The 72,089-nt window shown below is 38.9% G+C and overlaps 1 protein-coding gene across 1 annotated transcript; it reads right to left on the bottom strand.

The window, feature by feature from the left end:
* Positions 1–14,676: 14,676 nt before the first annotated feature.
* On the bottom strand, positions 14,677–56,621 carry LOC146895938 (sulfotransferase 2A1-like). Its single transcript, XM_087908896.1, has 6 exons — positions 56,416–56,621; positions 54,969–55,177; positions 53,217–53,343; positions 35,691–35,785; positions 17,873–18,050; positions 14,677–14,807 (listed from the first exon to the last, which is right to left on the bottom strand). Exons 1-6 carry the CDS (start codon positions 56,546–56,548, stop codon positions 14,695–14,697), a joined length of 855 nt encoding a protein of 284 aa, XP_087765022.1. The 5' UTR covers positions 56,549–56,621; the 3' UTR covers positions 14,677–14,694.
* Between the last annotated feature and the right edge of the window lie 15,468 nt (positions 56,622–72,089).

The following is a 72,089-nucleotide window of genomic DNA, read 5'->3' as shown; positions in this document are numbered from 1 at the left end:
ACCAGCCCTACCTCTCTAGGTTGAAGCCTACTTGGTCATAATGTATAATTTTTTGGATGTGTTCTTGGATTCGGTTTGCCAGTATTTTATTGAGAATTTTTGCATCAATATTTATGAGTGAGATTGGTCTATAATTCTCTTTCTTGGTTTAGTCTTTGTGTGGTTTTGGTGTCAGGGTGGCTGTAGCTTCATAAAAGTAGTTAAGCAATGACTCTTTTGCTTCTATTTTATGAAACACATTAAGGAGTATAGGTATTAACTCTACTTGGAAGTTCTGATAGAATTCTGAATTGAAACCATCTGGGCCAGGTCTTTTTCTGGTAGGGAATTTTCTGATGACAGCTTCTATTTCCTCACAATTTACTGGCCTATTTAAAATGCTCACCTGGTCTTGACTTAATTTTGTAATATGGTATTTATCTAAAAAAGTGTCCATTTCTTCCACATTTTCCAATTTTGTGGCATGCAGGCTTTTGTAGTAAGATCTAATGATTCTCTGAATTTCCTCTGTGTCTGTGGTTATGTCCCCCTTTTCATTTCTGATTTTGTTAATTTGCGTATTCTCTCTCTGCTGTTTGATTAATTTGGATAGGGGTTTGTCAATCTTGTTGATTTTCTCCAGGAACCACCTTTTTGTTTCATTGATTCTTTGGATTGTTTTCTGTGTTTCAGTTTTGTTGATTTCAACTCTCAGTTTGATTATTTCCAGTCTTCTACTCCTTGTGGGTGAGTCTGCTTCTTTTTTTTCTAGAGCTTTCAGGTGTGCTGCTAAATCTCCAATGTGTGCTTTCTCCATTTCCTTTATGTGGGCACTTAGTGCTATGAACTTTCCTCTTAGCACTGTTTTCATAGTGTCTCATAGCTCACCAAGGCCAGCTGGACTGGGAGTGATGGAGCATGTGATCAAAATGGACACTCTGAACGTGGCTGGCAATGAAGGCTGACTGAGAAGACAAGGACAATGGCATTGGGGTTTAATTCTACTGCATGGACTAACTTTGTGGGAGCCTGGTTTGTTAGGATGTTCACCTTTAAAGACCCATATGGATGGGGGAGGACCTTGGACTTCCCACGGGGCAGGGAACCCTGACTGCTCTTAAGACTAGATAGGGAGAGGGAGGTAGGGAGGAGGAGGTGGGGAAGGGGAGGGAAAAGGAAGGCAGGGAAGAGGTGAAAATTATTAATAAATAATAATAATAATAATAAAAACACCAAAAAACAATATCCCACATTAAAAAAAAAGATCATGATTGGGAAAACCACAGAGACAGCTGACCCAAGCTAGTGGGAACTCAATGACGTAGACTGACAGCTGGGAATCATGCATAGGGCCGAAGTAAGCCCTTTGAATGTGAGTGACAGTTATACGGCTTGATCTGTTGAGGTTGGGTGGGAAGAGAAGGGCCTGGCAGTAGAACCAGGACTTATCCTGGGTGCATGAACTGGTTTTTTGAAGCCCACTCTCCAAATGGCGGACTGTCTTGCTCAGCCTTGATACAGGGAGGAGAGGCTTGGTTTTACCTCAATTTGGTATGTCAGACTTTGTTGATTCCCCAAGGGAGGCCTTACCCTGTCTGAGGAGTGGATGGGGGAGAAATGGGAAGAGGTGGGGAGTAAAGAAGAGGAGAGAGGGGGTACAGGGCTGATATGTGAAATGAAAATCAAATTTTAAAAAAATAAATGAATAAGAAAAGAAAGAAAAGAAAAAATGACCAGTGGTTGTTGACTCCGATTATTTTTCCTGGTGGTATTGTTTGTGTGTTTCCCTTCTTTGAATTGTGCTGGTGGAGGGTTGTCAGATGCTTGTGCTATTATGGGTGTTGTTGGCTTCCTTAGTTTATGATTTTCCTTCTAGTATTTTCTGTAAGACTGGGTTTGTGGCTACGTATTGTTAAAATCTGTTTTTGTCCTGGAATATCTTGTTTTCTCCATTGATGGTAAATGCAAGCTTTGCTGGGTACAGTAGTCTGGGTTTGCATCCTTGGTCTCTTAGTTTCTGCAGCACATCTATCCAAGACCTTCTGGCTTTCATGGTTACCATTGAGAAGTCAGGTGTAATTCTGATAGGTTTCCCTTTATATGTTACTTGACCTATTCCCCTTGGAGCTCTTAATATTTGTTCTTTATTCTGTATATTTTGTGTTTTGATTATTATATGGTGAGAGGATGATTTTTTTTGATCCAGTCTATTTGGTGTTCTGTATGCTTCTTGTACCTTCATTGGAATATCCTTCTTTAGTTTGGGAAAGTTCTCTTCAATAATTTTGTTGAATATATTTTCTGGGCCTTTGAGCTGTAAATCTTCTCCTTCTTCTACACCTATTATTCTTAGGTTTGGCCTTTTCACGGTGTCCTAGATTTCCTGAATGTTTTCTGTTAAGAATTTGTTGGATTTGTTTTATTCTTTAATCAGTGAGTTTATTTCCTCTACAGTATCTTCAGTGTCTGAGATTCTTTCTTCTATCTCTTGTATTCTGTTGGTAATAGTTGTCTCTGCAGTGCCTATTCATTTACCCAGATTTTCCATTTCCAGCCTTCCCTAGGTTTGTGTTTTCTTCATTACCTCCATTTCATTTTTCAAGTCTTGAATTGTTTCCCTTACGTGTTTGACTGCTTTTTCTTGGTTTTCTTGGCTATCTTTGAGAGATTTATTCATTTCATCTACTTTTTTGTTTGTTATCTCCATTTCCTTACAGCAGTTTTTCACCTCCTGTTTAACTACCTATATTATTTTCATATAGTTCTGTTTAGGGTCGATTTCTTCTATTTCTTCTGGAGAAGGGTGTTCAATTCTTCTAGTTTCATGATCCCTGGATTCTGGTTATGTCGTTGCCTTTCAGGTTGTTGGAGGAATTCTTGCATTGGCGTCTGCCCATCTCTTCCTTCAAATTGAACCAGGAGAGTCTTGGTGTCTTTGTTCAGTCTTTACTGTGACTAACTCTCTGGGTGGATCTCCTCAGTGCAGGAGCAGGAACTGTACCTGTCCCTCTAAATGGAACTTCTCAGCACTGAAACAGGGATAGCTGGTAGTCCAAGGACACCGGAGACAAAAGGGCAAATGTGGTGGCAGGGCAGGGTCAAGTGAAACACAGAAGACCCTGCAGCAGGAGCTGGGAGGGGGGACTGCACTTATTCCAGGACAGTCAGCCCGGGATAGCACACACTCACCCGTCTGGATGGAACTCCTCAGCACTGAGATAGGGATAGCTGGTAGTCCTAGGACACCACAGACAAAAGTGCGAACGTGGGGGCAGGGCAGGGTCGAGTGGAACAAAGAAGACCCTTCAGTAAGTGTGTTGACAGGTTAGGGAACACACAATATTCCCGCCATCCTTATCTCCCTGGCTACTCCAAAGGGGCAGCTCCCCCCAGCTAATCCCTCTCTCCTGCTACGCCATCCCAGCTTTTGGCCTCGAACCCCTCCCCTCCTCTCTCCCTTCTTCGGGACTTAAATTCCTCCATCTCAGCTGGGGTGGGCACCGCAGGCCGGGGCAGGCGGTGAGTGCAAAGGGACGGGAGTCCCTTTGTTCTGATAGCCGGCCTGCAGCAAGCTAAGACCGCAGGCAGGGAGTCTTCTGACCAGCGAGGGGCTCTGATCCTGTGGAGGGGTAAGTGTGTTGACCTGTTAGGGAACACACAATATTCCCGTCATCCTTATCTCCCTGGCTACTCCAAAGGGGCAGCTTCCCCCAGCTAATCCCTCTCTCCTGCTACGCCATCCCAGCTTTCGGCCTCGAACCCCTCCCCTCCTCTCTCCCTTTTTCGGGGCTTAAATTCCTCCATCTCAGCTGGGGTGGGCACTGCGGGTCAGGACAGGTGGTGAGTGCAAAGGGAAGAAAGTCCCTTTGTTCTAATAGCCTGCCTGCAGCTAGCTAAGACTGCAGGCAAAGTGATTCCTGGATAGCAAGGGACACTCATCCAGTAGAAAAAGTAGAAAAAGCAGAGGGAAGAGCCATTGGAGAGCATCTGAAGGAAGAGATGGGCAGGCGTCAAGGCAAGAATTCCTCCAACAATCTGAAAAACAACATGAAAACACCAGATCACAGCGATCTTACGACAGAAGGACTTGAACGCCCTATTCCGGAAGAAGTGGAAAACAGTGTCATTATGAAAGCAATAGAGTCTCTTAAACAGGGTATGAATAACTCACTTAAAGAAATAGAAGAGAAATATAACAAAAAGGTGGAAGAAATAAGTAAGAAATGGAAGACAAATATAACAAAAAGTTTGAAGAAATGAGTAAATTCGTAAATGATACCCTGGGAAACCAAGAAAAAGCAATCAAACAGGTAATGGAATCAGTGCAAGAATTGAAAACTGAAATGGAGGCAGTGAAGAAAACACAAACCGAGGGCCGGCTGGATATGGAAAATCTAGGTAAATGAACGGAGACTACAGAATCAAGCTTAACCAATAGAATACAAGAGATAGAAGAATGAATCTCAGATTATGAAGACACCATAGAGAAAATAAACGCCCTGACCAAAGAAAACAGCAAATCCAACAAATTCTCATCACAAAACATTCAGGAAATATGGGACATTAAAAAAAAAACCAAATCTAAGAATAATAGGAGTAGAAGAAGGAGAAGAATTGCAGATCAAAGGTCCAAAAGATATATTCAACAAAATTATAGAAGAAAACTTTCCCATCCTAAAGAGAGATATTCCTACGAAGGTGCAAGAAGCATACAGAACACCGAATAGACTGGATCAGAAAAAAACATCCCCTCGCCATATAATAATCAAAACACAAAGCAGTCAGATTAAAGAAAGGATATTAAGAGCTGCAAAGGAAAAAGGTCAAGTAACCTATAAAGGTAAACCTATCAGACTTACACCAGACTTCTCTATAGAAACAATGAAAGCCAGAAGGTCCTGGATAGAGGTACTGCAGAAATTAAGGGACCATGGATGTAAGCCCAGACTACTTTACCCAGCCAAGCTTCTGTTCACTATCAATGGAGAAAACAAAATATTCCAGGATAAAAACAAATTTAAACAATATGTAACTACTAATCCAGCCTTACAGAGAATACTAGAAGGAAAATTACATCCCAAGGAATCCAACATTGCCAACACTGACTACAATAATTCAGACATCTAGCTACCCTTCACTAGCACAATTCAAAGAAGGAAAACACATACACTCTATTACCCCCCAAAAAAATGACTGGAGTCAACAATCAATGGTCATTAGTATCTCTTAATATCAATGGACTCAATTCACCTATAAAGAGGCACAGACTTAGAGATTGGATACGAAAACAAGATCCAACATTCTGCTGTTTACAAGAAACACACCTCAACCACAAAGACAGACACCTACTCAGAGTAAAGGGTTGGGAAAAGGTTTTCCAAGCAAATGGACGTAAGAAACAAGCGGGTGTGGCCATTCTAATATCTAACAAAATCGACTTCAAACTAAAATCAATCAGAAGAGATGGAGATGGATATTTCATACTCATAAAAGGAACAACTCATCAGGAAGAAGTCTCAATCCTGAATATCTATGCCCCTAATGTAAAGGCACCCACATATGTAAAAGAAACTCTTCTAGATCTCAAGGCAGTCATCAAACTACACACACTAATAGTAGGAGACTTCAACACTCCTCTCTCACCAATGGACAGGTCAATCAGACAGAAACCAAACAGAGAATTAAGAGATTTATTGGAGTTATTGAATCAAATGGACTTAACAGACATCTATAGAACACTTCACCCAAATAGGAAAGAATAAACCTTCTCTGCAGTTCATGGAACCTTCTCGAAGATTGACCACATACTCGGTAACAAAGCAAACTCCCACAGATACAAAAAAATATTAGTAACCACCTGTGTCTTGTCAGATCACCATGGATTAAAATTAGAATTCAACAACAATGCTACCCCCAGGAAGTCAACAAACTCATGGAAGTTAAACAGTCAACTACTAAATCACCCCTGGGTCAAGGACGAATTTAAGAAAGAAATTAAATTCTTCCTTGAATTTAATGAAAACAAAGACACAACATACTCAAACCTAAGGGACACTATGAAAGCAGTGCTAAGAGGAAAGTTCATAGCAATAGGTGCCCAAATAAAGAAAACGGAGAAAGCACACATTGGAGACCTAACAGCACACTTGAAAGCTCTAGAAAAAAAAGAAGCTGATTCACACAGGAGGAGTAGAAGACTGGAAATAATCAAACTGAGGGCTGAAATCAACAAAATAGAAATACAGAAAACAATCCAAAGAATCAATGAATCAAAAAGCTGGTTCTTGGAGAAAAGCAACAAGATTGACAAACCCCTATCCAAACTAATCAAACGGCAGAGAGAGCACATGCAAATTAATAGGATCAGAAATGAAAAGGGGGATATAACCACAGACACAGAGGAAATTCAGAGAATCATTAGATCTTACTACGAAAGTTTATATGCCACAAAGTTGGAAAATGTAAAAGAAATGGACACTTTTTTAGATAAGTACCATATACCAAAGTTGAACCAAGAAAAGGTGAACAATTAAATAGACCTGTTAGTCGTGAAGAATTAGAAGCTGTTATCAGAAATCTTCCTGCCAAAAAAAGCCCAGGACCAGATGGTTTCAATGCAGAATTCTACCAGAACTTCCAGGAAGAGCTAATTCCTATACTCCTTAATGTATTTCATAATATAGAAAGAGAAGAGTCATGGCCAAACTCCTTTTATGAAGCTACAGTTACCTTAATACCAAAACCACATAAAGACACAACCAAGAAAGAGAATTACAGGCCAATCTCACTCATGAACATCGACGCGAAAATTCTCAATAAAATACTGGCAAACCGAATCCAGGAACACATTAGAAAAATTATCCATTATGATCAAGTAGGCTTCATCCCAGAGATGCAGGGCTGGTTCAACATACGCAAATCTATCAATGTAATCCATCATATAAATAAACTGAAAGAAAAAAACCATATGATCATTTCATTGGATGCTGAAAAAGCATTTGACAAAATTCAACACCCATTTATGATAAAGGTGTTGGAGAGACTGGGGATACAAGGATCATACCTAAATATAATAAAAGCAATATACAGCAAGCCGACAGCTAACATCAAACTGAATGGAGAGAAACTCAAAGCCTTTCCACTAAAATCAGGAATGCGACAAGGCTGTCCACTCTCTCCATACCTCTTCAATATAGTGCTTGAAGTTCTAGCAATAGCAATAAGACAACATAAGGAGATCAAGGGGATTCGAATTGGAAAGGATGAAGTTAAACTTTCGTTATTTGCTGACGATATGATAGTGTACATAAGTGACCCCAAAAACTCTACCAAAGAACTCCTACGGCTGATAAACACCTTTAGTAACGTGGCAGGATACAAGATCAACTCCAAAAAATCAGTGGCCCTCCTATACACAAAGGATAAAGAAGCAGAAAGGGAAATCAGAGAAACATCACCTTTCACGATAGCCACAAATAGCATAAAATATCTTGGGGTTACTCTAACCAAGGAAGTGAAAGACCTATTTGACAAGAACTTTAAGTCTTTGAAGAAAGAAATTGAGGAGGATACCAGAAAATGGAAAGATCTCCCTTGTTCTTGGATTGGGAGGATCAACATAGTAAAAATGGCAATTCTACCAAAAGCAATCTATAAATTCAATGCAATCCCCATCAAAATCCCATCTAACTTCTTCACAGACCTTGAGAAAACAATAATCAAGTTTATTTGGAAAAACAAAAAACCCAGGATAGCCAAAACAATCTTATACAATAAAGGAACTTCAGGAGGCATTACCATCCCTGACTTCAAACTCTATTACAGAGCTACAGTATTGAAAACAGCTTGGTATTGGCATAAGAACAGAGAAATTGACCTTTGGTATCGAATAGAAGACCCGTTATTAACCCACAAACCTATGAGCACCTAATTTTTGACAAGGGAGCTAAAGGTATACAATGGAAGAAGGAAAGCATCTTTAACAAATGGTGCTGGCATAACTGGATGTCAACCTGTAGAAGGATGAAAATAGATCCATACCTATCACCATGCACAAAACTCAGGTCCAAATGGATTAAAGACATCAACATTAATCCGTCCACTTTGAACCTGATAGAAGAGAAAGTGGGAAGTAGTCTACAAGATATAGGCACAGGAGGCCTCTTCCTAAGTAGGACCCCAGCAGCACAGACAATAAGAGAAATAATGAATAAATGGGATCTACTGAAACTGAGAAGCTTCTGTAAAGCAAAGAATACTGTCAGTAAGACAAAAAGGCTGCCTTCTGACTGGGAGAAGATCTTCACCAACCCCTCATCAGACAAAGGTCTGATCTCCAAAATATACAAAGAACTCAAGAAACTAGGCACTAAAACTCTAATTAACCCAATTAAAAAATGGGGTACTGAACTGAACAGAGAATTCACAACAGATGAACTTCGAATGGTCAGAAGACACTTAAGGTCATGCTCAACCTCCTTAGCGATCAGGGAAATGCAAATCAAAACCACTTTGAGATACCATCTTACACCTGTCACAATAGCTAAAGTCAAAAACACCAATGATAGCCTATGCTGGAGAGGATGTGGGGAGAGGGGAACACTCATCCATTGTTGGTGGGAATGCAAACTTGTGCAGCCACTGTGGAAATCAGTGTGGCGGTTGCTCAGGAAACTGGGAGTCAACCTCCCTCAGGACCCAGCAATTCCACTCTTGGGAATATACCCTAGAGATTCCCTAGCATCCTACAAAAGCATTTGTTCTACTATGTTCATAGCAGCACTATTTGTAATAGCCAGAACCTGGAAACAGCCTAGGTGCCCCTCAATAGAAGAATGGTTAAAAAAGGTGTGGAACATATACACATTAGAGTTTTACTCAGCGGTAAAAAATAATGACATCTTGAATTTTGCATGCAAATGGATGGACATAGAAAACGCTTTACTGAGTGAGGTAAGCCAGACCCAAAAAGAGGAACACGGTATGTATTCACTCATAAGTGGATTCTAACCATAATTTAAAGGTCTTTGAGCCTATTATTCGTGATCCTAGAAAAGCTAAATAAGAAGACGAACCTGATGAAGATTGTTTGGCTATCCGCCAGGAGGTAGGAAATAGTCAAGAGTCCCAGGTAACCTTGGGTGCATGGGGGAGGGTGTGGGAGGGTTGTTGGAAGGGGAGAGGGTTAGAGAGAAGGGAGTAGGGGAGGAATGGAGAAAGCTCGGTTGACCAGGATGGGGGGAAGGGAGGAAGGATGAATATGTGATCAGGGAAGAATATATTTCAACTAAGGGAGTCATTTTAGGGTTTATAGGAAACTTGATTATATATGGGATCCCAGGTCCAAGGAGAGATCCCCCAGATTGTTCTCTGGACAGAGGAGAGGGTGCCTGAACCGGCCTTGGCCCATAACCATACTGATGAATATTTTGCTTATCACCATAGATCCTTCATCTGGCAATGGATGGCGATACAGACGGAGACCCACATTGGAGCACCGGACTGAGTCCCCCAAGGTCCAAATGAGGAGCAGAAGGACGAAGAAAATGACGAAGGACTGCGAGGGATGCTATCACCCACTGATACATGGGGTCGGATCTAATGAGAGTTTACCAAGGGCAGTTGGACTGCGACTGAAGGAGCACGTGATATAACCAGATTCTCTGAATGTGGCCGGATTCTCTGAATGTGGCTGGCCCGGAGTCTTTCTGAGAAGCCATGGACAATGACACTGGGACTAGTTTCCTCTGCATATACTGGATTTTTGGGATCCAGTCTGTTTGGATACTCACCTTCCTGGACCTGGAGGGAGGGGGGAGGAACTTGAACTTCCCACAGGGCAGGAAACCCTGACTGCCCTTATGGACAAAGAGGGAGGAGGAGAGAGAGGGGGGTGAGTGGGAGTGTTTTGGGAAGAGGGGCGTAAATGGAAACTTATATAATTTAATAAAATTACTTTCAAAAAGAAAAAAAGAAGAAGACCCTTCAGCAGGAGCTGGGGGGCAGCTGTGCTCTATTCCAGGACAGTCCACCTGGGATAGCACACACTCACCCCTCTGGATGGAACTCCTCAGCACAGACACAGGGATAGCTGGTATTCCAAGGACACAGGAGACAAAAGGACAATCGTGGGGGCAGGGCAGGGCAGGATCGAGTGGGAAACAGAAGACCCTGCAGCCTCTTGAGTTCTTTATATATTTTGGAGATAAGACTTTTGTCTGATGCGGGGTTGGTAAAGAACATCTCCCATTCAGCAGGTTGCCTTTTTGTCTTAATGATAGTGGACTTTGCATAACAGAAGCTTCTCAGTTTCAGGAGAACAATTTATTCACTGTTGCTCTTGTTGACTGTTCTATAGGGGTTATACATAGGAAGTGGTCTTTCTGTGTCTGGGTTACCTCACTCAAAATAATGTTTTCTAGCTCCATCCATTCTCCTGCAATATTCAAGATGTCGTTATTTTTTTCATCTGTGTAGTACTTCATTGTGCAAATGTACCACATTTTTCTTATTTATTCTTTGATCAAGGGGAATTTAGGTTGTTTCCAGGTTCTGGCAATGACAAACAAAGCTGCTATGAACATAGTTAAGCACATGTCCTTGTTGCACAGTTTAGCATCCTTTGGATACATACCCAAAAGTGGTATTACTGGGTCTTGAGGAGGTTCTTTTCTAATTTTCTGAGAAATCGCCACACTGACATCCAAAGGGGCTGTAACAGCTTACATTCTAACTAGCAATGCAGAAGTGTTCCCTTTTCCCCACAACCTTTCCAGCATGAGTTGTCATCAGTGTTTTTGATCTTAGCCATTCCTACAGGTGTAAGTTGGAATCTCAGAGTTGTTTTGATTTGCATTTCTCTGATGACTAAGGATGTTAAACAATTCCTTAAGTGTCTTTCGACCATTTTAGATTCCTCTGTTGAGAGTTTTCTGTTTACATCTGTACTCCATTTTTTTATTGGATCATGTGTTCTTTTGGTGATCAATTTCTTGAGTTCTTTGTGTATTTTGTAGATCAGACCTCTGTCTGATGTAGGGTTAGTGAAAATCTTTTTCCATTCTCTAGGCTGTCATTTTGCCTTCTTGACTGTGTCCTTTGCTTTACAGAAGCTTTTTGGTTTCAGGAGGTCCCATTTATTAGTTGTTTCTCTCAGTGTCTGTGCTGCTAGGGTTATATTTAGGAAGTAGTCTCCTGTGCCAATGAGTTCAAGAGTACTTCCCACTTTCTCCTCTATATGGTTCAGTGTGCCTGGCTTTACGTTGAGGTCTTTGATCCATTTGGACTAGAGTTTTGTGCCTGGTGATAGATATGGGTCTATTTTCATTCTTCTACATGTTGATGTCCAGTTATGCCAGAAGCACTTGTTAAATATGTTTTCTTTTTTCCATTTGATATTTTTGGTTTCTTTGTCAAAAATCATGTGCTTGAAGATGTGTGGATTAATATCCGGGTCTTCTATTCAGTTCCATTGGTCCTCCTGTCTGTTCTTAGGCCAATACCAGATTGTTTTCAGTACTGTAGCTCTGTAGTCGAAATTGAAGTCAGCTAATTTCTAAGTTAAAGCAACTGCTGATCCAATAAGATGCAGGGAGTTATTCCATTTTTCCCTGTAACTGTTAAGTTTTGCTTGGTTACAGAGTATTTGATCAGTTTTAGAGAAGGTTCTATCAGGTGCTGAGAAGAAGGGTTTGTGTGTGTGTGTGTGTGTGTGTGTTGATGTGGAATCATATGTGTGTGTTTGTCTGTGTGTGTGTATGTATATATACCTATATATATATATATGTACGTATGTATATATAATAACTATTTGAGTCATATCATCTGTTCATTCCTTCATTTCTCTGTGGGTTCTGTCTGACAGTCCTTTCCCGTGATGTTAGTGCACTCTAATGTTTGTAATAGTTTGATGTGTGATTTAAGTTTTAGTAATGTGCCATTTTTAAAAGTTATTTTTATTTTTGCTGGTATTTTTTAGTATTGAATATTTTTCAAAGGAAAACAAACTATCTTTTTTTTTCATTATACATACCAATCCAAGTTTCCACTCCCTTCTCTCCTCCTATTCCCTCCACATATGCCCCTATCAGACTATTCAGAGAAGGTAAGGCAAATTGCTTTGGGGAAGGCCCAAGGCCCTCCCTACTATGTCTAGGCTGAACAAGGTATCAATCCAAGGAGAATGAGTTCCCCACAAGCCAATACAAGCACTGGGGATAAATCCTGGTGTCATTTCCAGTGGCCCCTCAGTCTACCCCAGCCATGCAACTGTCAACCACATTCAGAGAGTCTAGTTTAATCCTATGCTGTTTCCTCCCCTATCTGACTGTCATTGGTGAGCTCTCATTAGCTCAGTTAGACTGTTTCAGTAGGTGTCCCCCTCATGGTCTTGATCTCTTTGCTCACATTCTTACTCCTCCTCCTCTTCAACTGGACTTTGGAGGCTCAGCCCAATGTGCTGCTGCAGGTCTTGCCTCTATTTCCATCAATTGCTGAATGAAGGTTCTATGGTGACATTTAAAATATTCATCAATCTGATTATAGGGCAAGGCCAGTTCGGGCACCCTCTCCTCTATTGCTTAGGGTGTTAACTGGTGTCATCCTTGTGGATTCCTGGGAATTTCTCTAGTGTCAGGTTTCTTGCTAATTCCATAATGGCTCCCTCAATCAAAATATCTCTTTCCTTGCTCTCATCTCCCTTCTTCCTCCATCTCGACTATCCTGTTCCTTTTAATTCTTCTCCTCCCTCCTCTTCTACTAACTTTTCCCCTTCTGTCCTCCCTTCTCTCAATTTTTTGTCCTCCCTTCTCTCAATTGCCCCCATGCTCTCAATTTTTTCAGGTGATCTTGTCTATTTCCCCTTCCCAGCTGTATCTATATATGGTTTTCTTAGGGTTCATTTTGTTACTTAGTTTCTCTAGTGTCATGGACCATAGACTCATTATCCTTTGCTTTACAGCTAGTATCCACTTATGAGTGAGTCTGTACCATGTTCATCCTTCTGGATCTGGGTTAGCTCACTCTGGATGTTTTTTCTAGTTCCATCCATTTGCAGGCAAATTTAAGATGTCATTGTGTTTTACCCCTGAGTAGTACTCCATTGTGTAAATGAACCACATTTTTTATCCATTCTTCATTTGAGGGTCATCTAGTTTCTCACTATTACAAATAATGTTGCCATGACCTTAGTTGAACAATGGTTAGGGCCTAAAGAGGATGGCCCTCCGACTGGGAACACTCACTTCTCCATGTGTAGTCAGGGTCAATTCTCTTGTGGTCACAGCTGTAGTGGGAAATTCTTCAGAGCATAGGGAGGCAGAGCCTCCTACGGACAGACCCTGGTATGGACAATATCCTAATTTCAGCAAGTTACAGAATAGATTACAATGGCCCTTATCATCAACAATAAACTTGTATGTCAGGCCAAAAGACACACAGGACAAATAAGTAATTGTAGTGCCTATTAGCATACCAAAGTGAATGCTGACCTCCGAGCTCTCTGGCCAAGTGCCTGTTAGAGAGTCCACAGGGATATTCAGTGTCCTGGCTCCTTTTAGCTCTTCTCACTCCATCTTCCACCCCAAATTTCCCCAGGTTATACATTTTCTTTCACCAGATTCTGATTCCTATATAACTCTGTTATTCTCTTGACTCTCTTGGTCTTCTTGGTGACTCTTTATCTCTTGGCTTTCTCTCTGTTGATCCTCCTTTCTTGATCCCCAAATCATGGCCTGGCCGATTCTGCAGGTCATGTTTAGTCTACTACTTTCTCTCCCTGTTCTAGACTTTCCCAGATGCCTCCTGCTATATTCTCCATTTTATCTATTAGGAAAACCTTCCCTTAACCATAACAATACAAAAATAATATTGTATTCTTTCTCCCATTTTCACATTCTGATTTAAATGTAAGTGTCTTTATGACATGCAAGTGGAAGGGCACTGTGTGGGAAAAGAATGTAATAAGAGGAACAAAAGCATGGGACTTGGCAGTGGGGGAGCAATACTGAGTAAATTACAATGTTGTGCATGTATATATCAGAGTTTCATAATGAAGCCAATAATTTTAAAGCCCACTAAACATTTTTACCAAAAAGAAGAAAAAGTGAAATTCAAATATAATATTCTGAGTAGAAATGTAAGTTTATATAAGTCTTATACCATAGGCTATTTGAAAGAGATTTGAAAATCTCTATAAATACAATTTATTTATTCCTTTGGCCCAAATGTCACAGAGAAAACAGTACAGATTATTGTAGATTTTCTATGTATAATATATTACAAGGATTGTTTTAAAACTGGAATTACATGAAGCAAATTGGAGTTAGCTGACAATGTATAAGAAACCTGTAATAAATGAAGCAAAAGAGCTATTTGATGAAGCAAGACACCAAGATTCTGGGCTGCAGATATGATTCAGATGTCAAGAGCATTGTATTACCCTTGTATAGGATCTGATTTCAGTTGCTAGGACCCAAAGCAAGTGGCTTACAGCATCATGTAACTGCAATTCCATGAGAATCAAATCAATGCACTCTTCCGGCCTCTGAAATGTGTATACACACATACAATAAAACTAGCACTACTCCACTTCTACTACCATTATCACTACTGCTACTACTAATTATTAAAGAATGACACAATTCAATTATAGAACTTATTCTTTGACCATAACCAGTCATTCACAATACAAATACATGATTTAAAAGTTTTAAGAATTTATTGCCATGGGAACAGTTCTGGTGGGAAACCAATCATTTTCTCCTGGAATACTTTATCAAAGGCTTCAGCTTGGGCTACAGTAAAGTGATTCTTCCAGTCTCCAGTTGTGCCTGAAAAATGTGAAGCAGACAAAAAGATGGGTTAATGATGATTTTAACACTATCACTCCTTAACTTAAAATGCTTAACATATCTTTCAATCCTCCCTTCACATACTTGACAAGGAACAAACAGTATATAACGTGAAACTACCAGTGACTCCCTAGATAATCCTTCTTATGCCTTGCAATAATATGTAAACAGACTTCTACCTCTGTGGGACTATTGAACCACCTTATTCTTTCCCATCCTGTCAACCATAAAATCTAACAGCATCAACACTAGCTCAAACTCTAGATGGCCAGATTATTTCTGCATCCCACTATACCTGATTGCACCACACTATTCATCCCAACAGAGTTTCTTATCTTAGTTATCCAAGCTGAGTTCAATTGCTCTTTCTTCATTTTAGTGTTTACTTATAGAAGTTCTGAAAAGCATGCAAGAAACTTTTAAAACATCTTTTAAAATTAATTTTAATTACGTGTATAGGTGCACATGAAATCAGGTGTCTTCACAAGTTAGAGGCAGCATATCTCTTAGAGCTGGAGATACACACAGTTGTGAACTACATGACAGTAAAGATGCAGGAGACCCAGAAACAGTCACCAGTGAATGTCCCATGATTCCTGTTTTCAATCAGTATGGTATTTGGTAATGTATGAACATCTACATTATTTCATACTCTGTCATTTTTACAATACCTTGGTTTTGACAACTGCATTATAATATGTCTCTAGTTGTAATGTTAAATTGTCCAACTGTTCACACTGCATAGAGTGCACCTTCACACTGGAGTGCTCATATCTTCCATATAATAATGTCTTGTTCTTTTGTTTTCTTAGTAATTTCACTGTAATCATCTCTTCCTTTCTTCCAAGCAGAACTCTGAATCCCTTATCCTTGCTGTATTTTATTTTATAGTTATGATGCTTTGACATGCTCTACTCATTTCTATTTTGTATATAAGCACAAAATCTAATATATTTGAAATCTAAAATGATTCTTAAATTGTTAAAGCTTTCATTTAATAACAACGCATATCAGGCAAAGGGAACATACTCAATATGGGTTTGTTGAAAGCATTCCTGAATGAGTGAAGAAGGTATTGGCATTGTTCCATTTTGCTATGCAGAAAAATTAGTCCCTGAGATTTTATCCACCATGATATTGATGAATTCAGATGAAGCAAAAAAGATTGGCAATAAAGGTAATCCTTTTCCTTATCATATTACATTCTTTATTAAAGATTTGTTTGTTAATTATGTATATATCATTCTGCCTGCATATATCTGTGCAAGCCAGAAGAGGTCACCAGATCTTACTACCCATGGTTGCAAGCCACCATGTGGTGACTAGGAGTTGAACTCAGGACCTCTGGAAGAACAGTCACTGTTCTTAACCTCTGAGTTATATCTCCAGATCATCACAATACTTTCTGGAAGAATCGTGTAAGTTAATTTTAAGCCCCTAGTAGTATTTATTAAAGAACATATAAAGAATTCATAATTAAATGGTAATTATTGATATACCATATTGAAATAATATACCATTATTAGATATGAATATAAGACTTCCATCTGTTATGGTGGGATCTTATGAGTATCCTTTTCTACTCTCAGCTTCATTATTTTCATCACTTTTAGAACAAGTTATTTTGTTGTTTCCCACACCATGCCTGGCTTTTAATAAACCAGAATAGATGCTGACGTACCAGAACTTTAGTAAATTCAATATGAATGAGTCAAGTTAAGAGAAGTATGTCATGAAGCTCTAAGTTAAAATAGGTCAATATCCTATGTACCTTACAAGTAAATACTTCTCTTCTTTTTTCTATTAATCTCCTCAAACTCTGGTGTATCAGGGGACAAGATAACCCTACTGCATGATGGCTTAACTTTTGTTGGTAAGAAAATTCCTAATAGTTCTGGTAGCTGTAGGTCTCACAAAAATATTTTTGATCAGACTGTCCCTGGCCTTTCTTATGGCCTGTAGTGGCCTTCTCCCTAGGTCTTTTTCTGTCTCTAAGATTAATGTCTTAGACATTCGTACACAAACACACACATATACACACATACAATGACATACACATATATGTGTATGTAAATAAATATAAATATATCCTCCTGAGACACATGATACATGAGCCATACTATATTTTGGAAGAGAATAAGCTAAAATCCTATTTTGGTCTCGTGATCCACCATTCTATGATGGAGGAAGCTTGAAGATTAAGGCTGAAACATCTAAATTATTGGTAGAAGAAAATGAAACCCATTATTCTCTGCTTCCTGCATCTATACCCAAGGTCTTTACTCATCTCCAGAGACCTGATATCTGACTCATTCCTTCTTCAGCAGAGTCCAATCTCACCAATTTTTTGCTAATAAGGTGTAGGTGAGATTCCAGGTGTTATTCACTCTGACAAAGTTACTCCTTAATTTTACAGCAATGAAACCATGCCCACAATCTCTTCCCAGCTTAGAGAGGTAGCACAGACATAGAAAAGATGGATATTCCCATTCCAGGAGAGACAATTCAGAACCAACTGAGTAGCCCTGAGTTTGAAACAATTCAAATTTAGGTTGGAAAATACCATCATATTATAGAGTAGTGAATAATTTGCATTCTCTTTATGGGACTAGAGTCAGCCTTCTATGAGTCAGCATTCTTGACATATTCAACATCTTTTCAAATCATTTTGAAGAAAGTTATTTCAGTGTTTATCATACCAGATATATCTTTGGTCCCAGGCATTGACATTTTCTTTAGAATTGAGTTCTAAGATACAGGGAGCCTTACAGAGCCTCATTGCAGTATGCCTACATTTTGTTTCATATTGAAGATACTAGACATATGCAATGCCAAGATACTCTTCCACAACAAGTCAATTCTTTTTCAGAGCTCGTGAACCCCACATCATCAACATGGAAAGATTTCATTGCAAGGTCTGTAAGAAACTATGTTGTAATGAGCAATGACTTTTGAAACATTCCTGACTATTTTATAGTCTCATTGAAACAACAAGCTCTCCACATATTCTGACATATTTTGAAGATAGATACATTTTTCTTCACCTTTCCTCATGAGATTCAAACCACTAGTAACCACATCTTCTGGGATGATGCTAAGATTGGACATTTTATTTTCTTTCATGACTTGGAAGGAGCTGTACTTGAGGACCAGATCCAGCTCATCTTTCTCTAATTTCTTCCCTAGGAAATCACAGATCTTCTCTATGGTTCCTCTTGTGTCCTAAAAAGAGAAGAAACAACAAAAGATGCTAATGAACAGAGAGATCTGAGAGGACAGATGCAGAGAAGTAAACTGTGGATGGACACTGAAAAGGGGGCACAGAGAAAGAAATGACACCATCAAATGAAAAAGCATTGAAAGATTTTAGGAAAGAAACAGGACATTTACAGATGGCAGAAGACACACACACAGCATTTTATAATGAGTTGGGCTTGCAATGTGTCTGATGTCTGTACCTAAAAGATAGAGACTGATTTCTTTTAGGGAGCAAAGGATACTAGAGACAGGATCTCACATACCAAGACTGTTCTTAAACTTACTTTGTAGTAGATGAAGACCTGGAACATGTGATCCTCCAGTTTCCAATTCTGTAATGTTGTGTTCACAGATGTATGCCAACACACCAACGAAATGCATTGGGATAATTTTTCCTTTAGACAGGGTCTCACTATGCAGCCTTGTTTGGTGGGATGTAACTTAATATGGAGACTGTACTGACCTCAAGCTCAAATAGGTAAGGGATTCACCACCTGAATTTCCTCCTAAGTGCTGACATTTAAGGTTTGCACCACCATATCCCACTTGTTTGAGCATTTAAAGGGACTTATAGAGATACTTTCAGACAGTCATAATTGGAATGAAGGCAATACGCACAAAGATTTTGAGAGAAGTTAATGTTTACACCATGTAATACTGTTTCCTATGGGTAACTGAGAATAATATAGTTAAGCAGCACTTTCATAAGAATGATGTCAATATTCATTACTTGGGGTATTCCAGGGAGCTTTTATTCCATTTTGAGTTAAGATATCATGCTATAACTCAGATATCCATCACATTCATAATCTTCTTGTTTCAGATACCTATATACTAGAATCACAAATGTGCACTGTCCCAATTGTTAATCAATGAAGACAGTCATAAGAATGCAGAACCTTGGAATAGTGAAGACTTTGCTTTGAATTCTAGCCCTTATCATGGAACTCTAAAGGTATTGCTGATGACAAACTTTTATTACATATTTTTCAAAGATTCATAATATTTTATGGGAAGGTAAATAATCATGGCAATAACAGAAAATAATGTGTTGAACTTTTTGAACAGGAAATTTATGTAAGACTGCACAGTCATGCAGCAGATACAACTGGAAAATAATACATTTTATTTAATTTATTTATTAAATTTACTTAAAATAAATAATAAATGAGAAAGCAAAAGATTTTGAAAAGGCAAAGAGTCTTTGGTGTTGCTACATAAATGGAAACTTTCTGTCCCTGAAAGAAAACATTAAGGAACCAAGTTCTTTTTGAATGATCTAATTTTCCTCTTTTGTTGCTCCTTTATATTTTTCATTAAAAATTGTTTTTCTGACTTTTGTCAGGGATGCAGGTAAGCTGGCTGTAGATTTTTCTTTTTCCTGTGCCCCTCTAGGTCCAATCTCCCAATCTCATTCCAACTTTTGACAGAAAAATCTGTGACTACTTCCCCTATCTAGAGTAGATCTCACTGATGTTCTTCTAACTTCACTGCTCTAGCTCAATGTACTATCCCAATACACAAATCCAAAAGTCCTCTCTTGGGAACTCACAGACGACTCTGGCTAGGGAAGAGGTAAGTTAATTGTAGATCATCACCTATCCCTCATTACTTTGAGACCAATGCCCCAATGTTACCCCTAACTATGCATCAGAACATCTGCATTATCCACCCACATCTCTAGTAGATCTCATAGACCACTCCAAACATCCCTATCCCAACTCATTGCATTGTTCTATGGTTCACCTCCACCAAGCATTCCCTGGGAATTCACAGACAAAGATGGTCAGGGAAGCAGTTTGGCTAAATATGGCAGATGGAAGTGTTCCACTTTACAAAATTTGGAAAATTAAAATGTGTACACCATACCATTGACACTTATTCAGATTTCAATGGGCAACTGCCCTGAGCTCAGGAAAGGCTGCTTCAGTAATCACACATTTATTAGAATATATGGCTATTATGGGTATACCTGCACAAATAAAGACAGATAATGACTCAGCATATGTCTCTATGAAAATGAAACAGTTATTTGCTTATTATATATAAAGTATATTACAGGTATATCAAAGAATCCTACGAGTCAGGCAGTAATAGAATGATCGAAGTGATTGATGTAGGATTCCCCTCTGTATGTTGTGGTTACCATTAATAAATAAAGAAACTGCTTTGTACCTACAGCAGGGAAGAACTTAGCTAGGCATGCAAAACTAAACTGAATGCTGGGATAAAAAAGACAGAGTCAGAAAGAAGGCATGTAGCCCTGCTAGAGCCAGATGGAACATTAGTTGGTAAGCCACAGCCACGTGGCAATACACAGATTAATATAAATGGGTTAAATTAATATGCAAGATTCAGCCAATAAAAAGTTAGAGCTAATGAACCAAACAGTGATTTAATTAATATGGTTTCTGTGTGATTATTTTGGTTTCAGGCAGCCAGGACAAACAAGCAGTCTCCCTCCTACAAGTTGGTGCACCAACGTGTGGACTAAATCTACTTAAAAACCTGAGAGAGTTTTAAAAGGAAATCTCGACATAAAAGAACAGAGTTTAGCACAATTTATCGGTATCTATAACATGAGGGGTCCTGCTTGTTGGGGTATCTGTCCCACCCAGTACCCCACAGCTGGCATATCCCAAAGAAAATCATACAGAGGACTCCATAAGATTATAAAACTGATTGGCCCATTAGCTCAGGCTTCTTGTTAACTCTTGTAGTTAATATTAACCCATAATTCTGATCTATGCTAGTCATATGACTTGGTACCTTTTTTAGCTGTTAGCTCACATGTTGCTTCTTTGGTGATCTGGGCAGGAATGGCAGAGGAAGCTTCCTGCTTCCCAGAATTCTCCTGTTCTCATTGCATCACCTCTACTTCCTGTCTGGTTTTCCTGCCTATACTTCCTGCCTAGCCAATCAGCATTTATTTAAAATATAATTGACAGATTACAGACAAGTCCCCTATACCAGGTATCCACAATTTTTTTTTCTGGATGGGCTTGTAGCAAGTAAGATGCCATTGGGAGCAATAAAATCTATGAGACTTCTTTTTTAAAAAAAAAAATAGCAGCTTCCTGGTTTGTTAGCACAAATGGCTGTTCTGACATTTGACAATTGAGCATTTAAATGGGGTTTGTGGATAGTGTACTGCAAGTTACTTGGTGGCAGAATGGGTCAACTGGTTATCAGAGTTGAGGTGGTGATGATGGCTCCCACCTGAAAGACTCTGACACTAAAGCACTTCTACCATTTTGGACTGTACTGAGCAAGCCAGAAGTACTGTATATATCCTAGTAATGCTGCATCTTAAGTTTTTAAGAAGCACATAGCATTTTAAAATCTCCTGGACAGCACAGAATTACAGGTACACAATAGGACACATTCAGACATGAAAGACCTCTAAATGGGCTACAGTGTTGGATAAACGTACATGGGCTTGAGAGAGAAAAAGAAGAGTATAGAGAGTTATAAAAAGAAGTAAATGGTTTTTAAAATATAAAACAATGTCTTTAAAAAGACAGTAGAGACATTCAAAGATTAAAGGAGTAAAGATAATAAAATAAATATGAAAAAAGTAATAGAGTGAAAATAAGCCACATAAAGACTGAATATACTTACAGAATCTGGATTAAGTATATTATTATGTTTTCTTTTATCTTTTTTACTGTGAAGAGCTAAATACAGAGCGATATTTCATTGTACAGGCTGATAAGCTAAATTAGCATTTTATTACTAAGGTATCTTGACTTCAGAATTTGAGTCTAAGGATATGTTGCTTTGGAAAAGAGGTTCTTTTTTGTTTCCACAGAGGATGAGAACCTGTGGATTCATTCTAGGCTAATGTGGTTTAATGAACCAAGACCCCCTCCAAGGTTGCCTTAAACACCCCTCAAAAAATATTTCACCCAATAAACAGCAGAAAGAAGTTTAGACAGAACTATGCCCATATTCCCAACATTGTCTATAAATGTGTCTTTACATTTAAAAGGGGATATGCTATAGAGATTTGCATTGGTATGGGTCTTGGTTTGTTGATACAAACTTAAGGTCAAATTTGTTATATGCTGTATATGTATTTCTAATCTTGATTAAGGTATTGTATTTGTCCAGGTCATTTAAAAATGCAATGTATAATTAAGAAATATAGGCTAATAGATAATCATCTATAATAGTTAAGCTTATAGTAATGTCAGTTGGATTTTCTAGATGTACAGAGATGTATTTCGGAAAGATATGTATTCTTCAAGCCTTCCAAATACATCAGAATATGGCACTTAAAATGTTTTAAGAATGTAAGAGTCAGCCAATAAGAAGCTAGAGCTAATGGAACAAGCAATGTTTTAATTACTATGGTTTCTGTGTGATTATTTCGGTTCTGGGGAGCTGGGACAAACAAGTATCCTCTCTCCTACAATCGACCTATAAAGGATATACTAAACAAAGAGAAAGGGGTGGAAAATACCCCAAGAAATACATTCCCTAATGCTTTATTAACCTTGAGTTTTCTTAACACTAATGAGAAATGAATAACAGCAACAGAGTGTAGCATGCAGGGCCAGCTTGTTGGGGTTTTCGTCCTGCCCAGTACCCTACAGCTGGCAAATCCCAAAGAAAATCACACACAACACTCCATAAAGCTGAGTCAAGAAGCCTCTCTTAGATGAGAGTGCTTGCTTGCCTCCAGCAAGCAGAGCAGGTCCGAGAAATTGCTGCTACCAAGAAAACATGCTTTACTCTATTCTTTCCCAAATTTTCTCAGGCTTTCTGTGGATGCAGTTATCCACGTGGGTGCCATCTGTAACATGAGGGCCGGCTTGTTGGGGTTTCTGTCCTACCCAGTACCCCACAACCGGCAAGCAACAAGGAAAATCACACACAGGACTCCATAAGGTTATAAACTGATTGGCCCATTAGCTCAGTCTTCTTATTAACTAATTTTTACATCTTACAGTAACCCATAATTCTTGTCTGTGTTGGCCATATGGCTTGGTACCTTTTTCAGCTGTCAGCTCACATGTTGCCTCTTCGGTGGTCTGGGCAGGAATGGAGAGGGAGCTTCCTGCTTCCTAGAACACTCCCGTTCTCTTTTCTCCACCTCTACTTCCTGTCTGGTTTTCCTACCTATACTTCCTGCCTGGCCAATCAGCATTTTATTAAAATACATGATTGACAGAATACAGATAATTCTCCCACACCAGCAGAGAGACATTGGATAATAGGAAAAACTGCTGAATTAAATCAGCTGGTACATTCCAAGGATGTACTGACCTCACAATGGAAAGCGGGAGAGGTGATACATTGGGGAAATGGTTTTGCACTTGTTTCCACAGGAGAGGAAAAGCTATGGATACCATCAAAATTGATAAAGATTTGATTTGAAAAGAGAAACCTCTTGAGAAAGAGAAATGACAGCTCATTCACAGAGGTGACAATCATAAGGAAGCTTCATAAGGGTTGGGGCAGAGTTCTGTTCTTGTCTTTACAGGAAAATACTCATCTTCATAGAATCAAGAGACCTTGGATATCTGGATGCCTAAAGATGAAAAGATAGCTATGCAGAAAAAAATCACCAAGCAAAGAGAAATCTGAATTTCATCTGCATGGTAAAATTTGATTATCTGGACATGTATACATCTCTAATTAAAAATAAGAGCTGCCTTTGGAGTTGGACAATGACTATCCTTCTCTAAATCCAAGCATGTTGCTAAAAGAAACTTTTACAATTTTTGTCTCATGTCAGGAGCCATCTGGTATTGATCAGAAAGAAGATGGATTTGAAGGAACATTTTGCTTTTTTTCATGCCCATTTTGTCTATATTGTATCTTTCATTGAATATATGTATATATAAATAATGTTTAAGTTTTCAACAATGAACACTAGATTGTCTTGTAGTAGTCTTTGAAACTTCCAAGTAGAAGATGGTGCCCACAACACTGACTCCTCCTGGTTAATTATGACATCATGACACTAATAGTGCTACTATGAGACTAGTTTTGGGGGACCAGTTGTGGAAATGGTGAGCCTTCTTACAATGCTTTGGTCAGAATTCCAAATAAGAACTTTAAAATAACACTACCGAATACTCAGAGACCATATGCAATTATACAAAACAGTAATCTTTAATCTTAACTGTCATTTTACGTTTACAGGATACTATAGAAAGAACATCTCCCCCATGACAGCTCAAAGCAATTCTAGAAAATGACATCCCCTCTCCCAACAAAGTTTGTCCTTAGGGTTAGGGACACTAATTGGGGGAAGATTATTACTCATTTAGGGTTGGGATTTGGGGTAGAAATTATGTAGCCCCAGAGGTCTAAAAAAAAATAAAGAAGGAAAATAGACTGGGATATGTAGATTAGTGTGAACTTACTCATACTAATAATAATCAAAGTGAATAATAGAATGAATACTTGTGAGCTATTATTTATGGACAATTTACATTGGTATAGATTTTTGTTTATTGATATAAGTTTAAATTCTATTTGTTTTTTTGAAAATGGTCTGATTTCTGCTTAACTGTATATTTATCTGTATATTTGTATACCTATGCTAAGTTATTTTGTCAGATTGTATACATGCATGCTTCTACCTGTGTTTAAGACATTTTATAGGCAGAGGCTTCTCTATTACAAATGACCCTGCTTCCCCCAAGCCTTCCCTGTTGTCTGCAAAGTCCTTGGCCCAGGAACAGTTCCTGTTCTTGCACTAAGGAGACCCACCCAGAGGGGTGAGGGTCTGCCAGCCAGGCAGGCGAGAAGGATCCCTCAAGAAAGTGCAGGGTACCTTGAGCTTCTGCTGCAGGGACTTCTGTGTTCCACTTGACCCTGATCACCCCCACCATGGCTGCCCTTTTGTCAGTGGTGTCCCTGTTTCTGTGCTGAGGAGTTCCATCCAGATGGGAACAGTTCCTGCACCTGTACTGAGGAGATACACCCAGAGAGTCAGACACAGCAAAGATTGGACCAAGACACCAAGACTTTCCTGACTGCATTTGAAGAAAGAGATTTGCAGGTACCAATGCAAGAATTGCTCCAACAACCTGAAAGGCAACATGACATCACCAGAATCCAGGGATCATGCAACAAGAAGAAGTGAACAACCTATTCCAGAAGAAATAGAAGAAATCGACCCTACACAGAACTTTATAAAAATAATAGAGGAACCTAAACAGGAGGTGAAAAACTGCCATAAAGAAATGAAGATGACAAACAAAAAGGTAGAGGAAATGAATAAATCTCTCAAAGATAACCAAGAAAAACAAGAAAAAGCAATCAAACAGGTAAGGGAAACAGTTCAAGACTTGAAAAATGAAATGGAGGTAATGAAGAAAACACAGACTGAGGAAAGGCTGGATATGGAAAATCTGGGTAAATGAACAGGAGCTGCAGAGACAAGTAATACCAATGGAATACAAGCGATAGAAGAAAGAATCTCAGACACTGAAGATACTATGGAGGAAATAAACTCACTGATTAAAGAAAAAAAACAAATCCAACAAATTCTTAACACAAAACATCCGCAGAACCTGGAACACCGTGAAAACACCAAACCAAAAAAAAAAAAATAGGGGTAGAAGGAAGGGAAGACATAGAGCTCAAAGGCCCAGAAAATATATTCAACAAAATTATAGAAGAAAATTTTCCCAACCTAAAGAATGATATTCCTATGGAGGTTCAAGAAGCATACAGAATACCAAATAGACTGGATCAAAAAAAAAGCATCCCCTCACCATATAATAATCAAGACACAAAATATACAGAATAAAGAACAAATATTAAGAGCTCCAAGGGGAATAGGTCAAGTAACATATAAAGGGAAACCTATCAGAATTACGCCTGATCTTTCAATGGAAACCACGAAAGTCAGAAGGTCTTGGATAGATGTGCTGCAGAAACTAAGAGACCAAGGATGCAAACCCAGACTACTATACCCAGAAAAGCTTGCATTTACCATCGATGGAGAAAACAAGTTATTCCAGGACAAAAACAGATTTAAACAATACGTAGCCACAAACCCAGCCTTACAGAAAATACTAGAAGGAAAATCACAAACCAAGGAAGCCAACAACACCCATAATAACACAACCATCTGAAAACCCTCCACCAGCACAGCTCAAAGAAGGGAAACACAGAAACACTACCACCAGAAAAAATAACTGGAGTAAACAACCAATGGTCATTAATATCACTTAATATCAATGGAATCAATTCACATATAAAAAGGCACAAGTTGAGAGAATGGATGCGAAATCAGGGTCCAACATTCTGCTGTTTACAAGAAACACACCTCAACCACAAAGACAGACACCTACTCAGAGTAAAGGGTTGGGAAAAGGATTTCCAATCAAATGGACCAAAGAAACATGCAGGTGTGGCTCTACTAATATCTAAGAAAATTGAATTCAAACTAAAATTAAACAGAAGAGATGGAAATTGATACTTTATACTCATAACGGGAAAAATTTATCAGGAGGAAGTCTCAGTCCTGAATATCTACACTCCTAATATAAAAGCACCAACTTATGTAAAAGAAACATTACTAGAACTCAAAGCATACATCAAACCCCATACTCTAACAGTGGCTGATTTCAACACTCAGCTCTCACCAATGGACAGGTCAACCAGACAGAAACTTAACAGAGAAATAAGAGAACTAACAGATGTAATGAACCAAATGGACTTAATGGACATTTATAGAACATTCCACCCAAACAGAAAAGAATATACCTTCTTCTCAGCATCTCATGGAACCTTCTCAAAAATGAATCAAATTATTGGTAACAAAACAAACATCCATAGATACAGAGAAATTGTAGTAACCACCTGTGTACTATCAGATCACCATGGAATAGAGTTAGAATTCAACAACAATTCTAACCACAGAAAACCTACAAACTCATGGAAACTGAACAGTCAACTACTGAACCATCCCTGAGACAATGAAGAAACACAGAAATAAATTAAAGTCTTCCTTGAATTCAACGAAAATAAAGACACAACATACCCAAACCGAAGGGACACTATGAAAGCAGTGCTAAGAGGAAAGTTCATAGCACTAAGTGCCCACATAAAGAAAATAGAGAAAATACACATTAGAGACTTAACAGAATATCTGAAAGCTCTAAAAAGAAAAAGCAGATTCACCCAGGAAAAGTAGAAAACTGCAAATAATCAAACTGAAAGCTGAAATCAACAAAATAGAAACATAGAAAACAATTCAAAGAATCAATAAAACAAATGGCTGATTCTCAGAGAAAAACAACAACATTGACAAACCCCCTTCCAAACTAATCAAACAGCAGAGAGTGAACACACAATTTAACAAGATCAGAAATGAAAAGGGGACATAACCACAGATACTGAGGATATTCAGAGAATCATTAGATCTTACTACAAAAACCTGTATGCCACAAAATTGGAAAATGTGAAAGAAATGGACACATTTTTAGATAAATACCATATACCAAAATTAAGTGAAGACCAAGTGAGCAGTTTAAATAGACCTGTAAGTCGCGAGGTAATAGAAGCTGTCATCAGGAACCTCCCTACCAAAAAAAGCCCTGGACCAGATGGTTTCAATGTAGAATTCTACCAGAACTTCCAAGGAGAGTTAATACCTATACTCCTTAATGTGTTCCACAAAATATAAACAGAAGAATCATTGCATAACTCCTTTTATGAAGCTATAGTCACCCTGATACCAAAGCCACAAAAAAATTAACCAAGAAAGAAAATAATAGAACAATCTCACTCATGAATATCGATGTGAAAATTCTCAATAAATTACTGGCAAACCGAATCCAAGAACACATCCAAAAAATTATACATAATGATCAAGTAGGCTTCATCCCAGAGAAGCAGGGCTGGTTCAACATATGAAGATCTATCAATGTATTCCATCATATAAATAAACTGAAGGAAAAAAACATATGATCATTTCATTAGATGCTGAAAAAGCATTTGACAAAATTTAACACCCTGTTATGATAAAGGTCTTGTAGATATAAGAGATAAAAGGTTCATTCCTAAAAATAATAAAAGCAATATACAACATGCTAGAGTTAACATTAAGTTAAATGAAGACAAACTCAAAGCCATCCCACTAAAATCAGGAACAAGACAAGGCTGTCCACTCTCTCCATACCTTGTGAATATAGTGCTTGAAGTTCTAGCAATAGCAATAAGAAAGCATAAGGAGATTATGGGGATTCGAATTGGACAGGAAGTAGTCAAACTTTATTTATTTGCAGATGATATGATAGTGTACATAAGGACCCCAAAAACTCTACCAAAGAACTCCTACACTGACAAACACCTATAGTAATGTGACAGAATACAAGATCAACTCAAAAAAATCAGTTGCCCTTCAATACACAAAGAACAAAGAAGCAGAGAGGGAAATCAGAGAAACATCACTTTTCACGATAGCCACAAATAGTATAAAATATCTTGTGGTAACGCTAACAACAAGTTAGACTGAAAAATCTATTTGACACTTGTCTATAGACAAGAGTCCCAGATCCTTCATCCGACGATGGATGGCGATACAGACGGAGACCCACATTGGAGCACCGGACTGAGCCCTCCATGGTCCAAATGAGGGGCAGAAGGAGGAAGAACATGAAAAAAAAACTCAGGACAGTGAGGGGTGCGATCACCCACTGATACAAGGGGACTGATCTAATGAGAGTTCACCAAGGCCAGTTGGACTGGGACTGAACGAGCATGTGATCCAACCAGATTTTCTGAATGTGGCCGGATTCTCTGAATGTGGCTGGCCCGCAGCCTTTCTGAAAAGCCACTGACAAGGACACTGGGACTTGTTTCCTCTACATATACTGGATTTTTGGGATCCAGTCTGTTTGGATACTCACCTTCCTGGACCTGAGGGAGGGGGGAGTAACTTGAACTTCCCACAAGGCTGGAAGCCCTGAATGCTCTTAGGGATGGAGAGTGAGGAGGAGAGGGAGGGGGGAGTGGGAGGGTGTTGGGAGGAGGGGCGGAAATGGAAACTTTCATAATTTAATAAACTTTGAAAAAAAATAATAAAAAAAGAACAAGGGTCTTTAAAAAAAACTATTTGACAAGAACATTAAGGCTTTGAAGAAAGAAATAGAAGAGGATACCAGAAAATGGGAGGATCTCCCATGCTCTTGGATTGGGAGGATCAACATAGTAAAAATAGCAATTCTACCAAAAACAATCTATAGATTCAATGCAATCCCCATCAAAATCCCAACAAGATTCTTCACAGACCTTGAGAGAACAATAATCAACTTGATATGGCAAAATAAAAAACCCAGGATAGCCAAAACAATCCTAAATAATAAAAGTACTTCAGGAAGCATTACCATCCCTGCCCTCAAGCTCTATTACAGAGCTACAGTAATGAAAACTGCTTGGTATTGGCACAAAAACAGAGATGTTGACCATTGGAATCAAATCGAAGACCAAGATATTAATCCACAAACATATGAGCACCTGATTTTTGACAAAGGAACTAAAATTATACAATAGAAGAAAGAAAGCATCTTTAATAAATGGTGCTGGCATAACCGGATGTCAACCTGCAGAAGAATGAAAATAGATCCATATCTATTACCATGCACAAAACTCAAATCCAAATGGATTAAAGACCTCAATATTAATCTGACCACACTGAGCCTGATAGAAGAGAAAGTGGGAAGTAATCAACAACACATGGACACAGGAGACCACTTCCTAGGTAGAACCCCAGTATCACAGTCAATAAGAGAAACAACGAATAAATGGTACCTCCTGAACCTGAGTAGCTTCTTAAAGCAAAGGACACAGTCATTAAGACAAAAAGGCAACCTACTGATTGGGAGAAGATCTTAACCAACCCCTCATCAGACAAATGTCTTATCTCTAAAATATACAAAGAACTCAAGAAACTAGACACTAAAACTCTAATTAACCCAATTTTAAAAAATGGGGTACTGAACTGAACAGAGAATTCTCAACAGAAGAAGTTTAAATGGCCAAAAGACACTTAAGGTCATACTCAACCTCCTTAGTGATTAGGGAAATGCAAATCAAAACAACTTTGAGATATCATCTTACACCTGTCAGAATAGCTAAAATCAAAAACACCAATGGTAGCCTATGCTGGAGAGGAGGTGGATTGAGGGGAACACTCATTCATTGTTGGTGGGAATGCAAACTTGTGCAACCACTGTGGAAATCAGTGTGGCGGTTTCTCAGGAAACTCAGGAGAAGCTAAATAAGAAGGTGAACATGAAGAAAATCATACAGTTATCCTCCTGGATATTGGAAGTAGACAAGATTTCCAGGCAAACTTGGGTGCACAAGGGGGTGGAGGGATGGAAGAAAGGGGAGAGGACTAGAGAGAAGGGAGAGGGAGAGGATTTGGGGATAGCTTGGGGGAATGGGATGGGTGGAGGGAGCAAGGATGGTTATGGGAGCAGGGAGGTATATATCTCAACTAAGGGAGCCATTTTAGGGTTTGCATGAGACTTGATTCTGGAGGGGTTCCCAGGCCCAAGGAGAGGTCCACAGATTGTTCCCTGGGCATCAGAGAAGAGGGTGTCTGAACTGGCCATGGCCCATAACCATACTGATGAATATTTTGCATGTCACCATAGAACCTTCATCTGGCGATGGATGGAGATAGAGACAGAGACATATATTGGAACACTGGACTTAACTCCCTAGGTTCAAATGAGAAGCAGAGGGAGGGAGAACGTGAGAAAGGAAGGCAGAACCAGAGGGAACCTTCATCCGACGATGGATGGAGATAGAGACGGAGACCCACATTGGAGCACTGGACTGAGCCCCCAAGGTCCAAATGAAGAGCAGAAGGAGGGAGAACATGAAAAAGGAAGTCAGGACCGTGAAGGGTGCATTCACCCACTGATACAAGGGGACTGATTGAATGAGAGCTCACCAAGGCCAGCTGGACTGGGACTGAACGAGCATGTGATCAAACCGGATTCTCTGAATGTGGCTGACATGGGGGCTGACTGAGAAGCCATTAACAATGGCACTGGGTCCTGTTTCGTCTGCATGTACTGGCTTTTTGGGATACCAGTCTGTTTGGATGCTCACCTTCCTGGACCTGGAGGGAGAGGGGAGGAACTTGGACTTCCCACAAGGCAGGAAACCCTGACAGCTGTTGGGACTGTAGAGGGAGGAGAAGAGAGAGTGAGGGGAGCGGGAGGAGAGGAGGAAGTGGAAATTCTTATAAATAAATAAATAAAAAAGGCTACCTTCTGACTGGGAGAAGACCTTCACCAACCCTACATCAGACAAATGTCTGATCTCCAAAATATATAAAGAACTCAAGAAACTAGACATTAAAACTAGACATTTGTAATTGTAACCCAATTACAAAATGGGAAACTGAACTGAACAGAGAATTCTCAACACAAGAAATTCAAATGGCCTAAAGACACTTAACTTCATACTCAACCTCTTTAGCGATCAGGAAAATTCAAATCAAAACAACTTTGAGATACCATCTCACACCTGTCAGAATAGCTAAAATCAAAAACACTAATGAAAGTCTATGCTCGAGAGGTTGTGGAGTAAGCTGAACACTCATCCACTGTTGGTGGAAATGCAAACTTGTACAATCACTTTGGAAATCAGTGTGGCGGTTTCTCAGGAAACTGGGAGTCTACCTACCTCTGGACCCAGCAATTCCACTCTTGGGTATATACCCAAAGGATGCCCAAACATAGTGCAAAAGCATTTGTTCAGCTATGTTCATAGCTGCACTATTTGTAATAGCCAGAACCTGGAAACAACCTAGGAGCCCCTCAATAGAAGAATGATTAAAGAAGGTGTGTCACATATACACATTGGAGTTTTACTCAGTGGTAAAAAACAATGACATCTCGAATTTTTCATGCAAATGGTTGGAAATAGAAAACACTTTACTGAGTGAGATAAACCAGACCCAACAAGAGGAATATGGTATGTACTCACTCATAAGTGGATTCTAGCCATAAATAGAAGACATTGGGCTTATAATTCATGATTCTAGAGAAGCTAAATAAGAAGGTGACCCCAAAGAAAATCATGTAGTTATCCTCCTGGATATTGAAAGTAGACATGATTGCCAGACAAAAGTTAGGTGCACTGGGGTGAGGTGTGTTTATGAAGAGATGGGGAGGGAGAAGGGGAGGATTGGGGAGAATTTCGGGGAATGGGCTGGTTAGGATGGAGGAACGATGGATATGGGAACAGGGAAGTAGATATCTTAATTAAGGGAGCCATTTTAGGGTTGGCAAGAGACTTGACTCTAGAGGGGTTCCCAAGTCCAAGAAGATGGCCCTAGCTTATTCCTTTGGCAGCAGAAGAGAAGGTGCCTGAATTGACCTTCTCCCATAGACACACTGATGAATATCTTGAATATCACCATAGAACCTTCATCTGGCGATGGATGGAGATAGAGTCAGAGACTCACATTGAAGAACTAGACTGAGCTCCCAAGGTCCAAATGAGGAACAGAAGGAGGGAGAATATGAGCAAGGAAGTCAGGACCGCGAGGGGTGCATCTACCCACTGAGATGGTGGGACTGATCTAATGGGAGCTCACCAAGGCAAGCTGGACTGGGACTGATGGAGAATGTGATCAAACCAGACTCTCTGAATGTGGCTGTCAATGGGGGCTGACTGAGAAGCCAAGGACAATGGTGATGGGTTTGATTCTACTGCATGGACTGGCTTTGTGGGAGCCTGGTTTGTTTGAATGCTCTCCTTCCTAGACCGGAATGGAGGGGGGGGAGGACCTTGGACTTCCCATGTGGCAGGGAACCCTGACTGCTCTCAGGACTGGAGGGGGAGGGGAGTAAGGGAACTGGGGGCAAATTGGAGGTGGGGTGGAGGTGAAACTTTTTAATAATTAAAAAAATAAAAAACTTTTCTCTCCGTATCTCCCCTTCTGCCCTCCCCACCCTTACCCTCAAGCTCTCAATTTTTGCCTGGAAATCTTGTCTACTTCTTATATCCAGGAGGATAACTACCTGCTTTTCTTTGGGTTCAACTTACTTTTTAGCTTCTCTAGGATCATGAATTATAGGCCAATGTCCTTTGTTATGGCTAGAACCCACTTATGAGTGAGTACATACCACATTCCTCTTTATGGGACTGGGTTACCTCACTCAGGATAGTGTTTTCTATTTCCTTCCATTTGCATGCAAAATTCAAGATGTCATTGTTTTTTACCGCTGAGTGGTACTCTAATGTGTATATATTCCTCACTTTCTTTATTCAATCTTCCATTGAGGGGCATTTAGGTTATTTCCAGGTTCTGGCTATTACAAATAATGCTGCTATGAACATAGTTGAACAAATGCTTTTGTTGTATGATAGGGCATCTCTTGGTATAATAATAATAATAATAATAATAATAATAATAATAATAATAATAAAAGAAAAAACAAACAAAAAGATATTTTGTATATTAATACAATTTTAGAATATATTTATCGTATTGCATTATATATTTCTACCTGTGATCAAGATATTTATACATTGTTTACATTTTTAGGTCATTGTACTCATTTCTTGTTTAAAGATTGATTAATATTCTAATATGAAGTCTTAGTCTTTAAGTTATGCAGGTATTAAGTATTATAGGTCAGTAGTCATCCATGTTTGTCATACTTATAGTTAAATTATTCAGGGTCTTTAGATACATAGAGATAGACTGTGTCTATCCACATAGATAGGTAATCTTAAACCACTTCAAAGTTCTGTAGAACATGGCATTTAAATATTTTAGGATGATGTTAATGTGAGACACGATTGCTCTTGGCAGCATGATCTATTCCTGAGAGAGTGTTGAACACCAAAGACACTCTACTTGGAGTTTGTTTTCTTCTTGGCACAACTGCCTTTTTGCCTATGCCACAATGTCCAGACTTGACCCAGCAGGATACAAGAAAAATGACTGCCAAACCTTCCCAATACAGGGTAAGATGGTTCTGAAAATTTTTCTGCCTCTGAAAATGGTCTGTCAGTTACTCTAGGTCTTAGCCAAAGTTGATTGCTTCAACATTGCAAATGAGACTTTGAGTGATTGCCTAGGCATCCAGTTGTCTCTGTCATCTACTGTACATTTTGGAATTGCTTGATTGTACTTCCTGCCTACTCAAGTAATATTATCTCCCTTCTCCAGTCTTCAATGGGGTTGAAGACTAGATAGTCATATTACCATCCTCTTATGATCTAGTCAAGCCATTTCTACTACAATCTTAGACTCCTTAGGATAGAATGCTTATAAAAACATTAGGATATATTCCTTGCTTAATACTGTTTATGCTGGCTGTACTTCTAACTTTATACTTAATATCTGTTCCTAGTGTACATAGTTTTTTATTAGGTTTAGAACTCTCTTATTTAAACAAAAGGGAGAGGTGCTATGGGAGTTCCTTCAGCCTATAGCCTTTAAGATACCAGCTCACTTGGGCATGGTCTCTTATAGTATAAATACAGCTGTAAAGAGGGTGCTGATTCTCTCTCTTTGGTTTCTCATTTCTGGCTGCTAGCTTCAGTTCCTGTTTCCCACTCATGCAGAGGACTGTGATCTGTGAGCCTACCCCTAAATAAATAACCCTTTTTATATATAATCCTGATCTAGTGTGGGATTATTTTATAACTTACATCATCAAGAGGGAGTATTTTTAGCTAAATGAACATAAAATACAAAATTATTTTTTCTTAATGGTCTTTTGAAACAATGTCTACTATAGCCAACACTGGCCTCAAACCAACCATACAAGCAAAGATGATCCAGAAACCCTGACACTGACTCTATGTCTCAGAGTTGGATTTGCATTCAAGTGTCACACGGCCAAGGTATTTTTTAATTTTTAAAATAAGTGATGTTTGAGACATACCCAAAGTACTTAAACATATTTATACCATCAGTTGGCCATTTTAGTGAAATAAAACCCTCAATGATCAGGTAAATGTATAGTCTATCATTCTATTTAAATATATGGCATTACTTAATGGTGAAACATTTTAAATATTCTCTACTAAGACTTTTGAAATCTCTAGTGTATTCTAGTCCATCATAAGGAACCCTCTGTACTGCAGAGCACAGGGCACCATCTTTCCTGACTGGCTGTACCCTGTACATGCCCAGTTAGATTAATGTAGCATTCAGTACTATTCCTGGGTCTCCTGGACTTGTATTCTACCAGAACTCACTGATAATTTTCTCCTTTGTCTCTCTTCTTGCAGGCAAGTGTAGATGACATAAATTTTGTCACAACAGTAGAATAACACTACTATCCCCACTAACCACTGACCACTGCATTATCAGATGTATCAAATGTGTTGCATTTAATTAGATAGAATTAAATACTTGTAGTGCAAGTGTGAGCTACCCCTCCCTTCCCCAGGGTAGAGAAGACGTGGAAGATGGATTAGGAGGCTGGAGAGGAAATGTCAGAAGCAGGTCAATAAAGGACATAAGCAATAATCTAATTTTTAGTGAGTGTTCATGAGCCTAACACTGACATGGCAACACTGAGGAATGTGGGGTACAGCATGGGGTGGGTTTGTGAGAAGGTTTGTGGTTGAGATAAGAATGTTGGTTACCTGTTTCAGGTCTTCATAGCACAAAAGCAGGAAGTTGTTCCTTTCTCTCATGGACAGCCAGGCACGGGTGTGCTCAAACCATGATCCATATAAAACTGTGTGAAGGAAGGAAGAAAGTGTTGATTACAAAGAATAAAAGTGAGCACTGCCTGATATTCTTCACTTTTTTGCAAATGGTAGATACCTTTATTAAGAAAAATTAAGCTGACATTTATAATATTCAATGTAACAAATGACACATACACAGATAGTGAGCTGATAAAATCAAAAACACTAGTAAACTCATCACCCCACTGCTTTACCACTGATGCCATGAGGAGACATCCTCCTGTTGGGAATCAATGACTCAGGCATGTGTTGGGAAAAGCAATCACACCAATACAGTAAACCAGAGGTTTCTGGACATGGTCAGGCTTAGACTGTTTAATTCCATCATGTCTGAAGAACCATCTTACCTAATTATGAGGGAGATCCCCTTCTACTGGCCTCCACCTCTAAGTTACCCTCACTACTCAATAGTCACTCTTCAACACCCAAGCCTCCAAAACACAGACAACTAGAGACCTTCCAAGCATAAACATCCACCTTCACATCCAAATTTCACTTACATTCCTATGGTTATTTTGATGTGTTCACAATAGTTCCTGGTTGAGTGCACTGTCTTATTGTCTTAGCCTTCATTTTACACTTGCATTGTTACCCGTTATCTGAATAAATAACTGGATCAAATCAGAAAGAAGGTAAGAGTTAAGTCAGGGTAAGAGCAGTAGAATAAATGAATTCAAGGATTCTAAGATTTAATTGAAAACTGAGGGTAAATGATCTACAGAGAAGTTGTAGTGAATTCTACAAGAAATGGCAGAATTAAGTCACTTAAAGAGATTGAAAGTTGGTCTCAGGTGAAGGTTCAGTGGAATGTATTTGCCTTGTAAGTGTGAGCACCTGTGTTTGAATCCTCAGGAACCATTGAACAAAGTAGCTATCAAGGCTCAATACCTAATGTTATTGCTTGTCTTCCACATTCAAGCTTTGGCACAAGATCAGACATAGTCACACATTTGTTTCCATACAATCATGGACACACACACCTATGGCATTAGAAAAGGCTAAAAGCCAAGCCAGAAGTGGTGTCATACATTTGAAATATTAAAACTCAGGAGTTAGTGTTAAGAGAAGACAAGAGGTTCAATGTCATTTCCCACTACATTGTGAATTAGTGGCAAACTTGAGATACACCTGATCATGTCTGAAAATAAGCAAAAAACCAAAAGCATGTTAGTGAGAGCATCAAATATAAGGCAATGACATAATGTTGCTGAGAATTACAATTTGTTCTGCTTTAGAGGTCATTTTCAAAGATAATGTGTTTATTTGGAGGCTGAGATTACAAAGTATATGTCAATAAGTCTGTCTCTGTTATGTAGAAAAGGATTACTTGAACAATTGATCCACTGTATCCATCCCATAAATGTCATGAGTGAAGGATTTTACCATATTACTCAGCCTGAATATATTATTTTCTAAAACTTTAATAGATATATATCAAGTTATGAGACCTAGTGTTGTTGCTGTACCCAACAACAACAATTCACAAAGTCTTAGTGTTAGTGGGGGAACAATGGTCAAAAAGCAAGCAAGTAAGTAACTGCCTCCTGGTCAAGTGTTCTAGTGGAACAAAAAAGGTTCAATGACAGAGTTCAATGACAAGAATGGTAACTTATATGATGTTGGAAAGAATGATTCCCATCACTATAGCAGCAGGTTGAGTGAAACGCTATGAAGGTATGCATCAAGGTTGCATGATAGTGTTAATATCATATCAATGATTACAGTGAGGGACATATATCATCAGGTTGAGGTAGAGAGAGATTGGAGAAGAGGAGAGGTAGTGGAATATATATATATATATATATATATATAGAGAGAGAGAGAGAGAGAGAGAGAGAGAGAGAATGTTATACATGGACATTCAGAGAACATGAAAGGCTCTAGAAACTTGTAATTAATAAAATAATTTTAAAAGATTTATTTTATTTTTATTTTTACATTGTTTGCACATTTTCACATGCTTATGAGTGCATGTGTGTGTATGTGCCCACAGATATTAAAAGAATGCCAGTTCTCCTCAAGCTAGAGATATGAAAAATTGGGAGCCACTTGTTGTGGGTTCTGGGAAACAAGCTCCCCTCCTCTAAAAATTCACAAGTTCTTCTAACCTCTGAAGCATCTCTACAGCCCCTAATTACATAATTATGAAGAGTAATTTATAAAAATAATTTTATTGCACCAGGAAAAGTAAAAATTAGCGCAAATGGTCTACACAACAAATAAATTTTAAATGAAGAAAATTAAATGGTGGCACTATGAGAACAACAGGTAAGAAAGTACTTACCATATACACCTGATGATTAAACTGTCTCTGTAACCCATATAGATTAAGAGTAGACAATTGACTCCACAAAGTTGTTATTAGGTTCTCACAAAAGTTCTGTGAGATGTGTGTACACACAGAGACACTCTAGCACACACACACACACACACACAGCAGATCATAATAAAAAAGATATTTTTGAAGGAAAAATATCACAGTGTGAAGGCAAGGTGGGGGACTTGGGACAATTCAATAACAACAAAGTTGGAATAATAAGAAGACAGCAGTAGGAATTACAAGATATTTGTTCCTCTATGAAAACATGAAATGCAAGGTTCATAGATATAGAAAACATGTTTATCATATCCCATAGAGAAGAAAAGAGATGTTGTGTTTAGTAGCTTTTAATGTTAACTTAACACAACATATAACTATCTTGAAAGAGAATGTGAATGAATAATATTCTAGATAGATTACATTGATCTGTAGGCATGTCTTTGAAAGGTTGTTCTTATAGTTCATTAATAATGTAGAAAGGTGAAACACAATGTCGGCAGCATAATTCCCTACTCATGGTAGTGTAGAAAAGTAGGGAAGAGAAAGTTAGCTGCAAGCAAGAAAGCAGGGCAAACATATTGTCTCTCTGCTCTTGACTGTGAAATGTAGTGCTTTAATTTCCTACCAAAACTTTCCAATAATAAACTGTAACCTAGTGTTGTAAGCAAAACCAAAACCTTTCTTTCTGTTATTGGATTTTCTTTTATTCTAGCCCTGTGTTGGAATGCCAAAACATTGTTAGCTGTTTTACTCTTTTTTTCTTTGCTCTTTTGGGGGTCTACCACACAGCTCACAAATAAATCAGACATGGAGACTTATTCTTTCTTATAAATGCCAGCCTTAGCTTTGTTTTTTTCTAGTCAAAAAATAAAATTATCCCATCTATCTTTTGCCATTGGGCTTTTACCTTTTCCGATTTCTGCATATCTTTTCTTTCTTTCTTACTCTGTGTCTTGCTATGTAGCTGGGTGACTAGACCCTGAAGTCATTCTCCTTTCCTTTCTCCCCCATCTCTTTTCCTTGAGTTCTCTTCAAATTAATTCTCTCTGCCTACCAGCCCTGCCTATCCTTTCTCCTGCCTCAATATTGTCTGTTTAGCTCTCTACTAGAACATCAGGTGTTTGACAGGCAAAGTTTCACAGATTCACAGAGTTAAACAAATTAAACATAGAAGAATGCAACACATCTTTGAAACATTAAAATAAATGTTCCACAACATAAATGAATGTAACATGTCTTAAAATAATATTCCATAACATCTCTATAAGTTGCTTTCTGTTGAAACAGATGCCAACTCAGATACAGGTGGAAAGTAGGGCACCACAAAGGCTAAAAAAGAATCTTCCCTCAGAATTGTTTATGTAAACAAAGAAAGCACATTGAAAATTGTAAGAGAAAAACACCAAGTCTAATGTAATAGAAGGTCTGTTAGAACTGAGATTTCAACTTTAAAAAGTAGGCGGGACTGGAAATTTGTATTTCAAGTTTTAAAAGTCAACCAATGACATCTCGACTACTGTAACCATTAAAGCCTCTTGTCTTAAGTGGAGGAGAAACAAAACTTTATATGCTAAATATATGTAAAATGAATTTATGAATTCATTTGTACACCAAGGATGCTGTACAAAATATATAGGAGTCTTTTAGACCAAAGAGAAAATCAGTTCTATCTATAAGACTGCAACAAGTTTAAGTTAGCTTCAGCAGTCTATTTGACACAAGTTGGAATTATCTGAGAAATTCCCAGTTAAGATATTGTCCCTAGGGCTGGAGAGATGGTTCAGAGGTTAAGATCATTGCCTACTCTTCCAAAGGTCCTGAGTTCAATTCCCAGCAACCACATGGTGGCTCACAACCATCTGTAATGGGGTCTGCTGCCCTTTTCTGGCCTACAGGCATATACACAGACAGAATATTGTATACATAATAAATAAATAAATATTTAAAAAAAAAGATATTGTCCCTATGAGATTGGTATGTGGCCACATGCTTGAATTATAGTTTTGATAAATGATTGCTATGGTATGACACAGCATATGTATCTGGGACTGGGCTGTATGAGAAAGATAATTGAGCATGAGACACTGAAGAAGCTATCAAGCAGATTAGTAAAATGGTTTCTGCTTTATTTCCTTCTGAAGATTCTGTCCTGTCTTTGCCCATACGTAGATTGAGACCTGAAAGTATAAGCCAGATAAACACTTTTTCCCCTACATTGCTTCTGGCAAGAGTGTTTTTATCACAGAGACCATAAAACAAACTACAACAACAGTAAAATAAGAAATAAAAGTAACACAGCTTAAACACCTTGGAAAAATCTTCAAAATGACAGGAATCAGTAGACATCTTCCATTAGTTACTGAATATTAATGTCATTTTCTAATAAAGTATCACAGACAAAGAGATGGGAATAAAAATTAGAGAGTATACATTTGCTATACTTTATCATAAAAACACATGGAACCTTTCAATGAAATGATTGCTGTTCCAGGTAAGTGGAGCTAAAAAACAAGTGAGTATTGCTAATCTAATCTGACAAAATAGACTTGAAACAAAATCTAGTGAGAAATAATAAATAGCACTTCCTACCAATTAAAGGAAGACTTCAAGGAGAGAACTATATAATTTCAAACACAGGTGCACCCAGAAAACTACTAATACATGAAAGGACACAGGCTACCATCATGTGATGTAGTAGTTTCACTTTTAACAATTAACCCATCATCCCAATAGAAAGTATATAGAATTAAATGACATCACAAGTAAAAACAGCCCTAAACAACATCTACAGAATATTGTAACCAAACACTGTAGAATACACATTGTTCTCAGTAGCTCAAAGAACATTCTCTAAAATAGATCATATGTTAAGAAATAGAAAGTATTTTAACAAATATGGGGAAAATTAAATAATTCTTTATATTCTACCAGACAAGAATAAAATGACTATACATAAACTAACAAAACTGACTTCAAACTAAAATCAATAAGAAGAGATGGAGATGTACATTTCATACTCATAACAGGAACAATTCATCAGGAAGAAGTCTCAATCCTAAATATATATGCCCCTAATATAAAAGCATCCACTTATGTCAAAGAAACATTACTAGAACTCAAGGCAGATATCAAACCACACACTAATAGTAGGAGACTTCAACACTCCTCTCTCACCAATGGACAGGTCAATCAGACAGAAACCTAGCAGAGAAATAAGAAAATTAATGGAGGTAATGAATCAAATGGACTTAACAGACATCTATAGAACATTCCACCCAAATACTAAAGATTATACTTTCTTCTCTGCAGCTCATGGAGCCTTCTCGAAAATTGATCACATACTCGGTAACAAAGGAAATGTCCACATATACAAAAAAAATTAGAAACCACCTGAATCTTATCAGATCACCATGGAATAAAGTTAGAATTTAGCAATAATTCTACCCCCAGAAAGCCTACAAACTCATGGAAGCTGAACAGTCAACTATTGAACCAACCCTGGGACAGGGAAGAGATAAAGAAATTAAAGTCTTCCTTGAATTCAATGAAAATAAAGACATAGCATAACCATAAGAGATACTATGAAAGCAGCACTAAGAGGAAAGTTCATATCACTAAGTACCTACATTTAAAAAAACAGGGAAAGCTCACATAAGAAACTTAACAGCACAGCTGGAAGCTCTAGAAAAAAAGAAGCAGACTCATCGAGGAGGGGTAGAAGACTGGAAATAATCAAACTGAGGGCTGAAATCAACAAAATAGAAACACAGAAAACAATCCAAAGAATCAATTAAACAAAGAGTTGGTTCTTTGAGAAAGTCAACAAGATTGACAAACCTTTATCCAAACTGATCAAAAGGCAGAGAGAGAAAATGCAAATTAACAAGAACAGAAATTAAAAGGGGTACATAACAACAGACACTGAGGAAATTCAGAGAATCATTAGGTCCTACTACAAAAGCTTTTATGTCACAAAGTTGGAAAATGTAAAAGAAATGGAATTGTTTTTAGATAAGTACCATTTACAAAAATTAAATCAAGACCAGGAGAAATTTAAATAAAACTGTAAGTCATGAGGAAATAGAAGCTGTCATAAAAAACCTCCCAAACAAAAAAAGCCAGAACCTGATGGTTTTAATGCAGAATTTTATCAGAACTTCCAAGAAGAGCTGATACCTATACTCCTTAATGTGTCTCAAATAATAGAATCAGAAGAGTCATTGCCAAACTCTTTTTATGAAGCTACAGTCAACCTGATTCCAAAACCACAAAGACCCAACCAAGAAAGAGAATTACAGACCAATCTCACTCATGAACATCGATGGAAAAATTCTCAATAAAATTCTGGCAAACAGAACTCTAGAACACATTTTAAAAAATTAACCATTATGAGCAAGTAGGCTTCATTCCAGAGATGGAGGGCTGGTTCAACATATGAAAATCTATCAAAGTAATCCATCATATAAATAAACTGAAAGAAAAAAACCATATGATCATTTCATTAGATGCGAATAAAAGCATTTGACAAAATTCAACACCCCTTTATGATAAAGGTTTTAGAGAGGTTAGGAATATAAGGATCATATCTAATATAATAAAAGCAATGTATAGCATGCCAACGGCTAATATCAAATTAACTGGAGAGAAACTCAAAGTCATTCCACTAAAATCAGGAACAAGACAAGGCTGTCCACTCTCACCGTATCTTTTCAACACAGTTATTGAAGTTCTAGCAATAGCAATAATACAGCATAAGGAGATTAAAGGGATTTGAATCGGAAAGGAAGAAGTCAAAGTTTCATTATTTGCAGATGATATGATAGTGTACATTAGTGCCCCAAAAACTCAACCAAACTCCTACAGCTGATGAAAAAAAAATTCAGTGATGTGATGGGTTACAAGATCAACTCAAAAGAATCAGTTGCCCTCCTATACACAAAGGATAGAGAAGTAGAGAGGGAAATCAGAGAAACTTCACCTTTTACAATAGCCACAAATAGCACAAAATATCTTGGGGTAACTCTAACCAAGGAGGTGAAAGACCTATTTGACAAGAACTTTAAGTCCTTGAAGAAAGAAATTGACGAGAACACCAGAAAATGGAAGGCTTTCACATGCTCTTGGATGGGTAGGATCAACATAGTAAAAATGGCAATTCTACCAAAGGCAATCTATAAATTCAATGCAATCCCCTTTAAAATCCCAACAAAACTCTTCATAGACCTTGAGAGACTAATAATCAACTTTATATGGAAAAACAAAAAACCCAGGATAGCCAAAATAATCTTATATAATAAAGGAACTTCTGGAGGCATAACCATCCCTGACTTCAAACTCTATTACAGAGCTACAGTAATGAAAACAGCTTGGTATTGGCATAAAAACAGAGAAGTTGACCAATGAAATCAATTAGAAGACCCGTATAATAACCCACAAACCTATGAACACCTGATTTTCCATGAATGAGCTAAAAGGACACAATGGAAGAAAGAAATCATCTTCAACAAATGGTGCTGGCATAACTGGATGTCAACCTGTAGAGAATAAAAATAGATTCCTATCTATCACCATGCACAAAACTCAAATCCAAATGGATTAAAGACTTCCATATTAATCTGAACACACTGAACCTGATAGAAGAGAAAGTGGGAAGTAGTCTACAAAACATGGACACAGGAGACCACTACCTACGTATAGCCCCAGGGCCACAGACAATAAGGGCAACATTGAATAAATGGGACCTCCAAAAACTGAGAAGCTTTTGTAAAACAAAGGATACAGTCAAAAAGGCAACCTACTGAATGGGAGAAGATTTTCACCAACGCTGCATCAGACAAAGGTCTCATCTTCAAAATGTATAAAGAACTCAAGAAACTAGACTTTAAAATGCTAATAAACCCAATTAAAAAATGGGGCACTTACCTGAACAGAGAATTTTCAACAGAAGAAATTCAAATGGCAAAAAAACACTTAAGGTCATGCTCAACCTCCTTATCAATAAAGGAAATGCAAAACAAAACAACTTTGAGATACCATCTTACACCTGTCAGAATGGCTAAAATCAAAAACACCAATGATTGCCATTGCTGGAGAGGATGTGGAGTAAGAGGAACACTCATTTATTGCTGGTGGGAATTCAAACTTGTGCAACCCCTTTGGAAATCAGTATGGCGGTTTCTCAGGAAATTTGGGATCAACCTACCCCAGGATCCAGCAATACCACTCTTGAAAATATACCCAAAAGATGCCCAAACATAGCGCAAAAGCATTTGTTCAACTATGTTCATAGCAGCATTATTTGTAATAGCCAGAACCTGAAAACAACCTAGATGCCCCTCAATGGAAGAATGGATAAAGAAAGTGTGGAATATATACACTTTAGAGTACTACTCAGCGGTAAAAAAACAATGACATCTTGAATTTTGTATGCAAATGAATGGAAATAGAAAACACTAATCTCAGTGAGGTAACCCAGACCCAAAAAGATGAATATGGTATGTACTCACTCATAAGTGGATTCTAGCCATAGAAAAAGGACAATTGAGCCTATAAGTCGTGATGCTAGAGAAGCTAAATAAGAAGGTGAACTCAAAGAAAACCATATAGCTATCCTCCTGGATATTGAAAGTAGACAAGATTTCCAGGCAAAAATTGGGAGCTTGGGTGTGGGGGTGTTGTGCATGTAAGAGGAGATGGGGAAAGAGAAGTGAAAATGGGAGGATGGGGAGAACTTGGGGTAATGGGATGGTTGGGATGGAGGAAGGGTGGATATGGGAGCAGGGAAGTAGGTATCTTAATTAAGGGAGCCATTTTAGGGTTGACAAGAGACTTGACTCTAGAGGGGTTCCCAGGTCCAAGGAGATGGCCCCAGCTTGTTCCTTTGGCAGCAGAGGAGAGGGTGCCTTCTCCCATATCCACACTGATGAATATCTTACATATCACCATAGAACCATCATCTGTTGATGGATGGAGACAGAGACAGAGACCCATATTGGAGAACTGGACTGAGCTCTTAAGCTCCAAATGAAGATCAAAAGGAGGGAGAACATGAGCAAGGAAGTCAGGACTGCGAGGGGTGTGCCCACCCACTGAGATGGAGGGGCTGATTTAATTGTAGCTCACCAAGGCCAGGTGGACTGGAACTGATGGAGCATGTGATAGAACTCTGAATATGGCTGACAATAAGGGCTGACTGAGAAACCAAGGACAATGGCACTGGGTTCTGATTCTACTGTATGGACTGGCTTTGTGGGAGCCTAGTCAGTTTGGATGCTCAACTTCCTTGACCTGGATGGAGTGGGGAGGACCTTGGACTTCCCACAAGGCAGGGCACCCTGACTGCTCTTTGGAGTGGAAAGGGAGGGAAAGGGGAAAGGGAGGAAAAATGAAAGAGGGGAGAAGGTGGAAAATTTTAATTAAAAAAAGAAAAAGAGTAAAAGAATTCAAGAATAAAAGATTCTTACAATAAAATGAAAATTAAAACTCAACACATTTTAATCTGTGAGATGCAATGTAAACAGACCTAAGAGAGATGTTTAAAAGTCAGTGTACCTACATTAAGAAATCAGTTATATAATCTAAAAGAAGAGTTAATGATTCACCTTGGGGCTCTTTGGAAAAAGATCAAGTCAAATGTCAAAATCAGTGCTGTAAAGTAAGCACACACAGTAATGAAATAAATAATTTGAAAACAGCCCAACAGCAAAACAAACCAGAGAGTCAATGAAACAGGTGTGATTCCTTCAAAATGTAAACAATATTGACAAACCTTAGATAAATAAACTAAGGGAAAAATAATTACCAAAACTAATACAATAAGACATGAAAATGAAGCATTATGACAATCACCAGGGAAATACAGAAAATTATTAGAGTTTACCTTAAAGAAATTTCACCAAACTGGAAAATCTAAAACAGATGGATAAAATTCTATATAGATAAAAATATTAAAATTAAACTAAGAAGACATTTAAAAAATAAACAGGTATATGGTAGGGAGAAGGCTCAGCACTTAAAAGCATTCACTGTTCTTCTACAGGACCAGGATTCAGTTTTCAGTATCTACATGATAGTTGCCAATGTACTCTTTCAGCCTCTGTGGGCATCAGACACATATGCAGCAAAGACAAATACATGCAAGCAAAACACTTCTACACAGAAAATAAAATGAGCCTTAAAGTTAGTCGGGTCTGGCCCTGCCCTTTGCCTACCACCTCTAGATTAGGAGAAGGCACAGCAAAGACCAGGACTGAATAACTCAGCTACCACTGAGGTCCAAATCCAGGGCCTTGAGTGGTTTTCCTCAACATATACACTATCAGTAAGCATCTGGAGAAGATGGAAAGGACAAGCCCTGTGGAATCATAGCCAGTGGATCATCGTGAGTCTGAGCAATAATAGAATATCCAAGATATCCAATATATCCTCATCCAAGTCTAGATGAGGGTCCAGTATTGATGGTGTACTGGAAGCCAGAGACCCTGAATGCAAACACAGCTCATTGAAATGAATATTTATAAGTAAAGCTGTTTGGGGAAAAAGGGTATACTTCATGACATATTCTCTGTTATGGAAAGATGAGAATGATGGAGTAGCAAAGTATTACAAGTATGCTGGAACTGGACATGGCAGTTGTGATAGGTATGAGGGAGGACTGGCATTGATAGAGGAGCAGGTCATTGTCCAGAGGGATAGGTGAAATAGTTTGATTTTTTTGTTTGCTTTTCCTTTGTTTATAAAATAAGTCTATTGATCTTATTTTTTTACATTGCAGCCTTAGTTTATCCTCACTCGTATCCTCCCATCCCTTACCCTCACACCTCCTCTATTAACATCCCCAAGAATTCCTTTTCCATTTCTGTTTAGGAAAGGGAGGGTCTCCCATGAATATCAACAAAACATTGCTTATCAAGTTGTAGTGGACTATGCATCTCCCCATGTATTAAAGGTGGACAAGGTGACCCAGCACAAGGAGTAGGGTCCCAAGAACCAGTAAAAGAATCAGAGACATTCTATAAGGAGTTAGCAGTTAGCAGTTCCATAAGAGAGCCAATCTGCACAACTGTAACATATATGAAGAGGGTCTATGTCAATCCCCTGTAGAAACCCTGGTTTTCAGTTCAGTGTTTGTGAGCTCTACGAGACCAGGTTGATTCTATGAGTTTTTTTTCTGGTGTCCTTGATCCTTCTGGCACCTACAATCCTTTCTCATCATTTTCTGCAGGATTCCCTGAACTCCACCTAATGTTTGGCTATGGGTCTGCATCTGTTCCCATCTTTTATTTAATGACGCCACTCTGATTACTGTCGGGCTAGGAACCAGTCTAGTCACAGGAGCTGGCAAGTTCAGGCTACATATCTGATATTGCTAGGAGTGTAAGCTGGAGCCTTCCTTATAGATTCCTGGAAGATTCTCTTGTGCAAGGCTTTAACCTGACCCAGAAATGTTCCACCTTTTCAGTACTCTCCCCAATGTTCATAGCAGCATTTTTCATAATGGTCAGAACCTGGAAATAACCTAGGGGCCCCTCAACCAAAGAATGGATAAAGAACATTTGGTACATTTATTTAATGGAACGTAATTCACGTGTTAAAAACAATGGCATCAGGAAATTTGAAAGAAAATGAATGTAATTTAAAAAATCATCCTGAGTGAGGAAACCCAAACTCAGAAATGCAAATTTTGTGTGTATGTACTCATAAGTGAATATTATCTGTAAAGTAAAGGATAACCATGCAACAATCGACAGCCCTAGAGAGGCAAGGTCGCAAGGATTACAAAAAGGGATATGTCCCTAAAATGGGGAAAATAGAAGAAATCTCCTGAGTTGACTGGGTGCTGGTAGGGGTGGGAACATGATGGATTTTACTGGGAGAATGTATGGAATGGGAGAGTATTTGAAATACATCTTGATGCGGGTATTTTAGGGTTAGGTGAAAACCTACTGCTAGGGAAACTCCCATGCTTCTATAAGGATGTTCAAAGCAGGGACTAGCTACAGTGGATAGATAGCCTGAACTGGCCATCTCTTGTAATCAGGATGATAACAGCCCACCTTGTCATCAGAGAGTCATCATCCAGTGATGGATGGAAACAGATGCAGAGACCTACAGTAAAGCACTGGGCTTAACTGTGGGAATCCATTTGTAGAGAGAGAGATGGATTAGATGAGCCAGGTGAGTCAAGGTTATCACAAGGAAATCCACAGAAATGACCTACATGGGCTTATAGGAGACCACGGGCTCTGGACAGACTGCATGGAGCTGACTTAGGGCCTCTTATGTTTGACACTGTGTAGCTTGATTTCCTTGGATTCCTAGCTGTAGAAGTTGGGCCTGTCCCTACTGCTTTGGCTGACATTTAGGAACCTATTCCTCATAGTGGATTGCCTTGTCCAGCCTTAATATAAGGTGAGGAGTTTAGTCCAATCTCAACATGATATGTTATTCTATGTTGACACTCATGCTGAGGCCTGTCACTTTCTGAACAGACGAGAAGTGGATTGGGAGATAGAGTAGGGAGATAGATAGGAAGAGGGAATGGAATGAGAAGAGAGAGGGGAAACTGAGGTCATGATAAAAAGTAAATGAGCAAATTGAAAAAGAATTTATTTCCTCTCAAATCCCACACTCAATAATGTGTTACTGGCCTTGGCCCATAATCATTCATCAAAATGATGAATATTTTGCATATCACCATAGAACCTTCATCTGGCGATAAATGGAGATAGAATCAGAGACACATATTGGAACACTGGACTTAACTCCCTGGGTCCAAATGAGAAGCAGAAGGAAGGAGAACGTGAGCAAGAAAGGCAGGACCAGAGGGAACCTTCATCTGACGATAGATGGAGATAGAGACGGAGACCCACATTGGAGCACTAGACTGAGCCCCCAAGGTCCAAATGAGGAACAGAAGAATGGAGAACATGAAAAAGGAAATCAGAACCGCAAGGAGTGCGTTCACCCTCTGATATAAGGGGACTGATCTAATGAGAGCTCACCAAAGTCAGCTGGACTGGGACTGAACGAGCATGTGATCAAACCGGAGTCTCTGAATGTGGCTGACATGGGGGCTGACTGAGAAGCCATTGACAATGGCACTGGGTCTTGTTTCGTCTGCACGTACTGGCCTTTTGGGATCCTAGTCTGGTTAGATGCTCACCTTCCTAGACCTGGAGGGAGAGGAGAGGAACTTGAACTTCCCACAGGGCAGGAAACCCTGACTGCTCTTAGGACTAGAGAGGGAGGAGGAGAGGGAGTGGTGGGGGGAGAGTGGGGGTAATGGGAGGCTATGGGGAGGAGGGGAGGAAGTGGAAATTTTTATAAACAAACAAATAAATAAATTTTAAAAAAATCCCACACTCAATGATGTATTACTTCTGAGAAGGTTGTGCCTCATAAAGTTGAAACTGCCGTCAACTGGAAAACAAGTGTTCAAATGCCATTGTATACGTGGGTCATTTCTATTTCATTCACCACACAAGATATTATCTACCTCAGTACTGGAAAGTCCAGACTCTCCATATGATGCCAGAATGGTGTTTCATGGGACAAACTGTGTCTGTACCCTCTTATGCAATGGTGTGTGAGAAAAGAAAGTCTACACCACCAGGTTTAAGATGGTTATTAGTCTGGAAGCCACAGATTGTTTGTGTTTTGAGGGATAAGATGGAGGCAACTGAAGATTACATAATATACTAAAGGCTGGGTAGGTATCCAAGTTAGGTAACATGCATGACATTGTGGTTTTGAGTCCCAGTATTTAATAAACAGAACATGGTAGTAGGTACTTGTTGTCCTAGAACTCAAGAGGTGGAAGCAGAGGAGCCGAGCTTCAAAGTCACCCCAGACTATATAGAGAGTTCAAGACCAGCCAAAACTATATCTCATCCTGTCTTTAAAAATGTCTTTGAATCCTAGGCTTAAAGAAGAGCTAATACCTGTACTCCTCAATGTGTTCCATATAATAGAAAGAGAAGGGTAATTCCCAAACTCGTTTTATGAAGCTACAGTTACCCTGATACAAAAACTACACAAAGACTCAACCAAGAAACAGAATTGCAGACCAATCTCACTCATGAACATGCATAAGTTCAGAGCGTGCCTGAACTGGCCTTGGCCCATAACCACACTGATGAATATTTTGTATATCACCATAGAACCTTCATCTGGCGATAAATGGAGATAGAATCAGAGACACACATTGGAACACTGGACTTAACTCCCTAGGTCCAAATGAGAAGCAGATGGAGAGAGAACTTGAGCAAGAAAGGCAGGATGAGAGGGAACCCTCATCTGACGATAGATGGAGATAGAGACGGAGACCCACACTGGAGCACTGGACTGAGCCCCCAAGGTCCAAATGAGGAGCAGAAGGAGAGAGAACATGAAAAAGGAAATCAGGACCGTGTGGGAGGCGTTCACCCTCTGATACAAGGGGACTGATCTAATGAGAGCTCACCAAGGCCAGCTGGACTGGGACTGAGCGAGCATGTGATCAAACCGGATTCTCTGAATGTGGATGACATGGGGGCTGACTGAGAAGCCATTGACAATGGCACTGGGTCTTGTTTTGTCTGCATGTACTGGCTTTCTGGGATCCTAGTCTGTTTGGATGCTCACCTTCCTAGACCTGGAGGGATAGAGGAGGAACTTGAACTTCCCACAGGACAAGAAGCCCTGACTGCTCTTAGGACTGGAGAGGGAGGAGGAGAGGGAGTGGGGGTAATGGGAGGCTATGGGGAGGAGGGGAGAAAGTGGAAATTTTTATAAACAAATTAATTAATTAATTAAAAAATTACATGGTCAAGCTGAAAAGAAAAAAAAATAAAAATACTGGCAAACCAAATCCAAGTACACATAAGAAAATATCCATTATGATCAAGTAGACTTCATCCCAGAGATGCAGTGCTGGTACAACATATGAGAATCTAGCAATATAATCCATCATATAAATAAACTAAAAGAAAAAAATATATGATCATTTCATTAGATTCTGAAAAGCATTTGACAAAATTCAACACCTCTTCATGATAAAGGTATTGGAGAGATTAGGGATACAAGGATCATATCTAAATATAAAAAAAGTAATATACAGCAAGCCAACAACAAACATCAAATTAAATGGAGAGAATCTCAAAGCAATTCCATTAAAATCAGGACCAAGACAAGGCTGTCCACTCTCTCCATATCTCTTCAACATAATTCTTGAAGTTCTAGCAAGAGCAATAAGACAACAAAAGGGGATCAAGAGGATTCAAACTGGAAAGGAGGAAGTCAAACATTCGTAATTTGCAGGTGATATGATAGTGACCCAAAAACTCTGCCAGAGAACTCCTACAGCTGATAAATACCTTCAGTGCTGTGGCAGGGTACAAGGTCAACCCAAAAACATCAGTAGCCCTCCTATACACAAAGGCTAAAGATGCGGAGAGGGAAATCAGAGAAGCATCACTTTTCACAATAACCACATGTAGCATAAAGTATCCTGGGTTAACACTAACAAAGGAAGTGAAAGACCTATTTCACAAGAACTTTAAGTCTTTGAAGAAAGACATTAGGGAAGATAGCAGAAAATGGAAAGATCTCCCACGCTCTTGCATAGGAAGGATAAACATATTAAAAATGGCAATCCTACCAAATGCAATCTATAGATTCAATACAATCCCCATCAAAATCCCAACAAAATTCTTCACAGACCTTGAAAGAACAATAATCAACTTCATATGGAAAAGCAAAAAGCCCAGGATAACCAAAACATTCATATATAATAAAGGAACTTCCAGAGGCATTAACATCCCTGACATCAAGCACTATTACAGAGCTACAGTAATCAAAACAGCTTGGTATTGGCATAAAAACAGAGACGTTGAGCAATGGGATAGAATTGAAGACCTGGATATTAATCCACACACCACTGAACACCCAATTTTTGACAAAGAAGTTAAAATGATATAGTGTAAAAAAGAAAGCATATTCAACAAATGGTGCTGGTATAACTGTAAACCTGTAGAAGAATGAAAATAGATCCATACCTATCACCATGCACAAAACTCAAGTTCAAATAGATTAAAGACCTCAATAAAAATCTGAACACACTGAATCTGATAGAGGAGAAAATGGGAAGGAGCTTTCAATGCATGGGCACAGGAAACCACTTCCTAAGTATAACCCCAGTAGCACAGACAATAAGAGCAAAAATGAAGAAATGGGCCCTCCTAAAACTGAGAAGCTTCTGTACAGCAAAGGACACAGTCAATAAGACAAAAAGGCAACCTAATGAATGGGAGAAGATCTTCACCAACCCCATATCAGACAAAGGACTGAGCTCCAAAATATATAAAGAACTCAAGAAATTGGATATTAAAATTTTAAATAACCCAATTAAAAATGGGGTACTGAACTAAACAAAATTCTCAACAGAAGAATTTCAAATGGTCGAATAATACTTAAAGACATATTCAACTTTCTTAGCTATCAGGGAAATGAATATCAAAACAACTCCTAGATTCCATCTTACACCTGTCAGAAGAGCTAAAATAAAAAAACAACAATGATAGCATATGCTGGAGAAGATGTGGAGTAAGGGTGACACTCATTCTTTGCGAACTTGTACAACCACTTTGGAAATCAGTGTGGTGTTTTCTCAGAATATTGGGAGTCAGCGTACCTCAGGATGCAGCAATACTACTCTTGGGAATGTACTCTCAAAAGCTGCTCAATCATACTACAAAATCATTTGTTCAACTATGTTCATAGCAGCACTATATGTAATAGCCAGAACCAGGAAACAATCTAGATGACCCTCAATGGAAGAACTGATAAAGAAAGTGTGGCAGTCTATACATTAGAGTACTACTCAGCGGTAAAAAAACAATGACATCTTGAATTTTGTATGCAAATGGATGGAATTAGAAAACACTATCCTGAGTGAGATAACCCAGAGCCAAATATATGAATATGGTATAAACTCATTCTGGAAGGGAAGAGGGAAGAGGGGAGGAAGTGAAAATTTGGATTGGTAAATTTTTAAAGTAATAAAATGAAATGAATGTCTTTGAGCCTCTAGCAACTCCTATATTTAATAGGACACTCACCATTTCCTTTGAGGAACCACTCAAAATAATTCATCAGAGACTCTGGATTCTTAATAAGGTTTGTCTTATGAAAGAAAAAATAACCAGACACAAGAACATCTCTGGGATTTCGGATGACATAGATCATCTGAAATGGAAAAACATGTATATGAGGGTCAATATAGTCATTCTTCACTTTTACCTGGTACAATGTATATGAGATGTCAATCAAATATCGTGAAGTTTCTAAAAACATTTACTAATTTTATTTGGAAAACCCATACTTAACTACAATATAATCAAGATCCTCTTTCATACTTTAATTTGATTTATAAATAGGTAACAGCAAACTGACCGAGGCCACTAATACTGTAAAAAATAAAAAAATAATAAAAATCCAACACTGATTCTCTAGTTGTAAAAAAAAAATCTTACAGTGTGAAAGATTATTCATCCGATGTGAAAGAGCATCTTATCTAAACAGAATATTGAGTACTGTGCTTAATCAAAATGTGATATGACAAACTTTTGGGTTTTGTAACAATAACTACCCAATATAACCCTCAAAACAATCATGGTGCAGAGCTTAAAGCCAATGTGCCATTACACAATGGTGAAACAAGACCTACAGGAAACTAAGAAACGAAGAGAGCAGAATAAAATTTCCTTTGGGAAAAGCATAACTATTGGCTTCATAATGCTGAATGTTCTTCCCAGGAAACATACAGACAAGGAACATTGTACAGACAGAGCTGATTGTTCTTAAGTATTTATAAAAATGTAGATATGTATAAATATACATATATAATAACAATCAATGAAAAAGAGACCATAAATTTGAAAAAGAAGGACTATATAAATGAGTGTGGAAGAATGGGATGGGGGAGTGATGTATATAATTAAATTGTAATCTCAAAAATAAAAGAATTAAATTAAAAGAAAATAAATTTAATAAAAGGATACTTATATTTTAAACCAATGCCTTTGTGACATTATTCTAGAATTTATCTCTTTATGCCTCAATTTCTCCAGTCAAGAGTTTGCCAAATTCAGATGAGACACAAACACACATTTTTGAATGGTCATAACTCAATTGTGATATTTTTAAGAGAGATAGTTCTTCTAAGAGTGTCTTTGCAGTTTAAGAATTACACGATATTAAGTAATGTGGTGGAGGAACTTCCAGTAAATGTTCTTACTAACAAGAAGCTATGAATATTTCTCATCCTTTCTGTAGTTCCTCTATCAGGTGCATGGTTACTGATCTCAATGGACAGCTAGATCCAGCAAGACACAGTGGATACAGATGAGCCATAACTGTTGAACCATCTACATGTATAGAATATTGGTTCCTGTTCATGATGTTTCACCTATGATGTAGTCTGTGCTGAGTGATTCACCCACTGTGCATGGGGTATTTACATAATCAAGATTAGCTAATTAATTATTTGGTGACAGCAAAACAGTAATATCTCCTCTAGATTAGAATTTTAACTCTATTTGACCTGTTTATGTAGTTCCCTGATGCTCTAATGTGTTGTTCCACTTTCTGTCATATACCTGCCAGGATCACTGTGTGGTGATTGATATCATGGTACTTTGATTTAGTCTGATGAGGCAACACATGAATATCACCTAGTGCATAAGAATCCCAGCTTTCCTACCTCAACCTACAAAATCAGAGTCCATTTAAACAAGAGCCCCAGGGTCTGTCAGGGTAGAATAAGTTCAATGAGCATTTGATCAAGGATTTCTCAATCACTGGATACTGACCTTGGCCTTGGAACTGAAGAAAGACTTGGGGAAAAGATGGAAGGGAAGATGAGAGCTGATGAGGCGTGGTCCTTCCTGATTGACTAACATTTGATATCCTATTGGAGTTTCTACCCAGGGTGAGCGTTCCCAGACGGGTACAGATTGAATCCACTTGGGATTCCCCTTGGTCTGAATCAAGCAGACAATCTCAATCAGCCAGTTAGTTCCTGAACAAGAAGAAAAATTGATGGCCAGTAATTTCAACATTATTTGTTAAAAAGCCTCAAGTAGAATATACAATCACACTATTTACAGTGCAGCTGTTTCCAAGTACACAGACCTGTGGTGTTCACAATGTCTACATGGTGTTGGCACAGAGTATATTGATCTAGCACATCCCCAATGCTTTTCTTGGAAAAACTGAGATTATACTCAGTATACTTCACCTGCCTCCTGAACATCCCCAGCAGTCCTGGGCCATCATCAGTCTACATTCTGGGGCAGTGAATTTGAACATCCCATATATTTCACAAGGATGAAGTTATAAAATCTGTTCTAGCTAGCTAGAAAAATCTAGACAAGCTCCCTTCTTTAAATACAATGCCCTTGAGATGCATCCATCCTGCAGTGTGTATGAGTACTGCTTGCCCTAAAGGTAAATAAATGCCCTCTTGTCTATTTAACACACACACACTCTATCCATGTGTGCATGCTCATTTGTCAGTGGATAGTTATCTATCTTTCTTCCCTGGGCTATTGTCTGAATCTTTATCCTGAATTCCACTGTCCTTCACTTTCCAAGTTATTTCACATTCCTTGTCAACAACCTATTACTCTCCTAATGGTCAGTGCTTCTTCCACTCAGCAAACATCCCTTCTCCAAAAGTCATTTTTGACTCCTTGAGTTTGAGACACTTTCTACAACCTGAACAAGAACCATGGTAATTCTCTACATGACATTTTACTCTAAACCACATACTCTTGTATCCATGCCTTTTTCCTCTTGATGTTATTTCTTTTCCTTATTCTCATCATTCTCCCTCTTTCACTCACTCTTCCACACAGAGACACAACAATGCCAGAGTCTGCCTTAGGATCCATTGACATTGTTCTCTTTCCTTCTTTCTATTTTAAAAAAAATAAGATTTTTTTAAAAAAAATCAACCCAAATTCCCATTCCCTCCCCTCCTACCATTTCCTCCACACACCCTCCCACCCCACCTCCAACTAATCCTAAGAGAGGGTAAGGCAACATTGCTCTCTTGTCTTAACTGATACTTCAACCACACAAGGCAGGCTAGAAGTCTTTCTCTGAGTGTAAATGTTTGACACACAGCTCTTCTTATCCACAAAGCATTTTAAACATCCGATATATAGAACATTCCACTCATTGCCTATATTAATGAGGATCAAAGTCCCAACATTCCTCATAAAGTTCAATATCATTCTCACTAACAGTCCTTACCTGATTTGGGATAAGTCAATATGACTGTGTCTTCATCTCTAACCACAAATTTATCACCGATTTCTTCAAGTATTTCTTTTTCATACCCTAATGCAGGGAAAGCTATTCCTTCAAACCAATGGTAGTCTGACATGGCAAAGAGCTCTTGGTAGGTGCTGTTAGGATTCCACCTTTAGCCACCTGTACAGCTTCTAGCTAATCTTGAGATCTAATATTTATAGTACAGTGAAAAGAAATCATTAACAGCCCGTAGCTCACTTCAAAACTAACTACTGAGATGAAGAAAGAGATATTGTAACAATAAGTCAAAGGTTGTTGTATTAAGCAATGGTGAACTCACACAGAGATCACTCTCTGGCATTTCTGAGCCTGAGTTCATGACTCCAAACTAGAAACTCAATAATACATGCTAGGTCATAGAAATGGGACTTACTTATTATGCTTTCTAATTCAATTTAGCTTTCATAGTGGTTTCAAATGTGTGGAAAAAATTACAGAGCTCATACAAAATGGTGCAACATGTGATTTCTTTTTTAAATAGTGGTTGTCTATTCAGAAACTCATATTTCCTTAGCTGCATATATGACTCCAACTCTCACCCTCTCACCATACAACCATTCCTTTATTTCCCTTATTTATGTGTTCTTTAATATTCATTGATAGAAGCTATAACCACATGTTCTTATAACATACTGAGTCCATTTAGTTCTGTTTGTATGTGAATGTATTCTGAGTTGAGCACTTGGAAAGTTTTTTCAAAGGTCCCAGGAAACAGTAAAAGTAGCATAGTGTGTACAACTAAGAACAAAAGCTCCTGCTGCAAAGATATTATGATTCTTGCATGTACTCTAGTCTGGAGAAACATGTGGAAAATGTATGATAGTTTGAGTGATGGAGTACCAGACCCTGGTCTGTCTGTAGTCCCTCTCTCCTGCTGCTGGAATAAATATCCTCAATAATTAATCTTAACATTTATGATGCTTCACCCTGGACATATCTACTGTGTTTGAGGCAGCTTGGGACAGTTGGGGAGGGTGAAAAAAGGTGCATCTGAGGATGTAGTAGTTTTTTCTCCAATGGGGTAACAAAACGGATCCACATTAATGTCTCAACACAGTATTAAGGACATAGACATCAGAGATACAAGTAAAAACCCCCAGATTTTCTAGCTGAAGCTTCCCTAGTCTTTTGGTGTCAAGTCCTACTCAACTTTCCTTCCTACCTCCTTCTTGGCATCAAGAGCTCCAGACGTGTGTGTGTGTGTGTGTGTGTGTGTGTGTGTGTGTGTGTGTGTGTGTGTGTGTGTGTGTAGGTAGGTAGGTATTGATGTAACTATGCTTTCTTCATTCAGTATCTTCACCTTATGTTCAAGTCTGGGGAATTCAGGTCTTTCACTGTCTTTTCTTGTTTTGCAGACCTAGTTCAGGAACTAAGGCATAATTACAAACAAAAAAAATTTCCAGAATGTTCTGTAATGATTGCCAGAGATAAGTGGAAGCTCGAAAACAGTTGTTGGGTCAATCTGTTCCTGTGGTTGCTCAAGTGTCCCTTTCTCTGTCAGTGTAGAGTCCATGTCTCCAGCACATTCTCTCTGGGCTCTATTCCCAAAGTGAACCACAGCCTGGAAACTTTTCTCTATGGTGATCAGACCTGGGAGGGTGCCAGATATTGTTTCCAGAGGGACCTACCTGATTTTCAAGACCCATCTGCAGCTCCAGAGCCTGATTAACCTGAAACAACTCTAGTTCCAACTGTCCCGTGCAGTAACTGAAGTTCCAGCATTAGCTGAAGCTCCAGTTCCAACAGCTGCTCTATTAACAGTTAACAAGGATGCTTGACTTTCTGAGCCATCTTCTGAGCAGCTCTAGAAACACACCTTTGAAACATGAACTCTTCAGAGGATTTGTAGACTTAGAGTTACTTTCTGTTGTCAGACTGCCCCTCTCACCCCTGGAACAAGAAGCCTTGGTTCTAGCTAAAATAATCTTGATTGTAAGGAAGAGGTGGCCATATATTCAAGGCTCAGGATATTTCTGAATGTGTGTGGGTTGATGGTTGGGTGCTCCTGTATCGTAAATACTACTGATCATATCCTTGTGTTGGTTTGTAAAAAGATTCATCAGCTCACTTGTACTTTAGACAGTTTTTACATTATGACTTCATTGTGCCCTGGCTGAGATTTTATTTATTTTATATGGCTGGGGCTTTCCTAGAGCTTGTGTCACTGCTCCCCTCCCCTTCCAGACAGTAGGGGTGACAAGCAGAACTTGCCACTGCATGCATATCAGTTGTTTTCTGACATTAATTCTAACTCTATTTCAGCATGGATGGATGACCATTTTACTGAACTCTGTTTTTTTTCTCCCCTTCATGCTGGAATACTAGCTGCTAACTGTTGGGGAGGAATTAGAAGAGCTTCTGGTAGTTTTTCCCCTAGCTGTTTTTGTGATCTATAAAATTATCTCATATATATACATTTACAAATGTAGCTCAGACAGACCATGGTTCTTCATTTATTCCTCCTGAGTTTATTTATTATTTATTATTCATTTATTCATCCTGAGTGATGAGATTCCAAGTGTGTGCTAAATGTATGAGTTATCATGATTTTCTCTTGGTTACTAATGTGTTGGAAAGATAGGCTTTCTGAGGTATAATGCTCTTAGACAGTGTAAAGTTTTGTCACTCATATTGGCCTAATAAAATGCTAATTTGGCAGTAGTCAGGCCGGAAGTATATGTGGTGGGGAGATGAGACTAGGAGAATTCAGGGCAGAGGAAAGGCAGAGAATCAGTTGCTTTCTAGCCACAGAGGAAGCAAGATGATAATGTATTACTGAGAAAAGAAAAAAGCCACATGGCTAAACATAGATAAGAATTATGGTTTAAGTATAATAGATAGTTAATAATAAATCTGACAAGTAGGCCAGAGAGTTTGTAATTATTATAAGCCTCTGTGTGTTCCTTGGGACTGAATGGCTGCTTGATCAGGCAAGACAGAAACGTCTGTTTATAAATAGTGCCCAAACATTTGGCAAGAATTTCAGACCTGGGAGGGTGCCAGATATTGTTTCCAGAGGAACCTAGCCTGAAAAAGTTTTAAAAAATGATCTAGACAGACAAGAACAGAGTCAAATACAGCTTCTTGGTAAGCATCTGTTCTCTGGTACGCTCTGTTTGCTGGTGCCTCCCGTACCTGGGATGCAGAGGCAGGTGGATCTCTGAGAGCTTGAGGCCAGCCTGGCCTACAGAGTGAGATTCAGAACAGCTGAAGATACACAGAGAAAGCTTGCCTCAAAAGAACCAAAAATTAAAAAATGACAATAACAGAAATGGAGTTTTAAAAAGCCCTATAAAGATGAAAAATAAACAGAGAATCTGGATACTATATATCATTGTGTTGTGTTTGAATTGTTTAACTGCTAAGGATAAAGCACTTTCAAAAAACATTTAATTACAACTGCTGCTAGATCAATCCAACCTATATATTTTGAAAGTGTCTTGACTTCAAAATTTAAGTCAAAAGATATGTTACTTAAATATAAACCCAGTAACACAGACACTGAGAGAAACAATTAATAAATGGGACCTCCTGAAATCAAAAAGTTTCTGTAAAGAAAAGGACATGGTCAACAAGACAAAAGAGCAGCCTACAGAATGGGAAAAGATCTTCATCAACCCCACATCTGTCAGAGGACTGACCTCCAAAATATTCAAAGAAAATGAAAATTTGGTCATCAAAAGAACAAACAATCCAAAAAACTGGAGTACAGACCTAAATAGAGAACTCACAACAGAGGGATCTAAAATGGCTGAAAGATACTTAAGGAAAGCCTCAACATCCTTTTCCATCAGAAAAATACAAATCAAAACAACTCTGGTCTTGCACCTGTAACAATGGAAAAGATCAAAAACACTGATGACAACTTATGCTGGAGAGAATATTGCAAAAAGGGAACACTCCACCATTCCTGGTAGGAGTGCATACTGGTGCAGTGCTTTGGTTATTAGAATGGCAATTTCTCAGAAAATTAGGAAACCACGTTTCTCAAGACCCAGAAATACTACCTTTGGGTGTATACCCAAAGGATCCTCAATTGTGCCACAAGGACATGTTCTGAACTATGTTCATAGCAGCATTCTTTGTCATAGCCAGAACCAGGGAAACACTTAAATGCCCTTCGACCAAAGAATGGATAAGGAAATGTGGTACGTTTACACAATGGAGTACTACACAGCAAAAAAAAAAATCTTGAAATTTGCAGGCAAATGGATGGATCTAGAAACATCATATTGAGTGAGGTAACCCAGACCAGGAAGACAAATATCATATGTACTCACTAATAAATGTCTTTTAGGCATAAAGGAAAGAAAAACAACTTGCAATTCACTATCCCAGAGAACCTAGACAACAATGTAGACCTTAAGAGAGACATACATAGATCTAATTTACATGGTAAGTAGAAAAAGACAAGTCATTCTGAGTAAATTGGAAGCATGGAGAACATATAAGAGGGATGAAGGGGATGGGAGAGGAAAAGAGGTGAACAGAAAAAAATGTATAACATCATGGGACTCCCTAATTTCTAGGACCTCCCCAGCAGGAAAAAACTCTGGGCTCCTTCCCCAACTCTCTTGATTTTTCTAGTTAGCCAGCAGGGAGTTTCCTCTGTTCAGGCTTCCCCAAAACTCAAACCCATCCACTGTAATCCCCAAACTACTAACCATACCCAGCCTAAGAGCTGAGAGCTTTCTATAAGAGTGAGGGAACCAAGAGTGGACTACAACACTGATTGGATTAAGATAGAACACCAAGATGGCAAACCAGGAGATAAGACCAAGGGAGCAGGTGTATAGAGACCTCAGAGGCTTTCTGAGACAGACATTGACAGTACAGAGCAGACCAAGAAAAACTCTCAAATACTCATACAGCCACAGCAAGGATTTGACCAAGATGCAAAGACAATGCTGGCCTTATTTGAAGGAAGAGATGGGTAGGTGCCAATGAAAGAATTCCTCCAACAGCCTAAAAAAAACAACATGGTCATATATATCACAGATATATCACAGATCCCAGTGGTCATATAACAGGAAGACTTGATCACCCTAACCCAGAAGAAGAAGAAGAAGAAGAAGAAGAAGAAGAAGAAGGAGAAGGAGAAGGAGAAGGAGAAGGAGAAGGAGAAGGAGAAGGAGAAGGAGAAGGAGAAGGAGAAGAAGAAGAAGAAGAAGAAGAAGAAGAAGAAGAAGAAGAAGAAGAAGAAGAAGAAGAAGAAGAAGAAGAAGAAGAAAAGGACTTTAAACATAACTTTAGGAAAATGATGGAGACCTTTAAAGTGGAAGTGAAAAACTCCCTTAAACAAATGGAAAAATTAGCTTCTTCCTTTTTGATTCAAATCCCTTTGATCTCCTTATGTTGTCTTATTGCTATTTCTGGAACTTCAAGCACTATGTTGAAGAGATATGGTGAGAGTGGACAGCGTGTCTTGTTCCTGATTTTAGTGAAATGGCTTTGAGTTTCTCTCCATTTAATTTGATATTAGCTGTTGGCTTGCTGTATACTGCTTTTCTTATATTTAGGAATGAACCTTGTATCTCTAACCTCTCCAAGACCTTTATCAAAATGGGGCATTGAATTTTCTAAAATGCTTTTTCAGCATCTAATGAAATGATCATATGATTTTTTCTTTCAGCTTATTTATATGAAGGATCAAGTTGATAGATTATCATATGTTGAACCAGCCCTGCATCTCTGGGATGAAAACTACTTGATCATAATGAATAATATTTTTGTGTGTTCTTGGATTCGATTTGCTAGTATTTTATTGGGAAATTTTGCATCGAAGTTCATGAGCAAGATTGGTCTGTACTTCTCTATCTTGGATGACTCTTTCTGTGTTTTTGCTGTAAGGGTAAATGTAGCTTCATGAAAAGAGTTTGGCAATGATTCTTCTATTTCTATTATGTGAAACACATTAAGGAGTATAGGTTTCAGCTCTTCTTGGAAGTTCTGATAAAATTCTGCATTAATACCATCAGATCCTGGCCTTTTTTGGTTGGGAGGTTTTTTATGACAGCTTCTATTTCCTCACGACTTATAAGTCTATTTAAATTTTTCACCTGGTCTTGATTCAATTTTAGTATTGAGTATTTATCTAAAAACCAGTCCATTTCTTTTACAGTTTCCAACTTTGTGGCATATAGGCTTTTGTAGTAAGATCTAATGCTTCTCTGAATTTCCTCAGTGTTGTTATATCCCCCTTTTCTTTTCTGATCCTGCTAATTTTCGGGATCTCTCTCTACCTTTTTATTAGTTTCGATAGGGGTTTGTCAGTCTTGTTGATTTTCTCAAAGAACCAGCTCTTTGTTTCGTTGATTCTTTGGATTGTTTTCTGTGTTTCTATTTTGTTGATTTCAGCTTTCAGTTTGATTATTTCCAGTAATCTACTACTCCTAGGTGAGTCTGTTTCTTTTTTTATTTTTCTAGAGCTTTCAGCTGTGCTGTTACAATGTGGCCATTGTAAAAGGATAAGTTTCTCTGATTTCACTCTCTGCTTCTCTATTCTTTGTGAATAGGAGGGCTACTGATTTTTTTCAAAGTTTATTAAATTATGAGAGTTTCCATATCCGCCCCTCCTCCCAAAACCCTCCCACTCCCCCCCCCCCCGGTCCCCCTCCTCCTCCCTCTCCATCCCTAAGAGCAGTCAGGGCTTCCAGCCCTGTGGGAAGTTCAAGTTCCTCCCCCCTCCCTCCAGGTCCAGGAAGGTGAGTGTCCAAACAGACTGGATCCCAAAAATCCAGTATATGCAGAGGAAACAAGTCCCAGTGTCATTGTCAGTGGCTTTTCAGAAAGGCTGCGGGCCAGCCACATTCAGAGAATCCGGCCACATTCAGAATATCTGGTTGGATCACATGCTCGTTCAGTCCCAGTCCAACTGGCCTTGGTGAATTCTCATTAGATCAGTCCCCTTGTATCAGTGAGTGATCGCACCCCTCGCGGTCCTGAGTTTTTTTTCATGTTCTTCCTACTTCTGCCCCTCATTTGGACCATGGGGGGCTCAGTCCAGTGCTCCAATGTGGGTCTCCGTCTGTATCGCCATCCATCGTCAGATGAAGGATCTAAGGTGATAAGCAAAATCTTCATCAGTATGGTTATAGGCCAAGGCCGGTTCAGGCACCCTCTCCTCTGTCTAGAGAACAATCTGGGGATCTCTCCTTGGACCTGGGATCCCATTTATAATCAAGACTCTTGTAAACCCTAAAATGACTCCCTTAGTTGAGATATATTCTTCCCTGATCCCATATCCATCCTTCCTCCCTCCCCCCATCTCAGTCCCCTGAGTTTTCCCCATTCCTCCCCTACTCCCTTCTCTCTAACCCTCTCCCCTTCCAACAACTCTCCCACCCACCCCTCCATGCACCCGAGGTTACCTGGGACTCTTGTCTATTTCCAATCTCCAGGAGGATAAGTACATGATTTTCTTCAGGTTCACCTTTTTATTTAGCTTCTCTAGGATCTCGAATAATAGGCTCAAAGACCTTTAATTATGGCTAGAATCCACTTATGAGTGAATACATACCATATTCCTCTTTTTGGGTCAGGCTTACCTCACTCAGTAAAGCGTTTTCTATGTCCATCCATTTGCATGCAAAATTCAAGATGTCATTGTTTTTTACCGCTGAGTAAAACTCTAGTGTATATATGTTCCACACCTTTTTTAACCATTCTTCTATTGAGGGGCACCTAGGTTGTTTCCAGGTTCTGCCTATTACAAATAGTGCTGCTATGAACATAGTTGAACAAATGCTTTTGTGGTTTGATAGGGCATCTCTTGGGTATATTCCCAAGAGTGTAATTGCTGGGTCCTGAGGGAGGATGACTCCCAGTTTCCTCAGAAACTGCCACACTGATTTTCACAGTGGCTGTACAAGTTTGCATTCCCACCAACAATGGATGAGAGATCCCCTCTCTCCACATCCTCTTCAGCATAGGCTATCATTGGTGTTTTTGACTTTAGCTAATCTGACTAGTGTAAAATGGTATCTCATAGTTGTTTTGATTTGCATTTCCCTGATTGCTAAGGATGTTGAACATGACCTTAAGTGTCTTTTGGCCATTCAGAGTTCTTATGTTTAGAATTCTCTGTTCAAATCAGCACCCCATTTTTTAAATGGGTTAATTAGAGTTTTAGTGTCTAGTTTCTTGAGTTCTTTGTATATTTTGGAGATCAGGCCTTTATCTGATGAGGGGTTCGTGAAGATCTTCTCCCAGTCAGAAGGTAGCCTTTTTGTCTGACTGACAGCATCCTTTGCTTTATAGAAGTTTCTCAGTTTCAGTAGATCCCATTTATTCATTGATTCTCTTATTGTCTGTGCTACTGGGGATCTACCTAGGAAGTGGTCTCCTGTGCCTATGTCTTGTAGACTACTTCCCACTTTCTCTTCTATCTGGTTCAAAGTGGTAAGATTAATGTTGAGGTCTTTAATCCGTTTGGACCTGAGTTTTGTGCATGGTGATAGATATGGATCTACTTTCATTCTTCTACAGGTTGACATCCAGTTATGCCAGCACCATTTGTTAAAGATGCTTTCCTTCTTCCATTGCATACCTTTAGCCCCATTGTCGAAAATCAAGTGTCCATAGGTTTGTGGGTTAATATCTGGGTCTTCCATTCGATTCCATAGGTCGACTTCTCTGTTCTTATGCCAGTACCAAGCTGTTTTCAATACTGTAGCTCTGTAATAGAGTTTGAAGTCAGGGATGGTTATACCTCCAGACATTCCATTATTATATAAGATTGTTTTGTCTATCCTGGGTTTTTCGTTTTGCCATATAAAATTAATTATTATTCTCTCAAGGTCTGTGAAGAAGTTTGATGGGATTTTGATGGGGATTGCATTGAATCTATAGATTGCTCTTGGTAGAATTGCCATTTTTACTATGTTGATTCTCCCAATCCAAGAGCAGGGGAGAACTTTCCATTTTCTGGTATCCTCCTCAATTTCTTTCTTCAAAGACTCAAAGTTCTTGTCAAATAGGTCTTTCACTTCCTTGGTCAGAGTTATCCCAAGATATTTTATGCTATTTGTGACTATCGTGAAAGGTGAAGTTTCTCTGATTTCCCTCCCTGCTTCTTTATCCTTTGTGTATAGGAGGGCCACTGATTTTTTGGAGTTGATCTTGTATCCTGCCACATTACTAAAGGTGTTTATCAGCTGTAGGAGTTCTTTGGTAGAGTTTTTGGGGTCGCTCATGTATACTATCATATCGTCTGCAAATAATGAGAGTATAACTTCTTCCTTTCCAATTCGAATCCCCTTGATCCCCTTATGTTGTCTTATTGCTATTGCTAGAACTTCTAGCACTATATTGAAGAGGTATGGAAAGAGTGGACAGCCTTGTCTTGTTCCTGATTTCAATGGAATGGCTTTGAGTTTCTCTCCATTCAGTTTGATGTTAGCTGTCGGCTTGCTGTATATTGCTTTTATTATATTTAGGTATGATCCTTGTATCCCCAGTCTCTCCAACACCTTTATCATAAAGGGATGTTGTATTTTGTCAAATGCTTTTTCAGCATCTAATGAGATTATCATATGGTTTTTTTCTTTCAGTTTATTTATATGATGGATTACATTGATGGATTTGCGTATGTTGAACCACCCTGCATCTCTGGAATGAAGCCGACTTGATCATAATGGATAATTTTTCTAATGTGTTCTTGGAATCGGTTTGCCAGGATTTTGTTGAGAATTTTTGCGTCGATGTTCATGAGTGAGACTGGCCTGTAATTCTCTTTCTTGGTTGTATCTTTACGGGGTTTTGGTATCAGGGTAACTGTAGCTTCATAAAAGGAGTTTGGCAATGACTTTTCTGTTTCTATATTGTGAAATACCTTAAGGAGTACAGGTATCAGGTCTTCTTGAAAGTTCTGGTAGAATTCTGCATTGAAACCATCTGGACCTGGGCTTTTTTTGGTTGGGAGGTTTTTGATAACCACTTCTAATTCTTCACGACTAACAGGTCTATTTAGATTGTTCACCTGGTCTTGATTTAACTTTGGTATATGGTATTTATCTAAAAACCAATCCATTTCTCGTACATTTTCCAACTTTGCGGCATAAAAACTTTCGTAGTAAGATCTAATGATTCTCTGAATTTCCTCTATGTCTGTTGTTATGTCCCCCTTTTCATTTCTGATCTTATTAATTTGGGTGTTCTCTCTCTACCGTTTGATTAGTTTGGCTAGGGGTTTGTCAATCTTGTTGATTTTCTCCAAGAACCAACTCTTTGTTTTGTTGATTTTTTGGATTGTTTTCTGCATTTCTATTTTGTTGATTTCAGCCCTCAGTTTGATTATTTCCAATCTTCTACTCCTCCTGGGAGAGTCTGCTTCCTTTTTTTCCAGAGCTTTTAGGTGTGCTGTTAAGTCTCCAATATGTGCTTTCTCCGTTTTCTTTAATTGGGCACTTAGTGCTATGAACTTTCCTCTTAGCACTGCTTTCATTGTGTCCCATAGATTTGAGTATGTTGTGTCTTTATTTTCATTAAATTCAAGGAAGACTTTAACTTCTTTCTTTATTTCTTCCTTGACCCAGGGATGATTCAGTAGTTGACAGTTCAACTTCCACACATTTGTAGGCTTTCTGGTGTTAGAATTGATATTGAATTCTAACTTTATTCCGTGGTGACCCGACAAGACACAGGTGGTTACTAATATTTTTTTGTATCTATGGAATTTTGCTTTGTTTCCGAGTATGTGATCAATTTTTGAGAAGGTTCCGTGAGCTGCAGAGAAGAAGGTATACTCTTTCCTTTTTGGGTGGAATGTTCTATAGACATCTGTTAAGTCCATTTGATTCATTACCTCTAGTAATTCTCTTATTTCTCTGTTGAGTTTCTGTTTGATTGACCTGTCCATTGGTGAGAGAGGTGTGTTGAAGTCTCCTACTATTAGTGTGTGTGGTTTGATGACTGCCTTGAGTTCTAAAACTTTTTCTTTTACATAAGTGGGTGCTTTTATATTAGGGGCATAGATATTCAGGATTGAGACTTCCTCCTGATTAATTGTTCCTGTTATGAGTATAAAATGTCCATCTCCATCTCTTCTGATTGATTTTAGTTTGAAGTCAGTTTTGTAAGATATTTGAATGGCCACGCCCGCTTGTTTCTTAGGTCCGTTTGCTTGGAAAACCTTTTCCCAACCCTTTACTCTGAATAGATGTCTATCTTTGTGGTTGAGGTGTGTTTCTTGTAAATAGCAGAATGTTGGATCCTGTTTTTGTATCCAATCTCTTAGTCTGTGCCTTTTTATAGGTGAATTGAGACCATTCATATTAAGTGATATTAATGACCAGTGGTTGTTGATTCCGGGTATTATTTTTGTGTGTGTGTGTGTAGTAGAGTTTGTGTGTTTCTCTTCTTTGAGTTGTGGTTGTGAAGGGTCGCTAAATGTCTGGGTTATTGTAGGCAGTGATGGCAATATTGGATTCCTTAGGTTGCGATTTTCCTTCTATTACTTTCTGTAAGACTGGATTTGTGGCTACGAATTGTTTAAATTTATTTTTATCCTGGAATATTTTGTTTTCTCCGTTGATAGTGAACGATAGCTTGGCTGGGTATAGTAGTCTGGGTTTGCATCCATGGTCTCTTAGTTTCTGGAGTACCTCTATCCAGGATCTTCTGGCTTTCATGGTTTCCATAGAGAAGTCCGGTGTAAGCCTGATAGGTTTACCTTTATAAGTTACTTGCCCTTTTTCCTTTGCAGCTCTTAAAATTCTTTCTTTAATCTGTATGTTTTGTGTTTTGATTATTATATGGCAAGTGGATTTTTTTTCTGATCCAGTCTATTCGGTGTTCTGTATGCTTCTTGAACCTTCATAGGAATATCGTTCTTTAGGTTGGGAAAGTTTTCTTCTATAATTTTGTTGAATATATTTTCTGGTCCTTTGATCTGCAGTTCTTCTCCTTCTTCAATCCCTATTATTCTTAGGTTTGGTTTTTTTTATTGTGTCCCAGATTTCCTGAATGTTTTGTGAAGAGAATTTGTTGGATTTGCCGTTTTCTTTGACCATTTATTTTCTCTATGGTATCTTCAGAATCTGAGATTCGTTCTTCTTTCTCTTGTATTCTATTGGTTATGCTTGATTCTGTAGTCTCTGTTCGTTTACCTAGGTTTTCCATATCCAGCCGGTTCTCGGTTTGTGTTTTCTTCATTGCCTCCATTTCAGTTTTCAATTCTTGAAATGTTTCCTTTACCTGTTTGATTGTTTTTTCTTCGTTTCTCAGGGTATCATTCACGGATTTACTTATTTCTTCAAACTTTTTGTTATATTTCTCATCTATTTCTATACTCATTTCTTCAAACTTTTTGTTATATTTCTCATCCAATTCTTTAAGGGAGTTATTCATTTCCTGTTTAAGGGACTCTATTGCTTTCATAATGGCACTTTTTTCCACTTCTGGGTTAAGGTGTTCAAGTCCTTCTATTGAAGGGTCCTTGGGATCTGGTGTTTTCATGTTGTTTTTCAGATTGTTGAATGAAGTCTTGCCTTGGCGTCTGCCCATCTCTTACTTCAAATGCTCTCTATTGGAACTTCTGGTACCGGGTCAGGTTCCCTTCTTGGGCAGGAACTTCACTGACAGAATGCATACCTTTCCTCAGGCAGGCTATTGAAGCACAGGCATTCCCTCTTTCCGGGATGCACTTACAATGCAGGCCCAGCTCGCAAGGCAGCTGAGCTGGGGAAATTTTATGGCCCCAGGGGGAAGGGAGAAATATAGGAATTCGTACCTGGATGGTAGCTGGGATGGCAGGCGGGAGGGGGGAGCCAGCACTGCAGGGTGACCTGGGCGTCTGTGGGGTCGGGGAATGCCCAAGCTCCTCCTCACCGGGACCCTGCCACAGGCCGAAGCAAACTCACCCCTCCGATGGCTCTCTGCTAGAAGTCAGGGCCCCTGCTGGTCAGGAATGTCGCTGAGCTGGCACCTGGTTCACCTGACCTCAGGGAGGCCTTTAAGACCCAGGAACTGCCTCCAGCCAGGATGCGCCTACAGCCCAGGCCCAGCTCGCAAGGCTGCTGAGCTGGGGAAATTTTATGGCCCCAGAGGGGAGGGAGAAATATAGAAATTCGTACCTGGATGGAAGCTGGGATGGCAGGTGGGAGGGGGGAGCCAGTACTGCAGGGTGACCTGGGCGTCTATGGGGTCGGGGAATGCCCAAGCTCCTCTTCACCGGGACCCTGCCACGGGCCCTGGGCTACTGATTTTTTGAGTTGATCTTGTAACCTACCACATCACTGAAGGTATTTATCAGCTATAAGAGTTCTTTGGTAGAGTTTCTGAAGTAACTAATTTAAACTATCATATCATCTGCAAATAAGGAACATTTGACTTTTTCCTTTCCAATTCGAATCCCCTTGATAGTTTTATGTTGTCGTATTGCTATTGCTAGAACTTCAAGAACTATGTTGAAGAAACATGGTGGGAGTGGACAGCCTTGTCTTTTTCCTGTTTTTTTTCTCCATTTTTTATATATATTTATTAAAAATATCCACCTTTTCCCATCCTCCCATTTCCATCCCACTTCCCCCACTCCCCCTCCCCATCGCTCTCCAATCAAAAGAGAAGTCAAGGTGCCCTGCCCTGTGGGAAGTCCAAGGCCCTCCCACCTTCATCCAGGTCTAGGAAGGTGTGCATTCAAACAGACTGGGCTCCCAAAAAGCCAGTACATGCAGTAGAATCAAAATCCGATGTCATTATCATGGGCTTCTCAGTCTGCACTCATTGTCAGCCACATTCGGAGAGTCTGGTTTAATCCCATGCTCGTTCAGTACCAGTGCAGCTGGCCTTGGTGAGCTACCATTAGATCAGCCCCACTGTCTCAGTGGGTGGACACATCCCTCCCAGTCCTGACTTCTTTTCTCATGTTCTCCCTCCTTCTGCTCTTCATCTGGGCCTTGGGAGCTCAGTCTAGTTCTCCAATGTGGGTCTCTGTCTCTATCTCCATCCATCAACACATGAAGGTTCTATGGTGATATACAAGATATTCATCAGTGTGGCTATGGGACAAGGACAGTTCAGGCACAATCTCCTCTGCTCCTCAAGCTGGGAACATCTCCTTCGAATCCTGGGAACCCCTCTAGAGCCAAATCGCTTGCCAATCCTAAAATGACTCCCTTAGTTAAGCTATCTTCTTCCATGCTGCCATATCCACCTTCCTCCATCTCAACCATCCCATTCCCCCAAGCTCTCCCGAATCCTCCCTTTCTCCCTTCTCTTTCCCAATTTCTCCACCCCTTGTGCTCCCAAATTTTGCCTGACGATTTTGTCAACTTCCAATAACCAGGAGTACAAATATATGTTTTTCTTTGGGTTCACCTTCTTATTTATCTTATCTAGGATCATGGGATTATAGACTCAATGTCCTTTATTTATGGCTAGAATAGACTTATGAGTGAGTACATGCCATATTCCTATTTTTGGGTCTGGCTTATCTCACTCAGTAAAGTGTTTTCTATTTCCATCAATTTGTATGCAAAATTCAAGATGTCATAGTTTTTTACCGCTGAGTAGAACTCTAAAGTGTATATGTGCCAAGCCTTCTTTATCCATTCTTCTATTGAGGGGCACCTAGATTTTTTCCAGGTTCTGGCTATTACAAATAGTGCTGCTATGAACATAGTTGAACAAATGCTTTTGTAGTATGATTTGGCATCTCTTGGGTATATTCCCAAGAGTGGAATTACTGGATCTTGAAGTAGGTTGACTCCCAGTTTTCTGAGAAACTGCCACACTGATTTCCAAAGAGGTTGTACAAGTTTGTATTCCCACCAACAATGGATGAGTGTTCCCCTTACTCCTCATCCTCTCCAGCATAGGCTATCATAGGCTAGCATAGGCATTCTCTTAACCTGTGTCTTTTTATAAGTGAGTTGAGTCCATTGATATTCAGTGATATTAATGACCAGTGGTTGCTAACTCTGGTTACTTTTCCTGGTGGTAGTGTTTGTGTGTTTCCTTTCTTTGAGTTGTGCTGATGGAGGGTTGTCAGATGCTTGTGTTATTATGGTTATTTCTGGCTTCCTTGGTTTGTGATTTTCCTTCTAGTATTTTCTGTAAGGCTGGGTTTGTGGCTACGTATTGTTTAAATCTGTTTTTGTTCTGGAATATCTTGTTTTCTCCATTAATGGTGAATGCAAGGTTTGCTGGGTATAGTAGTCTGGGCTTGCATCCATGGTCTCTTAGTTTCTGCAGCACATCTACCCAAGACCTTCTGGCTTTTGTGGTTTCCATTGAAAGATCAGGCGTAATTCTGATAGGTTTCCCTTTATATGTTACTTGACCTTTTTCCCTTGCAGCTCTTGATATTTGTTTTTTATTCTGTATGTTTTTTGTTCTGATTATTATATACAAGGGGATTTTTTTTGATCCAGTCTATTTGGTGTTCTGTCTGCTTCTTGTACCTTCATAGGAATACCCTTCTTTAGGTTAGGAAAGTTTTCTTCAATAATTTTGTTGATTTTCTGGGCCTTTGAGCTGTAAGTCTTCTCTTTCTTCTACCCTTATTATTCTTAGGTTTGCTCTTTTCACGGTGTCCCAGATTTCCTGGATGTTTTATGTTAAGAATTTGTTGGATTTGTTTTGTTCTTTAATCGGTGAGTTTATTTCCTCTACAG

This window comes from Myodes glareolus, chromosome 1 (assembly GCF_982192425.1).
Source record: "Myodes glareolus chromosome 1, mMyoGla1.1, whole genome shotgun sequence".
Classification (NCBI taxonomy): Eukaryota; Metazoa; Chordata; class Mammalia; order Rodentia; family Cricetidae; genus Myodes; species Myodes glareolus.
The sequence above is the reverse complement of the archived record's forward strand: the minus strand, read 5'-3'. Positions and strand labels throughout refer to the sequence as shown.

Bases quoted from the DNA above. Each gene is read 5' to 3' on its own strand.
- LOC146895938 (XM_087908896.1), bottom strand. From the start codon at position 56,548: ATGTCAGACTACCATTGGTTTGAAGGAATAGCTTTCCCTGCATTAGGG. The intron at 53,344-54,968 runs GTCAGTATCCAG...TTTCCATTTCAG, and splicing joins TCTTCAGTTCCAAGGCCAAG to ATGATCTATGTCATCCGAAA. The intron at 18,051-35,690 runs GTAACCAACATT...TTCTCTTTTTAG, and splicing joins GCTATGAAGACCTGAAACAG to GACACAAGAGGAACCATAGA.